Raw genomic sequence first — 72089 nt, 5'->3', positions numbered from 1 at the left:
AGAATTTTTCAGAAATTTTGTGCAAACCAACGCTATCCTCTACCAAAACTGGTGAAATTTCGCCCTACTTTCTGCAATTTCATTCTGGGTCCGTATTGCGCTGAAAAAATTCACACGAGTACCCTCATGTGTTGTTTTCACCCAGGTAAGGAGGCACGCCCATAAACAAATCAAAAAAAGAAGATACGGGGAAGAAAAGCCATGACGTTTTCTTTTCGGAAAACTAGTTTTGTTCACTCTCGGCCTGGGCCTTACTACGCCTTACTCCATGGGTATTTTGGTCTGAAATTTTTACCAGACATTCTTCATTATGTCTATTGAGTTTTGGCTCAGATTTGAGCCCAAAATTCTTCCCACAACATTTGCAATAAATTTTTTATTCATCACTGCCAGCGCCGAAAGGAAGGTTCGTTTGTGTTCGAAACTGTTTCATGTTTTTCCTAGGCCAATACTGATCCGTTTGACCTGAAATTTGTCGCGTTTTGTCTCAAATACAGTCGAGATCCTTACGTGGAATTTCAGGAAAAAACTATTTCGGGAGAATTTTTCAGAAATTTTGTGCAAACCAAGGCTATCCTCTACCAAACCTCCTGAATTTTCGCCCTACTTTCTTTAATTTAATTCTGGGTCCGTATTGCACTGAAAAAATTCACACGATTACCCTCATGTGTTGTTTTCACCCAGGTATGGAGGCACGCCCATAAACAAATCACAAAAAGAAGATACGGGGAAGAAAAGCCATGACGTTTTCTTTTCGGAAAACCAGTTTTGTTCACTTTCGGCCTGGGACTTATTACGCCTTACTCCACGGGAATTTTGGTCTGAAATTTTTACCAGACATTCTTCATTGTGTCTATTGAGTTTTGGATGATATTTGAGCCCAAAATTCGTCCCACAACATTTGCAATAAATTTTTTGTTCATCACTGCCAGCGCCGAAAGGAAGGTTCGTTTGTGTGCGAAACTGTTTCATTTTTTTCCTAGGCCAATACTCATCCATTTGCCCTGAAATTTGTCGCGTTTTGTCCCAAATAAAGTCGAGATCCTTACGTGGAATTTCAGGAAAAACCTATTTCGGGAGAATTTTTCAGAAATTTTGTGCAAAACAAGGCTATCCTCTACAAAAACTTGTGAAATTTCGCCCTGCTTTCTTCAATTTTATTCTGGGTCCGTATTGCGCTGAAAAAATTCACACGAGTACCCTCATGTGTTGTTTTCACCCAGGTAAGGAGGCACGCCCATAAACAAATCACAAAAAGAAGATACGGGGATGAAAAGCCATGACGTTTTCTTTTCGGAAAACCAGTTTTGTTCACTCTCGGCCTGGGACTTACTACGCCTTACTCCATGGGTATTTTTGTCTGAAATTTTTACCAGATATTCTTCATTGTGTCTATTGAGTTTTGGATGAGATTTGAGCCCAAAATTCGTCCCACAACATTTGCAATAAATTTTTTATTCATCACTGCCAGCGCCGAAAGAAAGGTTCGTTTGTGTGGAAAATTGTTTGATATTTTTCCTAGGCCAATACTCATCCGTTTGACCTGAAATTTGACGCGTTTTGTCCCAAATATAGTCGAGATCCTTACGTGGAATTTCAGGAAAAAACTATTTCGGAAGAATTTTTCAGAAATTTTGTGCAAACCAAGGCTATCCTCTACCAAAACTGGTGAAATTTCGCCCTACTTTCTGCAATTTCATTCTGGGTCCGTATTGCGCTGAAAAAATTCACACGAGTACCCTCATGTGTTGTTTTCACCCAGGTAAGGAGGCACGCCCATAAACAAATCACAAAAAGAAGATACGGGGATGAAAAGCCATGACGTTTTCTTTTCGGAAAACCAGTTTTGTTCACTCTCGGCCTGGGCCTTACTACGCCTTACTCCATGGGTTCTTACCAGACATTCTACATTGTGTCTATTGAGTTTTGGATGAGATTTGAGCGCATAATTCGTCCCACAACATTTGCAATAAATTTTTTATTCATCACTGCCAGCGCCGAAAGGAAAGTTCTTTTGTGTGCGAAACTGTTTAATTTTTTTCCTAGGCCAATACTCATCCGTTTCACCTGAAATTTGTCGCGTTTTGTCCCAAATACAGTCGAGATCCTTACGTGGAATTTCAGGAAAAAACTATTTCGGGAGAATTTTTCAGAAATTTTGTGCAAACCAAGGCTATCCTCTACCAAAACTCCTGAAATTTCGCCCTACTTTCTGCAATTTTATTCTGTGTCCGTATTGCGCTGAAAAAATTCACACGAGTACCCTCATGTGTTCTTTTCACCCAGGTATGGAGGCACGCCCATAAACAAATCACAAAATGAAGATACAGGGAAGAAAAGGCATGACGTTTTCTTTTCGGAAAACCAGTTTTGTTCACTCTCGGCCTGGGACTTACTACGCCTTACTCCATGGGTATTTTGGTCTGAAATTTTTACCAGACATTCTTCATTGTGTCTATTGAGTTTTGGATGAGATTTGAGCCCATAAGTCGTCCCACAACATTTGCAATAAATTTTTTATTCATCACTGCCAGCGCCGAAAGGAAGGTTCGTTTGTGTGCGAAACTGTTTCATTTTTTTCCTAGGCCAATACTCATCCGTTTGACCTGAAATTTGTCGCGTTTTGTCTCAAATACAGTCGAGATCCTTACGTGGAATTTTAGGAAAAAACTATTTCGGGAGAATTTTTCAGAAATTTTGTGCAAACTAAGGCTATCCTCTACCAAAACTGGTGAAATTTCCCCCTACTTTCTGCAATTTTATTCTGGGTCCGTATTGTGCTGAAAAAATTCACACGAGTACCCTCATGTGTTGTTTTCTCCCAGGTAAGGAGGCACGCCCATAAACAAATCACAAAAAGAAGATACGGGAAAGAAAAGCCATGACGTTTTCTTTTCGGAAAACCAGTTTTGTTCACTCTCGGCCTGGGACTTACTACGCTTTACTCCATGGGAATTTTGGTCTGAAATTTTTACCAGACATTCTTTATTGTGTCTATTGAGTTTTGGCTGAGATTTTAGCCCAAAATTCGTCCCACAACATTTGCAATAAATTTTTTATTCATCACTGTCAGCGCCGAAAGGAAGGTTCGTTTGTGTGCGAAACTGTTTCATGTTTTTCCTAGGCCAATACTCATCCGTTTGACCTGAAATTTGTCGCGTTTTGTCCCAAATACAGTCGAGATCCTTACGTGGAATTTCAGGAAAAAACTATTTCGGGAGAATTTTTCAGAAATTTTGTGCAAACCAAGGCTATCCTCTACCAAACAAGATTTGAAATAAATTATTAATTCGTCAATGTCAAGGCTAGAAGGAAGGTTCGTTTGTGTGTGAAACCGTTTGATTTTTTTCATAGGTAAATACTCATTCGTTTAACCAAAATTTATCGCGTTTTATCCCAAATTCAGTAGAGATTCTTACGTGGAATTTCAGCAGAAAATTATTTCGGGGGAATTTTTCTGAAATTTTTTGCAAACCAAAGCTATACTCTACCAAAAATTTTGAAATTTCGCCCTACTTTTCTGAAATTTTATTCTAGGTCCGTATTGCGTTGAAAATTCCGAAAAAATTCACACAAGTACTTTCATATGTTGTTTGCACCCAGGTAAGGAGGCACGTCCATAAAGAAATCACAAAAACGACATATAGTGAAGAAAATCAATGACATTTTGTTTTCGGAAAACCAATTTTGTTCACTCTCGCTTTGGGACATAGTACACCTTATTCCTTGGGTCTTTTGGTCTGAAATTTTTAACAAACATTAGTCATTGTGTGTACTGAGTTTTGGCTGAGATTTGAGCCCCAAATTCTTTCCACAAGATTTTCAATTAAAAAAAATTTCTTCACTGCCAGGGCCGGAATGAAGGTTCATTTATGTGTGAAACTGTTTTATTTTTTTCCTAGGTGAATACTCATCCATTCGACCTGAATTTTGTTGCGTTTTGTCCCAAATTTAGTTGAGATTCTTACATGGAATTTCAGCATAAAATTATTTCTGGAGAATTTTTCAGAAATTTGGTGCAAACCAAGGGTACCAAAAATTGTGAAATTTTGCCCTACTTTTCTGCAATTTTATTCTGGGTTCGTATTGTTGAAACAAGTGGTGTTCAAGCTTTGAAGAATCCAAACCCTTTGAAGGATGATGAAGCCTTGGCTATGCTTGTTGTTGATGTGCTGTTATAGTCTAGTTCTGGGGTAGTTTGAGTGTTGTAATCCACCCCTTGATCGAATCTAAAGCATAGGCATTCTCAATCTTTGTGAAAGTAAAATGTTTTCAAACTAAGTTAAAACAACTGATTGTTTTGTCGAAACAACCGATTGTTTATACTTAGATGTTTTGAGAAAAGATTTGAAAACTGGTTTTCAAATGGTTAAGCTGTTAAAACCAAAACAACCGATTGATTCGAGGAAACAACCGATTGTTTGTTTTGGGACCATAACAGAAAAATTGTTTTATCTTTGACTGAGCTTAAAATGATTTAACTGATTACGCTCCAGTCATTAAATGCTTTGACCAATCTTTTAATGCAATTTAAGAGTTTGTTAAGATTTGATAACAAACTACATCTTTGAATAAATTCAGAAAAACAGAATTGAGAATCAATCTTTGAAAAGTTTTTGCTAAGAGTTTTTGAGTTTTTCAAAGAGCTGAGATTGCTAAAAGTTTGTGATTGATCAAAGTTTGTGGAATAGGATTCTGCTTGTATTGATTTCAGATTATCTTCTGTAACAAGTGTAATCCTTGTACTCTGTGAATCAAGTTTCGTTTCAGTGTTTGCTGAGATTGGCTGTGTGTTCTTGAGGGGATCAAGATCAGCAATCTTTGTGTTGGTGTGTTGGCCAAGAAGAGTGTGTGTCTTGAGGTGTTCAAGGTCACTTTCTTGGTTGTGGTGTAAGTGATCAAGGTTGTGATTGCTTAGTGGATTTCCTCAGGGTTTCTGAGAAGACTGGATGTAGCTGTGGGTTTGGAGTGAACCAGTATAAACATCTGTGTGAAATCTTTCTATCCTTAACTCTTTAAATTCAGTTTTGTTTGTTGTTTACTGGTATAAACAACCGATTGTTTCTGTGAAACAACCGATTGTTTTTCTGGTACTACTGTTTTTAATTGCTGTTTTGATAAACTGAATTTCTTATCAATTGTTTCTTGTAATAATTTCATTCTTGTATTAAAAGTTTTCGAAAATCCTCTTTAAACAATTCACCCCCCCTCTAGTTTAAAGTCATCCATTCTAACACGTATTGCATTGAAAAAATCCGAAAAAATTTATACAAGTACTTTCATATGTTGTATGCACCCAGCTATGGAGACACGTCCATAAACAAATCACAAAGAGGAGATATAGGGAAGAAAAGTCAGGACGTTTTGTTTTCGAAAAACCAATTTTGTTCACTCTCGGTTTGTGACTTACTACGCTTTATTCCTTGTGTATTTTGGTCTAATATTTTTTCCATATATTCGTCATTGTGTGTACTTTGTTTTGATTGAAATTTGAGCCTTAAATTCGTCTCACAAGATTTGTAATAAAGTTTTTATTCATCACTGTCAGGGTTAACAGAAAGGTTTGTTTCTGTGTGAAACACTTTGATTTTTTTCCTAGGTGAATACTCATCCGCTTGACCTGAAATTTTTTGCAATTTTCCCAAATTCAGTTGAGATTCTTTCATGGAATTTTGACAAAATATTATTTCGGGAGAATTTTTCATAAATTTTGTGCAAAGCAAGGCGAGTACAAAATATGTGAAATTTCGCCCTACTTTCTGCAATTTTATTCTAGGTCCATATTGCATTGAAAAAATCCATAAAAATCACACAAGTACTTTCATACGTTGTTTGCACCCAGCTAAGGAGGCACGTCCATACACAAATCACAAAAAGGAGATATTGAAAAGACAAGTCAGGACGTTTTGTTTTCGGAAAATCAGTTTTGTTCATTCTCGGTCTGGCTTAACTGGTTTAAGATGGGCCACATATTACACCCATGGCAAAACTGGACACCCACCCTACCATAACTTATTACCCAGCTATAGGTTCCTCCACATGTACTGGCACACGCAAAACTGGTTACATGTGTGCCTATAAGTGGTCACTTCTGTGACGTTTATTGCCACTCACTCTTCATGAAAAAAAAAATCAAAAAGTTTTTTAATATGGGGCATATATTACACTAGTTAGATGACTTAACCGGTGTAATATGGGTTATATTTTACACCCATCGCAGAACTGGTCACCCACCCTACCAGAACTTACCCTTCCACGGGTTCCTTCACATGTACTGGCACACGCAAAACTGGTTACCTGTGTTCTGTAAGTGATCACTTCTGTGACGTTTATGGTTACTCACTCTACATGAAAAAAAATTCAAAAAGTTTTTGAACATGGGTCATATAATACACCGGTTAGATGGCTTAACCGGTGTAATATGAGCCATATATTACACCCATGGCAAAACTGGATACCCACCCTACCAGAACTTGTTACCCAACCACAAGTTCCTCAACATATATTGGCACACGCAAAACTGGTTAACCGTGTGCCTGTAAGTAGTCACTTTTGTGACGTTTATGGGCACACATTCTTCATGAAAAAAAAATCAAATTTTTTTTAATATGGGTCATATATTACATTGGTTAGATGGCTTAACCGATGTAATATGGGTCATATTTTACACCCATGGCAGAACTGGACACCCACCTACTAGAACCTTTTATCCAGCCATAAGTTCCCCCACATGTACTGGCACACGCAAAATTAGTTATTTGTGTGCCTTTAAGTGGTCACTTTTGTGACGTTTATGGTCACTCACTCTTCATGAAAAAAATTCAAAAATATTTTGAAGATGAGCCATATATTACACCAGTTAGATGGTTTAACTTGTGTAATATAGGTCATTCTGAGTAAAAACAAATAATATATTACACCGATTGTTACTAAGAACTAGTGTAATATATTCTTTTTTACCTTATTTTGAAGTTCGCGCCTCACTACTCATTCACGCTACTATCCTATTTTGAACTTGTCACGTCACCGAACGCAATCTCACTCTGTCACGTCATTGACATGTTTGGAGCGTCAAATATATGTTACTGTGCAGAAGGTGTCAATATACCAAAACTCCATTATATGGATTAAACATGACATCTTCTCTAACACTACTGAAAACGTAATACGTTATCACAACTTCAACAATAAAATGTGATATTTGTACTACTTAATAAGTAAATTTTCAAAAATAAACTCATTTCTATACTACTTTAAGAAAATTGCCCGGAAGAGAAACCTGGGAACTTACTGCAATAAGCCAAATGCATTCATCAAACCAAAGGCATTCATCAAACCAAAGGCATCTTATACACCATCATTATTAGCTTCATTTCACATACATCACACTTTATTTTATATCTTTTACACTTCTTTCTGTTTCTGACATCGTTATTCCCACATACATCAAATTACATTTCTCTCTTCTTTATTGTAACCTTTAACCCATCCTTCATCAGAAGAACGATGGAAAGCTTTGGCTTAGCAACATGACCTTCCACCACTTGGAGACGATACTTGTGCAAAATTGCAGTTGCCACCATCTTCATTTGAATTAAGGAGACACCTTTGCCCAAGCAAGTCCTAGGTCCTGTGTTAAAAGCAACAAATTTGTAAGATGGTACATAAACAATACCTCCTTTCTCTGAAATCCATCTCTCTGGCTTGAACTCCATGCAATCTTCTCCCCATATTTCCTCAGATCTTCCCATTGAATACAAGAAAAACAATATAACTGTACTTGGATTAACACCATGACCACTAGGAAGCACGTCAGATTTAAGTGCTTCCTTGCGTTCAAAGGGTATGGGAGGAAACAGCCTCAGTGATTCACATATAGCACCATGCAGATAAACCAGCTTTTTCACTTCTTCCACACTTAAAACCTCTGCTTTCTTTTCATTTCTTCCAAACGTTTCTTTGATCTCTTCAAGAATCTTGGCTTCCACCAAAGGGTTTGTAGCAACAACCCAAAAGAACCAAGTGAGAGCTGAAGTTACGGCATCTCTCCCAGCCACTAAAAAATTGAACACAGTATCTCTTAGAAATATATCATCATGTTCTTCTCCTTTTTCCTTCCCTTCTCTCATCAAAGTTGTCAACAAGTCAACATCAGAAGTTTCTTCCGTTTCATTTTTTTCTACGCACTTGCTAAGATTTTTTCTCTTGGACGCTATGCATGCATATATGAACTCATCAAGCGTCTTACACGCTTCTGTCATCTTCTTCTCTTGCCCAATCTGAAGCCATTTCTGCAGCTTCCAAACACACTTTGGCACTACATGTCTGCGAAAAAGGCTCTCTCCCGCTTCATTAAAAGCCGTCTCAATTTCAACTTCGGGAAAATCCACGGAAAGGCAATTAGGGTCATGGCCATTGATTAAATAACATATGTTATCCAAAGTGAAGCGGTTGAAGAGATCTTGAAGATCCACCACGCTCCCTTGTTGGTGTACATGATCCAATACGGGAAGTAGGCTATTCTGGATCTTCTTGTGAATGGTTTTCTCTAGAAACACCTCGAACTTTTTCTGTTTCAAGAGATAATGAACGAGATCCCTGTTGTATTTCCATGCTTCTGAATCAGTGCCTACAATCCCTTTTCCGAAGACTTCAAAAATGTCACGAAACACGGGTCCCTTCCCGTAGTTGTGGAAACTCGTGTTCATGACGTGGCGCACGTTTAGGGGGTCACTCGTGAACAAATAGTTCATGTTGGTAAACCATGGTCCGGTGAACTCACCAGTTCCCCCCTTCTGTTTCAATATCTCAGTGAAAAAATCATGGAAACGCCACAAATTGAAGAGTAACTGTGGTAGCATGCCAAGGATGGGGTGGTCAGTGAGGATAGGGTACCTGCAACATGCTCTCCGATGGAAGAAATACATGATGCAGAAGAGTGCTGCAACTGTTGCTGCTGCATAGCCAAGCAATAGTGCCATAGTAAATTGATGAACAACACAAAAACCTTTGTTTCTTATGTTGTTTCTTGAGGATGTGTGTGGCACTTGCATACATATTATGCTCTTATAAAGGGTTAGATGTTGATTTATGTTCACGTGAAAAGTGTATATTAAATTTTTGGGGAGATATAGAAGAAACGATGAACATTGTACGAAGTTGGAAAAGAGGATGTTGACTAGTTAGGTCAGAAATTGAAGAAATTGTTGGCATGAAGGTAGACAGAGGTGCACGTCTTCTTTGTTTCACAAAGAGCAACATCTTTAATGTACTGGTAGGGCCAGCTCGATCAAGACTATGATTCGGTACCTGTTCATTATGTCGATTGACACCACAAAGCCAAACAGAATTAGTGAGCCTAATCAACAATCAAGAGTTAGGTAATCAAGAGAAGAAATGAGGAGATCACTTGGAAGAATGAGAATGAAATTCTAGCTCTTCAAAAGGAGAATGAAGAGATGAAAAGAAAGTGTGGAGGGGGGACAGTTGTTGGGCTGACCAATCTTGTCGGGAGGTCCTTCACCAGCCCCACCGGCCCCAAGACTGTTGAGGAGCCGAAGGACAAAGTTCACACCCAAGAGGTCAAAGGCGAGTCTTATCTGAACAGGTTGATCCCCACGACCGGTACTATGGACTCGGTCTGCCAACACCCTTTTACCGACTCCATAATCGGAGTACCACTACCGGACAAGTGGAAAGACTTCAATAGGAATTGTTATGATGGCACGATCGACCTGGACAAGCACATTTTTTTTTTTGATCAGCAATGAATAAGTAAAATTAAAGGGGATACTTCAGGGGTATCCCAACCCATATACAGTAACCAGAAGTGGACTTCCTATATCCCGGACAAGCACATGAATGTGTACACCACGCACATGAGCTTGTATACCTCGAACAACGCAGTTCTATGCCGAGTGTTCCCCACATCACTGAAAAGAGGGGCTTTGAGTTAGTTTACAAAACTCCCCCCAAACTTCGTCCACTGCTTTGAGGCACTGGTGTCCAAGTTCTTATTGATTTTATACATATGAAAGGATTCAGGCACTCGTCTGAATAAGAGAAACTTGCAGCTTCTGTCTTAGACGTGACCCAAGACCATACATTTAGTTGTACCATTGTAAACATTTCAATGTGATTAATTCTGTTATTCTTAAAAATGCTTTTTGTTTTTGTGCTTCCAAATTTCTTAACTGTCATCCATATAAATCCCTACACAAAATTCACTGTTCCTTCATTCTAAATTGTAGAAATAGCCCTTTGGATCATAATGATCTACCCATATTTAATGGCCCTTTGTATCACATAAGCTTTAATTGGATTGATATTTAATTTTTATGTAAAAACCCATAGTTTTTGTAAAAATATATTACGTTATTTAATTATTTCATTATGTCCTAATTTTAAGTTTTGAGAATTAATTTAATGAGTTTGAAGAGTGAAATTTATAATATGTATCTCTTGAGAAGTATCAATAAAATTTAAATATGAAATTTCATTTGAAAACATCAAATTTAGTTAAATAATGCAATTTTGTTTAGTTAGTTTAAATAATCTTTCAGAAAACAAATAATATTATCACATATATTATTAAATTTTATAATGATTAAGTAAAAAATCTTATTTAAAATAATTTATAATTAGTTCATAATGTAAAAAATACTTTATATGATATTGATATAGTATATTAAACTTGAATTCTTTAACAAATTGTTATAAATAAACTTTCGAACAAGTAGCAAATGTAATGACGTAAATGGGGATTTATTGTCCTTAAGTTTGAGGGAGGTTACATATGCCTTCAACTTCATACAACAAACAGCTATCAATAAATGGTAGCGTGCATATATTAGGTGAGTGAAAGACAATTTTTTGTTGACTTGCTTCTGTTGTACCATTAATGGTTGGAGTTCATACCTCTCCCAAACGTGTATGTTATTAAAGAAAACACAATTGAATTAGTTTGATTCAAGAACAACTTTTACAAACTTCTTTTTCATGCAATCAACTATGTGATCCCTTAAAATGAATGTACGTCCATTTTTTTACTATAATAAATTGTTAAATAAAAATTAATTTTAAAGATAAAAAAAAATAATTAGTTACTATATTGACTTAAGTTCTCTTAGTTGTGTATCGTAGTTTAGATTATGGAATTTATTTGAACCAAGAAAATTTAAGAGATTGCATGCTATTATTACAATGTTGGTGAGAATGAAATGTTTTTTCCTTTCCCATCAATTAAGTAATTAATGGCAGAAGACATTGTTGTATGACTTGATTCCACTCGCAAAAAGTTAAATTTTTATGCACACTATTATTTTTCCAAATGAAACTTTGAATCATTATTAACTTTTTTTTTTCTTTCTAGTACACTGTCACCCAGAAAAACCCACCTACGAGTTTAGTGAGTTTAATAAGGAAGAAGTTGGATTAGTTAAAGTCCAAACTGGTTTAAGAGACCTACATTAAATCTTAACATTTATTGTCTCGTACTAATGACAATTTTTGCAATTCTTATGACATTTATTGTCTCGTACTAATGACAATTTTTGCAATTCTTGTGGACTCCTTACAAGAGAGCTGACATTGTTCCCTTAATAATTTGTTGAGGTTTATCTTGTTAATAGGGTAGTTCATTTTATATGTTTTGTCACCTTTGAATTTCATCAATTTGATTGAGTAATATGACAATTTAGGTTTCTACAAGATATTCCATCAAATCTATTAAACTTATATCAATTGTACAAAGAAGATATGACAGAACAAACAAAAGTTGGACAGAGTACCATCAAAGGTGGATAGTAATGTGGACTGATCGACATAATCGTCTCATTGAAGGTGTTCAGTTTAGCGATAATGGTCATTTGTATGACACAGTAATATACATGCAATAATACATTTTTGGTACATATCACCTTTGGAACTGACATATGACGACAATGTAAGTTAACTACGTTTTACTTTTCCTCATGTAATATCTAAAATTTGACATTATTATTCAAGAGTACGACACGCCATATGTCATGTAATATCTTACTCCTTGAGTATTTTGGTATGCCATTTATACCAGACATTCGTCATTGTGTCTATTGATTTATGGCTAAGATTTGAGCCCCAAATTCGTCCCACAAGATTTGCAATAAACTTTTTATTCATCTCGGCCAGGGTCGAAAGGAAGGTTCGTTTGTGTGTGAAACTGTTTGATTTTTTCCTAGGTGAATACTCATCCGTTTAACCTAAAATTTGTCACATTTTGTCGTCAAGATTCTTACGTGGAATTTCAGGAAATAACTATTTCGGGAGTATTTTTCAGAAATTTTGTGCAAACCAAGGCTATCCTCCACCAAAACTTGTGAAATTACGCCCTACTTTCTGCAATTTTATTCTGGGTTTGTATTGCGCTGAAAAAATTCACGCAAGTACCCTCATATGTTTTTTGCACTTAGGTAAGAAGGCACGTCCATAAACAAATCACAAAAAGAAGATATGGGGAAGAAAAGCCAGGACGTTTTGTTTTCGGAAAACCAGTTTTGTTCACTCTCGGTATGCGACTTACTACACCTTGGATATTTTGATATGAAATTTTTACCAAACAATCTTCATTGTGTCTATTAAGTTTTGCTTGAGATTTGAGCCCCAAATTCGTTCCACAAGATTTTTAATAAAAAAAATTTCATCACTGCCAGGGCCGAAAGAAAGGTTCATTTGTGTGTGAAATTTTTGATTTTTTTTCCTAGGTGAATACTCATCCGTTTGACATGAAATTTGTCTCGTTTTGTTCCAAAATCAGTCAAGATTCTTACGTGAAATTTCAGGAAAAAACTATTTCGGGAGAATTTTTTGGAAATTTTGTACAAACCAAGGCTATCCTCTACCAAAACTTGTAAAATTCGCCCTACTTTCTACAGTTTGATTTTGGGTCCATATTACGCTGAAAAAGTTCACGCAAGTACCCTCACATGTTTTTTGCAACCAGGTAAGGAGGCACGTCCATAAATAAATCACAAAAAGAAGATACGGGGAAGATAATCCAGGACGTTTTGTTTTCGGAAAACCAGTTTTGCTCACTCTCGGTCTGGGACTTACTACGCCTTACTCCTTGGGTATTTTGGTATGAAATTTTTACCATGCATTCATCATTGTGTCTATTGAGTTTTGGCTGAGATTTGAGCCCCAAATTCGTGCCACAAGATTTGCAAAAAAAAATTATTCATCATTTCCAGGGCTAAAAGGAAGGTTCGTTTTTGTGTGAAACTGTGTAATTTTTTTCCTAAGTAAATACTCATCCGTTTTACCTGAAATTTGTCGCGTTTTGTCCCAAATTAAGTTGAGATTTTTACATGGAATTTTAGGAAAAAACTATTTCGGGAGAATTTTTCAGAAATTTTGTCCAAAGCAAGGCTATCCTCTACCAAAACTTGTGAAATTTCGCCCTACTTTCTGCAATTTTATTCTGGGTTCGTATTCCGCTGAAAAAATTCACGCAAGTACCCTCATATGTTGTTTTCACACAGGTAAGGAGGCACGTTCATAAACAAATCACAAAATGAAGATACGGGGAAGAAAAGTCGGGACGTTTTCTTTTCGGAAAACTAGTTTGTGTCTGAAACTATTTAATTTTTTTCCTAGTTGAATACTCATCTGTTTGACCTGAAATTCGTCATTGTGTGTTTTGGCTGAAATTTGAGCCCCAAATTCATCCCACAAGATTTGTAATAAAAAATTTATTCATCACTCCAAGGGCCGAAAGGAAGGTTCGTTTGTGTGTGAAATTGTTTGATTTTTTGCATAGGTGAATACTCATCCGGTTGACTTGAAAGTTTTCCCGATTTGTCCAAAATTCAGTCAAGATTCTTATGTGGAATTTTAGCAGGAAATTATTTAGGTAGAACTTTTCAGATATTTTGTGCAAACCACGACTATTCTCTACCAAAAAATGTGAAATTCCGCCCTACTTTTCTACAGTTTTATCTAGGTCCATATTAAGTTGAAAATTTCCGAAAAAACTCACATAAATACTTTCATATGTTGTTTGCTCCCAGGTAAGAAGGCACGTCCATAAAGAAATCACAAAAAGGAGATATAGGGAAGAACATCTAAGACGTTTTGTTTTCGGAAAACTAGTTTGTTTCACTCCGGGTCTAGGACTTACTATGCCTTATTCCTTTTGTCTTTTGGTCTGAAACTTTTACCAAACATTCATCATTGTGTTTACTGAGGTTTGGGTGATATTTTAGCCCCAAATTTGTCCTAGAAGATTTGCAATAAAATTTTTATTCATCAATGTCAGGGTCAGAAGGAAGGTTTGTTTCTGTGTGAAAATGTTGATTTTTTTCATAGGTATACTCATTTGTTTGACCTGAAATTTGTCATGTTTTGTCTCAAATTCAATCGAGATTCTTACGTGGATATTCAGCATAAAATTATTTTGGGAGAATTTTTTGCAAACCAAGGCTATCATCTACCAAAAAAATGTGACATTTCGTCCTACTTTTCTGCAATTTTATTCTAAGTACGTATTACGTTGAAATATTCCAAAAAAATTCACACAAGTACTTTCATATGTTATTTGCACCCATGTAAGAAATCACAAAAATGAGATATAGGGAAGGAAAACAAGGACATTTTGTTTTTGAAAAACCAATTTTGTTCACTTCCGGTCTGCGACTTACTACTCCTTATTCCTTAGGTCTTTTTGTCTGAAATTTTTACCAGATATTATTTATTGTGTATATTGAATTTTGGCTGAGATTTCAATCCCAAATTCATCCCACAAGATTTACAATAAAATATTAATTTGTCAATGCTAGGGCCGGAAGGAAATTGCCCGGAAGAGAAACCTGGGAACTTACTACAATAAGCCAAATGCATTCATCAAACAAAAGGAATCTTATACACCATCATTATTAGCTTCATTTCACATACATCACACTTTATTTTATATCTTTTACACTTCTTTCTGTTTCTGACATCGTTATTCCCACATACATCAAATTACATTTCTCTCTTTTTTATCGTAACCTTTAAACCATCCTTCATCAGAAGAACGTTTGAAGGTTTGGCTTAGCAACATGACCTTCCACCACTTGGAGACGATACTTGTGCAAAATTGCAGTTGCCACCATCTTAATTTGAATGAAGGAGACACCTTTGCCCAAGCAAGTCCTAGGTCCTGTGTTAAAAGCAACAAATTTGTAAGATGGTACATAAACAATACCTCCTTTCTCTGAAATCCATCTCTCTGGCTTGAACTCCATGCAATCTTCTCCCCATATTTCCTCAGATCTTCCCATTGAATACAAGAAAAACATTATAACTGTACTTGGATTAACACCATGACCACTAGGAAGCACATCAGATTTAAGTGCTTCCTTGCGTTCTAAGGGTATGGGAGGAAACAGCCTCAATGATTCACATATAGCACCATGCAGATAAACCAGTTTTTTCACTTCTTCCACACTTAAAACCTCTGCTTTCTTTTCATTTCTTCCAAACGTTTCTTTGATCTCTTCAAGAATCTTGGCTTCCACCAAAGGGTTTGTAGCAACAAGCCAAAAGAACCAAGTGAGAGCTGAAGTTACGGCATCTCTCCCAGCCACAAAAAAATTGAACACAGTATCTCTTAGAAATATATCATCATGTTCTTCTCCTTTTTCCTTCCCTTCTCTCATCAAAGTTGTCAACAAGTCAACATCAGAAGTTTCTTCCGTTTCATTTTTTTCTATGCACTTGCTAAGATTTTTTCTCTTGGACGCTATGCATGCATATATGAACTCATCAAGATTCTTACACGCTTCTGTCATCTTCTTCTCTTGCCCAATCTGAAGCCATTTCTGCAGCTTCCAAACACACTTTGGCACTACATGTCTGCGAAAAATGGTCTCTCCCGCATCATTAAAGGCCTTCTCAATTTCAACTTCGGGAAAATCCACGGAAAGGCAATTAGGGTCATGGCCATTAACTGAATAACATAAGTTATCGAAAGTGAAGCGGTTGAAGAGATCTTGAAGATCCACCACGCTCCCTTGTTGGTGTACATGATCCAATACGGGAAGTAGGCTATTCTGGATCTTCTTGTGAATGGTTTTCTCTAGAAACACCTCGAACTTTTTCTGTTTGAAGAGATAATGAATGAGATCCCTGTTGTATTTCCATGCTTCTGAATCAGTGGCTGCAATCCCTTCTCCCAAGACTTCAAAAATGTCACGAAACACGGGTCCCTTCACGTAGTTGTGGAAACTCGTGCTCATGACGTGGCGCACGTTTAGGGGGTCACTCGTGAACAAATAGTTCATGTTGGTAAACCATGGTCCGGTGAACTCACCAGTTCCCCCCTTCTCTTTCAATATCTCAGTGAAAAAATCATGGAAACGCGACAAATTGAAGAGTAACTGTGGTAGCATGCCAAGGATGGGGTAGTCAGTGAAGAGAGGGTACCTGCAACATGCTCTCCGATGGAAGAAATACATGATGCAGAAGAGTGCTGCAACTGTTGCTGCTGCATAGCTAAGCAATAGTGCCATAGTAAATTGATGAACAACACAAAAAACCTTTGTTTATTATGTTGTTTCTTGAGAATATGTGTGGCACTTGCATGGATATTATGCTCTTATAAAGGGTTAGATGTTGATTTATGTTCACGTGATAAGTGTATATTAATTTTTTGGGCAAATAGAAGAAACGATGAACATTGTACGAAGTTGGAAAATAGGATGTTGACTAGTTAGGTCAGAAATTGAAGAAATTGTTGGCATGAAGGTAGATAGAGGTGCACGTCTTCTTTATTTCACAAGATTTGAAACAGCTACATCTTTAATTTACTGGTAGGGCTAGCACGACGGATGACTCGGTATTCGGTCATTATGTTGATTGATATTACAAGTCAATTACACCTAAGTAGAATTATTGAGGCTAATCAACAATCAAGGGTTAGGTAATACACTTCTAAACACGATTCAGCTCTCCAACCTGACCCAATGAGAAAGGCCCACCAAAATAATAGAATTAGCACAGATTTCAAGAATCAGGTACGTCATTACATAGTACACAGAATACCGAGTATCAAATACTAAATCTGACTTAAGGGTCGAAGTGTCTTCTGTATGTATCATCCGAGTTTGGATTACGTGAAGGTTGAGGAGTAGGGTGAGAAGAGAAGAACAGAAGTGCAAATCGACCAATCGATGAAGGAGGTAGTGGAGCAGGTTGAATCGTTCTCTAGGCCCTAACCCCATTCGAAAACAATTGGCGCCCACCGTGAGGCCTAGAGAATCAGAGCGAAGAAGAAAGTAGATTGTATCAAGCTAAAGCATGGCTACTGAAAGGATGTCAGAAATTAAGCAAATGGCATTGTTGATGTCTCTGAAAAAAGAGAGATGGTTGAGATGAAGAGAAGAAATGAGGAGATCACTCAGAAGAATGAGGATGAAATCTTGGGGATCGTCCGCTGGACCGACCAATCTTGTTGGGAGGTCCTTCACCACCCTCACCAACCCCAAGACTGTTGAGGAGCCGAAGGACAAAATTCATACCCAAAAGGTCGACAGTGAATCTTATCTGAACAAGTCAATCCCCATTATCGGTACTATGGACTCAGTCCGCCAACACCCTTTTACCGACTCCATAATCGAAGTACAACTACAGCACAAGTGGAAAGGTTTCAATAGGGATTGTTATGACGGCATGATCGACCTAGACGAGCACATGAACGCATACACCACACACATGAGCTTGTATACATCGGATGTCGCGTTCCTATGCCAAGTGTTCCCCACATCGCTGAAAGAAAGGGCTTTGTGTTGGTTTACAAAGCTCCCCCAAACTTCGTCGACGGATTAGAGGCACTGGTGTCCAAGTTCGGGACACAATTTTCCACCAGTCAACCTCCATCACCCTGGTCAACATCGGCCAGGAGAAGGGGGAATCACTGAGGAAGTTTGTAGACAGGTTTGGTAAAATGGCCAAGAGCATCTGGAACCTAAGCCCGGATGTAGCAATGTATCACATGTTGACGGTCTTACGATCAGGACCTTTTGCTGACAGCTTGGGCATGCAGTCGACTGCAAGTTTAGACGAGCTTAGGCGGAGAGCCGCCAAATTTATGTAGCTGGAGGAGTTGAGAGAGTTCAAAACTCAGTCTCAGGCGTAGGCCAGTGGATATAAGGGGAAGGATGATAAAGAGCATTAGAACCGACCAGCTTCTGGTCGGGGGATAGGCGTAGAAACACCCGGGGGAGCTGGTTCACGACGTATACCCCCTTGAGTGCCGATAGGGGGAGGATCCTGGATGAGGCCCTAAGCGCCAAGTTGATACACCACCTAGGAAGGTCGCGAGCCCTAAGAATGTCGACCGTACTCGTAGGTTTCAGTACCACAGAAACAATGGACATACCACTGAGGAGTGCCAAGCGTTGAAAGATAAAATTGAGGAACTTATCCAAGCTGGTCACCTTCGTCAGTTTGTGCAAGGGGGTCGAGGTGTCAAACGATCCCACGAAGGGAAAAGCAAAAGTGACAGAGTTTTAAGAAAATATTTAAGATGTAACCATACGTGTAAAAGAATTGAGTTCACTCTTAATAAATTTGAATAGTTATCACAATTTCTTATTGATTTCATACATACGAAAGGATCCTTCACCAATCTGAATAAGAGAAATTTGAAGCTTCTACCTTAGAAAGTGACCTAAGATCATACATTTAGTTGTATCATTATAAACATTTCAATGTGATTAATTGTGTTATTCTTAAAAATGCTTTTGTTTTTGTTCTTTCAAATTTCTTCTATAACTGTCATCCATATACTTCCCCACACCAAATTCACTAATGGCCCTCCCCACACCAAATTCACTAATGGCCCTTTGTATCACATAATTAAGCTTTAATACCCATAGTTTTTGTAAAAATATATTACTTTGATTTAATTATTTTATTATGTCCTAATTTTAAGTTTTAAGAATTAATTTAATGAGTTGTAAGAGTGAGATTTATAATATGTATCTCTTGAGAAATCAATAAAATTTAAATATGAAATTTCATTTGAAAACATCAAATTTAGTTAAATAATGCAATTTTGTTAGTTAATTTAAATAATCTTTCTGAAAACAAATTATATTATCACATATATTATTAAATTTTGTAATGATTAAGTAAAAAATTTTATTTAAAATAATTGATAATTAGTTAATAATGTAAAAATACTTTATATGATATTGATATAGTATATTAAACTTGAATTCTTTAACAAATTGTTATAATTAAACTTTCGAACAAGTGAATAGAATTGTGTTAACAAGTTGTTTAATCTAAGTTAAATCATCTAAAATTAAAAATGGCTACCTAACATCCATATTATAAGTTGATTATATTTCATTTAGTAGCAAATGTAATGACGAAAATGGGGGATTTATTGTCCTTAAGTTGAGGGAGGTTTAAGTTTATAGTAGTAATGGATGTAATACGGATGTGGTGACCCTTAATTCACATCAAGAAAAAGTACCAATAAATGGTAGCGTGCATATATTAGGTGAGTGGCAATTTGGATGGTTTTCCACTAATTTTTGTTGACTTGTTTTTGTTGTACCATTAATGGTTGTACGTGAAGAATAAGTGTGCATTCTTTCACTTATGGTTATACTTCGTAATACAATAAAATTATTAAATAAAAACTAATTTTAAAGATAAATGTTGTAGGACTTATTTCACTCGCAAAAGATAAATTTTTATGTACACTATTACTTTTTCAAATGAAACTTTTAATCATTATTAGCTTTTTTGTTTTTTTTAAAACATTTATTCTGAACACCCACCTACGAGTTTAGTGAGTTTAATAAGGAAGAAGTTAGATTAGTTAAAGCCCAAACTGGTTTAACAGACCTACATCAAATCTTAACATTTATTGTCTCATACCAATTTTTGCAATTCTTGTGGACTCCTTACAACAAAGACGACATCGCTCCCTTAATAATTTGTTGAGGTTTATCCTGGTAATAGGAAAGTAGTTCATTTGATACTTTTTGTCACCTTTGAATTTCATCAAGTTGATTGAGTGATATGACAATTTAGGTTTTGACAAGATATTCCATTAAACTTGTATCAATTGTACAAAGAAGATATGAGAGACAGAACAAACAAAAATTGGACAGGGTGCCATCAAAAGTGGATAATAATGTGGATTGATCAACACAATCATCTCATTGAAGATATTCAGTTCAGCAATAATAGTCATTTGCGTGACACGATAATATACATGCAATAATACATTAACCATATTATTTGGTACATATCACCTTTGGAACTGACATCTAACGACAATGTAAGTTAATTATATTTAACTTTTCCTCATGTAATATCTAACATTTGACATTATTTCTCAAACTCAACATTTCCCTGCAAAATAAGACAGTTTCTTTTTTAACCATCGCTTAAAATGGTCCTATGTGAAAATTACGACAGATATTTTCTGAACCGTCGTTAAAAATGGGTTCTGCATCCAAACACCGACGGTTTAGCACTTAACTGTCGTTAAAAAACGACAACCTGGGAACTTACTGCAATAAGCCAAATGCATTCATCAAACCAAAGGCATATTATACACCATCATTATTAGCTTCATTTCACATACATCACACTTTATTTTATATCTTTTACACTTCTTTCTGTTTCTGACTTCGGAATTCCCACATACATCAAATTACATTTCTCTCTTCTTTATCGTAACCTTTAACCCATCCTTAATCAGAAGAACGATTGAAAGGTTTGGCTTAGCAACATAACCTTCCACCACTTGGAGACGATACTTGTGCAAAATTGCAGTTGCCACCATCTTAATTTGAATGAAGGAGACATCTTTGCCCAAGCAAGTCCTAGGTCCTGTGTTAAAAGCAACAAATTTGTAAGATGGTACATAAACAATACCTCCTTTCTCTGAAATCCATCTCTCTGGCTTGAACTCCATGCAATCTTCTCCCCATATTTCCTCAGATCTTCCCATTGAATACAAGAAAAACAATATAACTGTACTTGGATTAACACCATGACCACTAGGAAGCAAGTCAGATTTAAGTGCTTCCTTGCGTTCAAAGGGTATGGGAGGAAACAGCCTCAGTGATTCACATATAGCACCATGCAGATAAACCAGCTTTTTCACCTCCTCCACACTTAAAACATCCATAGCTTTTTCATTGCTTCCAATCTTTTCCTTCATCTCTTCAAGAATCTTGGCTTCCACCAAAGGGTTTGTAGCAACAAGCCAAAAGAACCACGTGAGAGCTGAAGTTACGGCATCTCTCCCAGCCACAAAAAAATTGAACACAGTATCTCTCAGAAATATATCATCATATTCTTCTCCTTTTTCCTTCCCTTCTCTCATCAAAGTTGTCAACAAGTCAACATCAGAAGTTTCTTCCGTTTCATTTTTTTCTATGCACTTGCTAAGATTTTTTCTCTTGGACGCTATGCATGCATATATGAACTCATCAAGCGTCTTACACGCTTCTGTCATCTTCTTCTCTTGCCCAATATGAAGCCATTTCTGCAGCTTCCAAACACACTTTGGCACTACATGTCTGTGAAAAATGGTCTCTCCCGCTTCATTAAAAGCCTTCTCAATTTCAACTTCGGGAAAATCCACGGAAAGGCAATTAGGGTCATGGCCAAGAACTATATAACATATGTTATCAAAAGTGAAGCGGTTGAAGAGGTCTTGAAGATCCACCACACTCCCTTGTTGGTGTACATGATCCAATACGGGAAGTAGGCTACTCTGGACCTTCTTGTGAACGGTTTTCTCTAGAAACCCCTCGAAATTTTTCTGTTTTAAGAGATAATGAATGAGATCCCTGTTGTATTTCCATGCTTCTGAATCAGCGGCTGCAAGCCCTTCTCCGAAGGCTTCAAAAATGTCACGAAACACGGGTCCCTTCACGTAGTTGTGGAAACTCGTGCTCATGACGTGGCGCACGTTTAGGGGGTCACTCGTGAACAAATAGTTCATGTTGGTAAACCATGGTCCAGTGAAGTCACCAGTTCCCCCCTTCTGTTTCAATACCTCAGTGGCAAAATCATGGATGCGCCACAGATTGCAGAGTACCTCTGGTAGCATTCCAAGGATGGGGTAGTCAGTGAGGAGAGGGTATCTGCAAGATAGTCTCCGATGGAAGAAATAGATGATGCAGAAGAGTGCTGCAACTGTTGCTGCGGCATGGCCAAGCAATAGTGCCATAGTAAATTGATGAACAACACAAAAACCTTTGTTTCTTAGGTTGTTTCTTGAGGATGTGTGTGGCACTTGCATGGATATTATGCTCTTATAAAGGGTTAGATGTTGATTTATGTTCACGTGAAAAGTGTATATTAATGTTTTGGGCAAATATAGAAGAAACGACGAACATTGTACGAAGTTGGAAAAGATGATGTTGACTAGTTAGGTCAGAAATTGAAGAAATTGTTGGGATGAAGGTAGATAGAGGTGCACGTCTTCTTTATTTCACAAGATCTGAAACAGCTACATCTTTAATGTACTAGTAGGGCCAACGGCCTATGACTGGGTACCCGTTATTATACCGATCAACATCACAAAGTTAATTACGTCTAAGCAGAATTAGTGAGGCTAATCAGCATTCAAGAGTTAGGTAATACATTTCTAAACACGACCTAACTTTCTAACCTGACCCAATAAGAAAGGTCCACCAAAATAATATAAATAACACAGATTCTAATATTCAGGTTCGTCATTACACAATACTCAGAATACCAAGTGCCAAATACTAAATCTGACTTGAGCATTAGAGTGCCTTCTGCAGGTACCATCCAAGTCTGAACTACGTGAAGATCGAGGAGTAGGGTGAGAAGAGAAAAGTAAGGAGCTTGCTTGGAGAGGAACAGAAGTGCAAACCGACCGATCAAGGAGGTAGAGGAGCAGCTTGAATTGTTCTCTAGGCCCCAACCCCAATTGAGAACAATTGACGCCCACCGTGGGGCCCAGAGAATTAGAGCGAAGAAAAAAGTAGATGGTATCAACCCGAAGCATGGCTAGTGAAAGGATGTCTGAAATTGAGAATATGGCATTGTTGATGTCTCTGCAAAGAGAGATGGATGAGATGAAGAGAAGAAATGAGAAGATCACTCGAAAGAATGAGGATGAAATCCTGGCTCTCCGGAAGGAGAATGAAGAGATTAAAAGGAAGTTTGTGGAGGGGGGACCGTCCGCTGGACCAACCAATCTTGTTAGGAGGTCCTTCACCACCCCCACCAACCCCAAGACTATTGAGGAGCCGAAGGACAAAGTTCACACCCAAGAGGTTGACGACGAGTCTAATCTGAACAGGTCGACCCCCACGACTGGTACTCTGGAATCGGTCCACCGACACCCTTTTACCGACTCCATAACCGGAGTACAACTATCGGACAAGTGGAAAGGCTTCAATAGGGATTGTTATGACGGCATGACCGACCCGGACGAGCACATGGACGCGTACACCACGAACATGAGCTTGTATACTTCGGACGACGTAGTCCTATGCCGAGTATTCCCCACATCACTCAAAGGAGGGGCTTTAAGTTAGTTTACAAAGCTCCCCCCAAACTCCGTTGACTGCTTTGAGGCACTGGTGTCCAAGTTCGGGACACAATTTGCCACCAGCCGACCACATCATCTGACCTCCATCGTCCTGGTCAGCATCTGCCAGGAGAAGAAGGAATCGCTGAGGAAGTTTGTAGACAGGTTTGGTAAAGTGGTCATGAGCATCCGGAACCTAAGCTCGGATGGAGCAATGCATCTCATGTTGATGGCCCTGCGGTCGGAACCATTTGCTGACAGCTTGTGCATGCAGTCGGCTGCAAGTTTGGACGAGCTTAGACGGAGAGCCCCAAGTTTATGCAACCGGAGGAGTTGAGAGAGTTTAGAAATCAGGCCTGAGCGGAGGCCAGTGGAGACAAGGGGAAGGACGAGAAATAGCGTCAAAACCAACCAACTTTTGGTCGGGGGGATAGGTGTAGAGACAACTGAGGGAGTCGGTTCATGACATATACCCCCTTGAGTGTCAATAGGCGGAGGATCCTAGAAGAGGCCCTAAGCGCCGAGTTGATTCCACCACCTAGGAAGGTCACGAGCCTTGAGAATGCCGATCGTACTCGTAGGTGTTGGTACCATAGAAACAGTGGACATACCACTAAGGAGTGTCAAGCGTTGAAAGATAAAATTGAGAAACTTATCCAGGTCAGACACTTATTTCCACTTAATTGGATTTTTAAGAAAATATTTAAGATGTAACCATACATGTAAAAGAATTGAGTTCACTCTGAATAAATTTGATTAATTATCACAATTTCTTATTAATTTCATACATATGAAAGTATCCAGACAGCAATCTAAATAAGAGAAACTTAAAGTTTTTACCTTAGACATAACCCAAAATAAGAGAAACTTAAAGTTTTTACCTTAGACATAACCCAAGACCGTACATTTAGTTGTATCATTGTAAACATTTCAATGTGATTAATTTTGTAATTCTTAAAAATGCTTTTGTTTTTGTAGTTCCAAATTTCTTCTATAATTAAGATCATAGTTATCTACCGATATTTAATGACCCTTTGTATCACATAAGCTTTAATTGGATTGATATTTAATTTTTATGTAAAAACCCATAGTTTTTGTAAAAATATATTACTTTGATTTAATTATTTTATTATGTCCTAATTTTAAGTTTTAAGGATTAATTTAATGAATTTTAAGAGTGAAATTTATAATATGTATCTCTTGAGAAGTATCAATAAAATTTAAATATGAAATTTCATTTGAAAACATCAAATTTAGTTAAATAATGCAATTTTGTTAGTTAGTTTAAATAATCTTTCTGAAAAAAAAAATATTATCACATATATTATTAAATTTTGTAATGATTAAGTAAAAAATTATATTTAAAATAATTGATAATTAGTTCATAATGTAAAAATCCTTTATATGATATTGATATAGTATATTAAACTTGAATTCTTTAACAAATTGTTATAAATAAACTTTCGAACAAGTGAATAGAATTGTATTAACAAGTTGTTTAATCTAAGTTAAATCATCTAATAAAATTAAAAATGGCTAGCTAACATCCATATTATAAGTTGATTATATTTCATTGAGTAGCAAATGTAATGACGTAAATGGGGGATTTATTGTCCTTAAGTTGAGGGAGGTTTAAGTACATAGTAGTAATGGATGTAATGTGACCCTTAATTCACATCAAGAACAAGTATCAATAAATGGTAGCGTGCACATATTAGGTGAGTGTCAATTTGGATGGTTCTTCACGTGAAGAAAGACTATTTTTTGTTGACTTTGGTTCCCTATACCAATAATTGTTGGGATTCATATCTCTCACAAATGTTACTAAAACAAAATTAAATTAGTTTGATTCAAGATCAACTTTTACAAACTTCTTATTCATGAAATCAACGATGTGATCCCTTAAAACGAATGAGCATGCATTCTTTTACTTATGGATAGTACACTTATGTCAAATACTTCGTAATACAATAAAATTATTAAATAAAAACTAATTTTAGAGATAAAAAAAATAATTAGATATTATATTGATTAAGTTGTCTTGACTTGTGTATCGTACTTTAGATTATGGAATTGATTTCAACCCAGAAAATTTAGGATGTTGCATGTTGTTATTACAATGTTGGTGAGGATGAAATAAATGTCTTTTCCCATCAATTAAGTCATTAATGGCAGAAGACATTGTTTCAGGACTTGATTCCTCTCGAAAAAGGTAAATTTTTATATACACTATTACTTTTCCAAATAAAACTTTGAATCATTCTTAACATTTTTGTTCTTTCTAATACATTTATTATTTATACAAGGTGGTTTCGTGTATTGTCATTGATACAACACCCTCCTACGAGTTTAGTGAGTTTAATAAGGAAGAAGTTAGATTAGTTAAAGCCAAAACTGGTTTAACAGACCTACATCAAATCTTGACATTTAATGACAATTTTAGCAATTCTTGTGGACTCCTTACAACAGAGACGACATCGCTCCCTTAATAATTTGTTGAGGTTTATCCTGTTAATAGGGAAGTAGTTCATTTGATATGTTTTGCCACCTTTGGATTTCATCAAGTTAATTGAGTGATATGACAATTTAGGTTTTAACAAGATATTCCATTAAACCCATTAAACTTATATCAATTGTACAAAGAAGATATGAGAAATAAAACAAACAAAAATTGGAGGTACCATCAAAGGTGGATAGTAATGTGGATTGATCAACACAATCATCTCATTGAAGGTATTTAGTTCAGCAGTAATGGTCATTTACGTGACACGATAATATACATGTAATAATACATTAACCATATTATTTGGTACATATCACCTTTGGAACTGACATCTGACGACAATATAAGTTAACTACATTTAACTTTTCCTCATGTAATATCTAAAATTTGACATTATTTTTCAACAGTACGACACACCATAAGGTTTAACCAACCTCAAACTAGTACAACAAATCTTTAAAACCACACTGAATAACGACAGTTGGCAGAAACCCGTCGTTGGAAAAAGCACGGTGGCATTTTTGTTATTAACTCAACATTTCATTGCAAAATAACGACGGTTTCTTTTTGAACCATTGTTAAAAATGGTCCTATGTGAAAACTACGACGGTTCTTTTCTGAACCATCGTTAAAAATGGGTTCTGCATCCAAACTGCGACGGTTTAGCACTTAACTATCGTTAAAAAACGAAAAATAAACCTATCCCACGCACACTCATTCACTCATTTTCTCCCATTTGCGCCTTCAATCAAATCTCTGCACCCTCCTCCATTCTCCATTCTCGCCTCTCACTCTCCAATACACTCAAAGATTTGGCCCCTCCTCCATTCATTCTTCTTCTCCCATTCTCGTCATCTGCTCCAATACACTAAAAGTTGTGCGTCGTCCTCCAACTCCATCCTCATATCTCCACGCCTTGTCCAGTCGTCCAAACCTTACACCGCACAACACAAGTCAGCGCAAAATGCGCCAACCATCGAAGTTCCCCAACATGCCAAGCATCTTTTTTTCTCCTCTGCACGCACAAGCAAACAGTTTCCTTCGCCTCCGCGCGCCAACTCTTCACCTTCGCACATCGGCAACACCTTCTGCACACCGCCAACATCTCCACCACACACTGCCACCGCAGACTTGGCTCCAAAATGTTAGTATTTTTAGGGTTTTGGGTTTTAAATTTTTATAAATATTTGAATGTATGTTTTGATTAGTTAATAGTTTAGGGTTTGTGGGAACTTCATTTAGTGGATATTTGATGGAAGAGTCCTGACATTGAAGAGAAAAGTGATAGATTTGGAGTTGGCAAAAATTAGCATGAAGAAACTTCACACGACCATAACTTTTGATAGAAAAGACGGATAGAGACACGTAAAAAATGAAAGTTTGTCGAAACAAGGTAACAAATCACATGGCCAATCCCCGAGGACTATTGGGATCCACCAAAATTCCAAAAATCCATTGTTTACTATTATTTTTTTATTTTTAAGTATTATTTGGGTATTTTTCAGGTATTTCGAGGTTTTAGTTCTCGTACTTACACTTGTCAGAAAATTCTGAAATTTTGCATGATGTTTTCTGGTATAAATTAGAGATTTATCAAACCATTATAATTATATTACATTTATCTGGTATTTTATGCAAGATTAGGATATATATATATATATATATAATATTATTTTTTTTAAATTACTTATAATGACATAACCGTCCTTAAAATTCCATTTTTGGGGTTATAATGATGGTTCTAGGCCCGAACTCTCGTTATAAATATATTTTTTATTTTTCCTTTATTTGGTAGAATAATGACAGTTTTTTACACGTGTCGTTAATGTTGTTTTATAACGAGGGTTATTATAAACAGTTGATTTATAACGATACCCGCAATAACGACTATTCTCGAACCGTCTTTATATGACCTTTTTAACCATTGTTAATGTATTGTTTTGTACTATTGTCAACCACAACCCTCCTTATCAGCATGTTGGGTTCTTCTTTTTGTAGTCAACAGTTTCATGTTGGTTAGTCCAATTTGTCCGATCTTCAACAATTATCAATGTCTACATACATGCATCAGCATTGCTACTTGTAGTTCATTCTCCACGACAACAGGTTCTCTACCCATATAATGATTTTCCTAGTCTACAGGATCTTTTTTGGGATTAACCAAATATGTTTGAAAATTCAACATTCACTCATACAACTATATACAATATGACATTATTCATGTATTATTGTTGTCCCATCATATCCTCCTAAGGACCTCATAATGAAGGTAATAATAATGACAACAAAGGCATCAATATTGATCCACATTCACCATCTTCCAACCGTCACCATCCATGGAGGCCTAGAAGACAAACAAAAAAATCACATTGTCGCACATCCTTTCATAGATAAATTATTTTATGTAATATAACAATATTCATATTACAATTTCAATTATTAACTTTCCCTGTTTCTTCTTTATTTTATGGTCAAATTTCTACCTTCAATTTTTTCAATTTTCCCACATTTAATTACTAATTTCTATATTTTTAATATTTTTTTTTATAATCGATCTCTAAAACCCTACCAACTACTCTTATTTATTTCTCAATTGCACAATATTAATTTTGAATTTAATAATTAATATTTTCACGTAAAAAAACTTATAATGCTAAAATATCAAACAATAAAATGTTAAATGCCATTTATTTATTTATTTAAGACTAGTGCATTGTTTATTTTTTATTAAATCATCCAATAATTTTTCAGAGTATAATCAAATATTACTTAATTTATTTAAATTTAGTCTTAATTTCTATTTAATTTAAACAAATTTAATAACTAAATAATTAAATCATAGGAAACAAACATAATTTCAGGTAAACATACCTATCCAACTTTAATTAGATATAACTTTAAAGTCATTCTAATACGACACCCCTCATTAAGAATATAAAAATAAATCTCAATTAATATTAGTCAAACTTATGTTACATGGATTAAACATGACTTCTACTGCAACAATAAAATGATGTGGTATGTGTACTACTTATTCGTATAAGTAAATTTTCTAAAAAAAACTCATTTCTATAATATTTTAAAAACATTGCCCAGAAGACAAACCTCGAAACTTACTGCAATAAGCCAAATGCATTCATCAAACCAAAGGCATCTTATACACCATCATTATTAGCTTCATTTCACATACATATGACACTTTATTTTATATCTTTTGCACTTTTTTCTGTTTGAGATTTGAATTCCCACATACATCAAACTAAATTTCTCTTTTCTTTATCTTAACCTTTAACCCATCCTTCATCAGAAGAACGATTGAAAGGTTTGGCTTAGCAACATGACCTTCCACCACTTGGAGACGATACTTGTGCAAAATTGCAGTTGCCACCATCTTCATCTGAATGAAGGAGACATCTTTGCCCAAACAAGTCCTTGGTCCTGCATTAAAAGCAATGAATTTGTAAGATGGTACATAAACATTACCTCCTTTCTGTGAAATCCATCTCTCTGGCTTGAACTCCATGCAATCTTCTCCCCATATTTCCTCAAATCTTCCCATTGAATACAAGCAAAACAATATAACTGTGCTTGGATTAACACCATGACCACTAGGAAGCACGTCAGATTTAAGTGCTTCCTTGCGTTCAAAGGGTATGGGAGGAAACAGCCTCAGTGATTCACATATAGCACCATGCAGATAAACCAGCTTTTTCACTTCTTCCACACTTAAAACCTCTGCTTTCTTTTCATTTCTTCCAAATTTTTCCTTCATCTCTTCAAGAATCTTGGCCTCCACCAAAGGGTTTGTAGCAACAAGCCAAAAGAACCAACTGAGAGCTGAAGTTATGGTATCTCTCCCAGCCACAAAAAGATTGAACACAGCATCTCTTAGAAATATATCATCGTGTGCTTCTCCTTTTCCCTTCCCTTCTCTCAGCAAAACTGTCAACAAGTCAACATGAGAACTTTCTTCCTTTTCATTTTCATCGTACTTGCTCAGATCTTCTCTCTTGGACTCTATGCATGCATATATGAACTCATCAAGTGTTTTACATGCTTCCCTCATCTTCTTCTCTTGTCCAATCTGAAGCCATTTCTGCAGCTTCCAAACACACTTTGGCACTACATGTCTGTGAAAAATGGTCTCTTCCGCTTCATTAAAAGCCTTCTCAATTTCAACTTCTGGAAAATCAAGGGAAAGGCAATTAGGGTCATATCCAAGAACTATAGAACATATGTTATCGAAAGTGAAGCGGTTGAACACATCTTGAAGATCCACCACGCTCCCTTGTTGGTGTACATGATCCAATACGGGAAGTAGGCTATTCTGGACCTTCTTGTGAATGGTTTTCTCTAGAAACATCTCGAAGCTTTTCTGTTTAAAGAGAGAATGAAAGAGATCCCTGTTGTACTTCCATGTTTCTGAATCAGCAGTGAAAATCCCTTCTCCGAAGGCTTCAAAAATGTCACGAAACACGGGTCCCTTCACGTAGTTGTGGAAGCTCTTGCTCATGATGTGGTGCACGTTTAGGGGGTCACTGGTGACCAAATAGTTCATGTTGGTAAACCATGGTCCAGTGAACTCACCAGTCCCCCCCTTCTGTTTCAATACCTCAGTGAAAAAATCATGGCAGCGCGACAAATTGAAGAGTAACTGTGGTAGCATGCCAAGGATGGGGTAGTCAGTGAGGAGAGGGTACCTGCAACATGCTCTCCGATGGAAGAAATACATGATGCAGAAGACTGCTGCAACTGTTGCTGCTGCATAGCCAAGCAATAGTGCCATAGTAAATGAACAAGACAAAAACCTTTGTTTCTTATGTTGTTTTTTGAGGATCTGTGTGGATATTATGCTCTTATAAACCAGAAGGGTTAGATCCTGATTTATGTTCACATGAACAGTGTGTATTAATTTTTTTGGGAGATATATATGAAGAAACGATGAAGATTGTAAGAAGTTGGAAAAGTGGATGTTGACTTGTTAGGTCATAAATTGAAGAAATTGTTGGCATGAAGGTAGATAGAGGTGCACGTCTTCTTTATTTCACAAGGTCTGAAACAGCTACATCTCTAACATATGCTCTTGTTCTTTTCGTTGGTCCCCCACTATCTTTTTACAAGATCTAAATATTAAGAATATTTAATGTATTCAAGTGTTTTTATGAATACTATGATTTTAATTATCCCACGGATTAATTATGAATATACTTTAATTAATAACAATATATCACAGAAAACTCAGATACTATATTTAGTTGCTTTAAGTTTAAGGTTTTTTTTTATTGAAAGTGATATATTCACTTTTTTTATACCAGATACATGATTTGTTGGTGTTGAATGTTTTTTCACTGAAAAAAAAAATTGGATTAAATCTTATAAACTTAATTTCGCAGTACAATATAAAATTTATTTAAGATGTAACCATACATGTAAAAGAATTGAGTTTACTCTTAATAAATTTGAGATAATATCCAACTAAAAGCCAAACATAGCCTTTGGGTTTAAAGAAAAATCCTAATCACATGTCTGTGGGATATTGCTATGTGTTCATCATGTAGCACTAAAAGTAACATTGAATAGCTGGTTTTTTTAGCAGTGTTATTTGTCTTTGTCTAGGGTATATAATTTGAAAAGATACAAAAAGTACAAGTGATAATGCTTGGGATACAGAATAAATTTTACTTTTTTTTCTATGCATAAAAAATATGCACTCTAATTTTATCTTAGTTAATTTATAATAAATATATTTAATTTTATCAGTGTAGATGTTAATATATTTAATTTTGATTAGTTGGATGAAATGTTAAGTGTTATAGTGATCTCTAACATACAAACTTTTATACAGAAAAATATATTTAATTTTTACTTAATTAGATCTTGTTCATATATATAAATAAATATCTTGGACATTAATTTTGTTTTCAATGAATATTTAAATTTTTTATACTTTTTCAATATTATAAGAAAGTTATTAAATAAAAATTAATTTAAGAAAATGTAATTAATTATTATATTAATTATAAATCAGATTATATTTTATATAGTAAAAAATATTGATATTTAAAATAATTTTTATTATTAATAAAACTTATAAATTAATTTCTAAATTGATATTTAATTAGTTATCAAGATTTTATTAATATTAAAAATTACTTTGTATATTAATAATTTTTAATTTTTAAAATAAAATTTAATTTATTATTTAATTAATATAATGATTAATTATTTTTTATCTTTAAAATTAGATTATTTGAAAACAAAACTTAGTAAAATAGTCACTCAAGACAAAAAAAATATCTTTGTGATTTATTGACCACATGTTTTGCTCACATGTGGATTTGAGGGTTTGTTTGTTTGCAACATGTTAGATTTTATTATTTTATTGGAAATACTTGGTGATATTTTTGACACCCTAAAAAAAGAAAAAAAAAATTAGTGAAAATATAATCAAAATGCAAAATGTTAAAATAATTTTTAAAATTAAAAAAATTATAAATGATTAAAATATTAGTATTTATTGGAGTGTAGGTGGATATGGGTGTAAAAAAAATCATTTTTGATATATTTTTGTACAAGAGAAGGAGTTCAAATATTTCTTAAATAATTTTATATATTAATTTTTATTTTATGATAAAAAAAATTACTTGACAGAAACATGTTGGCTGATAAAGGCTTTCACATATTATTATTGCTTTTCTCATAACCATGTTCAAAACATGATTGATTCCTTTTTTGGAAAAAACACTCCACTAACTTCATCATTGGAACAAAATCGAATCATTTACTTGTTATATATCATTCAACACTTAAAACTATCTCACTGCACATAAGTTCTTTTTACACACAAACATAATCTGGTACAGAATAAATCAACAAGGATGTTTATCAGTAAAGTAACTGTTAATTAACCAACATATATTTTGATACAAGAATTGTTCCTTTCAATGTTGTTTTATTCATATTTTCTTTTACTGAGAAAGTAGACATGATACACATAAGATTCATCATAGTATATTCTACATATCTGACATAGAAATTCCCAGATAAGTCAAATTAAGTTTCTCTTTTTGTTATCTTAACCTTGAAACCATCCTTCATGAGAAGAACAACTGAAAGGCTTGGCGTAGGAACGTAACCTTCCACCACTTGGACATGATAATTCTGCAAAATAGCAGTTGCTACAATCTTCACTTGAAGGAAGGACAAGTCTTTGCCCAAGCAAGTTCTTGGTCCTGCATTGAAAGCAATGAATTTGTAAGATGGTACATGAACATTACCTCCTTTCTCTGAGATCCATCTCTCTGGCTTGAACTCCATGCAATCTTCTCCCCATATTTCCTCAGATCTTCCCATTGCATACAATGAAATTAGTAACACTGTACTGGGATCAACACCATGACCACTAGGAAGCATGTCAGCTTCAAGGGCTTGCTTGCGTTCGAAAGGTACAGGAGGAAACAGTCTCAGTGTTTCACATATAGCACCATGCAGATAAACCAGTTTTTTCACTTCTTCCACACTTAAAACTTCTGCTTTCCCTTCATTTCTTCCAAACTTTTCCTTCATCTCTTCAAGAATCTTGGCTTCCACCAAAGGGTTTGTAGCAACAAGCCAAAAGAACCACGTGAGAACTGAAGTTATGGCATCTCTCCCAGCCACAAAAAGATTGAACATAGCATCCCTTAGAAATCTAGCATCATGTTCTTCCTTCCCCTCTCTCATCAGAGTTGTTAGCAAATCAGCACTAGCTTCTCCCGTTTCATTCTCATTGCACTTGCTCAGTGCTTCCAACTTAGACGCTATAAGTGCATGTATGAACTGATCAAACGATTTGCATGCTTCTGTCATCTTCCTCTCGCCACCAATTTGAAGCCATTTTTGCAGCTTCCAGAGACTCTTTGGCTTTATATGTCTGTAGAAAATAGACTCCTCTGCCTGGCTAAAAGCCTTCTCAATTTCAACTTCTGGAAAGTCAAGGGAAAGACAATTAGAGTCATATCCAAGAACTATGGAACAAATGTTATCGAAAGTGAAGCGGTTGAAGAGGTCTTGAAGATCCACCACCCTCCCTTGTTGTTGTACATGATCCAATATAGGAAGGAGGCTGTTCTGCACCGTCTTCCGAATGGTTTTTTCCATAAACACCTCGAAGCTTCTGTGTTTGAAGAGGGAATGGAAGAGATCCCTGTTGTATTTCCATGCTTCTGCATCAGTAGTGAATATCCCATCTCCAAAAGCCTGAAAAATCTCACGAAACTCGGGTCCCTTGATGTAGTTGTTGAAATTCTTGCTGAGGACATGATGAACGTTGAGGGGGTCACTGGTGACCAAAAAGTTCAAGTTGGTAAACCAAGGTCCAATGAACTCGGCAGTGCCCCCATGTGATTTCAGCATCTCAGCTGAAAAATCATGGATGTGCCACAGATTGCAGAGTACCTCTGGTAGCATTCCAAGGATGGGGTAGTCAGTGTAGAGAGGGTATCTGCAAGATAGTCTCCGATGGAAGAAATAGATGATGCAGAAGAGTGCTGCACTTGTTGCTGCTGCATACCAAACCATGGCCATTATACTTTATTCAACAACACAACAAAAGCTATTTGGTTGTGTTGTGATCTTTCATGCTTTCTCATCTTATATAGAATCACTTGTTTAGGAAAAAATTTAAGAGAAATGATAGTTTCAAAGGACGTTGGAAAAGTATACTTTGTACTAGATAATAACTCTCGAACATGCGTGTTTGGATCTAGGGTTCTAGGTGTAAATGAAAATGTGAAACCAAAGAAAAATGTGAGATGTGTTGAAAGAAGAAGAAAGTCACATCGAATGCATACTAACAAATCAATATAAACTAATTTTTAAAATACATAAATTATTTAAAATTATTGATAGAAACCAGTTTTTAGATACCAAAATAATTAGTTGTAATAGTAACTAAATTAGATATCATTTTAGAAACAAAAAATAAATTGGTTTCTAAATTAGTTTCTATTATTGTTAAATAGTTTCTAAATTGGTACCAAAAACATTAGTTGCTAATTAGATACCAATTTAGATCTATTTAACAATAATAGAAACTAATTTAGAAACCAAAAAAAAATTAGTTTTTAATTTAGGATTTAGGTTTTTTTTTTTTTTTGATCAGCAAAGAATTAATTTAAATTAAGGGGATACAAGAGGAGTATCCCAACCCTTTACAAAATCCAAACTCTATTTTCTTCTCACGCTCAGAGATCACCACTACATTTCTAAGACAACAATGATGCACAACTTTGGCGATCCTCGACTTCACACGCACGGATGTGAGATGTGTTGAAAGAAGAAGAAAGTCACATCGAATGCATCTTGGAGATCCCACGTCGACTAGAAATTAGAGTCATTCATTGTATATAAGTGGGTGCAAACCTCAACCCTATGAGCTGGTTTTATGGGGTTGAGTTAGGCTTAAAGTCCACTTCTTAATATGGTATCAGAGCCATTTCGAGCCTATCCTAGCGAGTATTTGTTGGGCTTATCAGGCCACCCGCTATCGGGCCGCTATCGGACCACCCATAATATATAGTCCCACGAGTTGGTAGTCTCGGCGTGAGGGGGGTGTGTTGGAGATCTCACATCGACTAGAGATTAGAACCTTTCATTGTATATAAGTGGGTGCAAACCTCAACCCTATGAGCCAGAAACAAAAATTTAATTTTTAAAATGGTCTCTCATTTAGTTACTATTGCAACTAATTATTTTGGTATTGTTTCTATTTTATGATTTTCTTGTAGTGAATGTACACAAAAGAAATAGTGTTCTTAGATATAGGGTTTAGGATTTAGGTATATAAATAACTTATCATCATTCATTTTAAGTTTATCATTTAATTTTTACACCAATTTCTGTTTTTTTTATTGTTTTAAAATTTTATAATTTCATCAATTAAAAAAATAATTTTATTAATCACACACATATATTCACAAATTTTCTCTTTCAAATCAAATCCATCTTTTTCATCTTCAAATCATGGAAACAGTAGAGAGAAAAAGATAGATAATGTTATATAGAAAATGACATTTTGAAAATGATATAAATCTGTTAACAACATGCTTTTTGAAGGTTAATAAATAAAATTAAAACACTCATTTAATATCTAATTTTTATTTATATTTTTTGCTTACATATCATAGAGTATATAACATACACGTTTTGACAAAATATCAATGAAATAAATGCCACGTTTAATGTTTTAAGATATTGGGTTGGATGATGTTAAATTCATTTGTAAATACATTTAATTTAATATTTTCTTCTATGTTTCCATCTCATTGTATTCTACGACCAGCTTTTAAAATAGAGAGTTAAGAAAAAAGGCAATTTCTTCATGCACCACCTTCATGCTTGCTACTGCACCTTCATAGAAGATGAAAAGGACAATTTTGCCCTTTACTTCCTTTTCTCATGACATTTCTCTTTCCTTTTTTATTTAAAATTCTAAACTCTAATAATTATTAATAATAAAAACTATTTATCAATAATATATAAAATAATTTAAAAATTAATATTTTTTAATCTCTAAAATAATTTAATTTATTTTTATTTTTAATAATCTTTTAGTAATGTTTCTATATTTTTATTCAACACTAAAGCCATAGATAAATACTTCACTCTTGAGTTTAAATTCTATATATAAGATTATTTAATTAAAAAAGAAATATTTCCAATTTATTCTCTCAAGGCAGATGCATCTAACTGGACATTGTTAAGTTCCCTATAAATTCAAAGAAAAGACACATTGTCTTCCACACATTTTTGAACATTTGAGATTCGCATTTCCACAAAGGGTAATCATATATTAAAAATCCATATTTTTTATATAATTATATTATTATTTTAATTTTTTTCATATTATTTAATTTTAAACTTATCCTTTATCATATATATTTATTTTTAAATTTAATATTTTAAAGGTTACGTACACTACAGAAAAATCACTAAATAAAAATCAATTTTAGATACCAAAAATAATTAGTTGTTATATAATTAAATTAGAGATTATTTTAAAGACTAAAAAATTATTGATTTTTAAATTAGTTTCTATTATTGATAAATAATTTTTAAATTAGTATATAATTAGCTACCAAGATTTTAACTACCAATTGTTTAGATTCTAAATTTGGTAAAAAAAACTTGATAATTAATTAGATGTCAATTTTGAAACTATTTATTAATAATAGAAACTAACTTAAAAATTAATAATTTTTTTATCTTGTAAAATAATTTTTAATTTAATTTTTGTCTCTAAATATGGTAGGATGTTGGTAATATGTGAAGAGGGGTGTCTGCAACATAGTCTTGGATGGAAGAAGTACTGTAAGAAGCATAGCATAGTCTATTTGATGATTTTCTTGTAGTGAGTGTGGAAAAGGTAGTTTAAGTATGTGTTCATGAAAACAACTTTTAAGTTATTATCAATTAGAGTTTGTTCTCTAAATTTGATCATTAAACTTAAAGGAATAAGCTAAAAGGAGTTTTTTGGAAAAAGGTTATCTAAGAAGCTTATTGAAATAATAGAGATTATACGAGTCATAAGCTCAAATACACTTCCAATAAGCTCTTCAACATACTTCCTTCGCTAGAATTAAAATCCTCAATTTCTTCATTTGTTATGAATTCAGAGAATGTTAATCTTTTTAAAGGCAGGTAAAAGCATGGACCACATAGGTATAACCAAGTGAATATTTAGACGTGAATTCCTCCTACACCACTCATGCCAACATAATAATAACTTCCATGTTTTTCCAATGGCAGGATATCTCAGAATGAAGAGTGATCACTATTTGTTTAATGTCTTATCTAAAAGTAAACCAAAAGCATAGCTGTAAAAGGAAAAGGAAAATAAAACTAGTTTATATTCAATACAAGTTCCTTGGAAACAGAATTCAGAAGAAGCCATTCTTAATGTACCCAATGTTCTCAGTCATTTCCTTTCATCTTGTCTCCAGACAATACCCCTAGCTTCATTTTATCATGGACAGCCTTTTCAATATATCATGAACCTGTATTTTCATTCAAAAATAATCAAGAACATGAAAACTGAACTGGTGTGAATAACTGCATTCTATTAAGTTTGTTTTCTTTGTCACAAACTTTATTAATTTAACGCACCAAGCATGGATCAAGAAGAAAGATGGATGAGTGTGGACAAGAAAAATCAATTTTGTGGAATACCAAGCTACAGGATGGTGATGGATGGAACCATACCTTCCAACTACAGAGTAATCTTTAGAGAACAAACGCCACATGCTAGAACTTCATGCACTTCACAATTTTTAGTGTCCACATCCACTTTCTGAATATTCAAGTCACAACCATCGATCACTATTTCACAACTGAGTAAGTCCAAAAGCAGAAGGCATGTCACCAGAACCAAACTCACTTTATATCTATAAAAGAAAAGGCTGAATTTCAATGTTGAAATATTTGTTAATTATATGAGAAACACTACAATCATATTGCCAAAGTATCGTATAAAAGATGCTTTAAATTAGTAATTAAAATTAAGATATTTCTAATCCCAGGTATTTATATTATTTAGTTGAACTCATGCATTAAATGAACTAACTAGCAGTGTATGAATCAAATAATTTATAAAATATCTCAAGTTGTGTTTTATCTTACTGAGGGCTAAATGTGATTTTCTTTCTAATGGTAGGAATTGAACACAAGTAGCAGAAGGTTTTCAATAACTCACACTACTGAACCAATTGAGTATAAAGTTGTTTTTCTAATGGGCAGTAGTGTTACATTTATTTGCTTCTCTTTTTTCAAGATATTGAATCATAGTACTCTTGAATACAAACAGAAAACTATGAGATCAGTCTCAGCAGGAAAAAGTTGAAAATATGAATTTGAGTCTCAAGATCAGAATATTAAGGAAACTAAAATTGGACCATTACAAGGTTGTGTGGGTGAACACTAAAATGGATGGATGCATGGCCTTACACATTAGACCCTGTTTTAAAAATATTACTGAAATTGTCTCAGTTTAGGTTCATTATGCATAGCAGTTTGGTTGTCACCAAAGAACTTCATGAGGGTTTGGCAGCTTAACACTCATATTCTGAACAATATTCAAGCTATTTCTGTTACTATTTTTCTGAAAACTCAGTCTTGATTGAACTCCATAAAACTTCTTTTAATGTTTAAATATCTTGATGGAACATCACAAGAGCTTTTTAATAAAGAAAAAAGTGGTTTAAAAATACTTTTAAATTTCAATTACAAGTTCCTTAGATACAGAATGTCCTTAATGTCCACTTCAGTTTCCATTCATCTTTCCTCCACTCAAAACCCATAACTTCATATTTTGGATCATTTAGTTCCAATGATTTCTTATTAAGTTTAAGTTCATTTTTTTTTTGTCAGAAACTGTAGTAGCATGAAATAAGAACCATCCTCCTTTAAGTATAACATGTGCTGCTCTTGTTTGGAAAATGACAATTATAGGGTTAACGTTTGCAAATAAGAAAATGGTAATCGAAAAGGTAGAAAGATATTGTGGAGAATTGGAACCTGTTGAAGTGGCAGACAAATTGAAATAGATGCACGACTAATTTTGAACTTCTGACTCATCTTATGATCGAACATCCAGTTTTTGGATGTGAGCAATCTTTCCCCTGTCTTCGCCATTTGGATTCCGACAACGCTCTCATTCCTGGACCAAGTTGTTTTTCTTCTTATTAGGTGGTTATATATGTTGATTGCCATTCCTTTCTACATAAGAAGCAATTTTTGTTTTTGCAATATGTAAATGTTATAGCAAGGTTAGTTTCCGGGACTTATGTTCAGTGAATGATTTAGTTGGGGTATCCCTATTTTCTGTGCAAATGTATGTTTGGGTGTGGAATTGTTTTTTGCCTAAGTGCATTAGGCTGAGGGGTTGGAACTGATCTTTAAGATACTATCCTTAGAAATAGAAATATATGTTCTTTAATTAATTCCATTTAGGCTTATGCTAACCCACTACTTTCATTCAATGTCACCTAGTAAATGATATATAAAAATTGAAGCGATTGTAGCGTTGCCTCAACCTGTAGGGGTTCTATTTCAAGTTTTTTTAGTTATCCCCACTTTTTTAGCTTTAAAGTAGATTAGATTAAAATCTTCTATAATGTTTAAATAGTTGTGTTTATAGCAGTGAAAGTGTTGATAACAACTAAGGTGGGAAAGATGAGGAGTAATAATAGTAATTATTATAGTAAATCTAGTAGCAGTGATGTTGGCATTGATGACAACAATGAAGACATTGTCTATGGTAGTACTTGATGTTGATAATAGAGGTAATAATAATAGGGATGTTGATAATAGAGGTAATAATAACAGTATCAATGAGGATGGTGGTGGAGACTGTGGTGATGTTGCTTGATGAAGTGGTGGTATGAGTGCCATGTCAATATCACAAACACTTGGCGGAATTGAAAGGAAAGCAAGAACAAAACAAGAACACAAATAGAAAAACAATTGAAATGTGTAATTGCAAAAACTGGACAGAATTGAAAGAAGAAATGAATCTACCGATTGAAATTGAAGAAACAAGATGAAGGAAGATGAAACTTATGTGGTTGAAGCTTGGTTTGGGAAATGGACACGCCACTTGGATGATGAATGTTCCAAGATAAGTGCAGATTTGCCGCCACTTGAATGCTCCCAATGCATCACAAGATAAGACAAGGAAGAGGAGAACTAGTCTCACAATCACTCACAAATTGAGCATAGTAACTTTACTCTATTTTCAAATCTGAATTTTACAAGAGCAAGCACCTCTATTTATAGCCTTAGAGGTGCTGAAATGAAAAGCTAATCAAATTCAAATTTCCCTCTAAATCTAATTCAAATTTGGAGCCAAACTTGAGTCACATGGAAGGTGTGACCTTTTTTTTCTATTTTGGAACCTCTTAAACTACTCCTACACCATCCCCCTAAGTCACATGGACAATGTGACTTTATTTTGTACATTCCCACTCCTATTTTAATATCCACACCTCCTACAACTATACAAGAGTGGTGATGCTCATTTATTTAATGCTTGTGCCCTTGCTCCTAGTAGTTCTTTGAGTTATGACTTGAGCTTGGGCCTTATGTTGGGCTTGGGCCTCATATTTGAAAGAAGACTACTAGGAAGAACTTCAACTATTGTTGTCCTTGACCATTCCTCTTATTGATGGCCTCTGTAATTGCTTGTTGAGAATACCTTTAGAGTATAGCATCCTTGGTCATCTTCATGTATTTTTCATTCTCATCACCTTTTGTGATTTGGTTATGGATGTGCCTCCTTACCTGAGTGCAAACAACATATGAAAGTACTTGTGTGAATTTTTTCAGCGCAATACGGACCCATAATAAAATTGCAGAAAGTTAAGCGAAATTTCACAAGTTTTGGTAGAGGATAGCCTTTAGTTTACACAAAATTTTTGAAAAATTCTCCCGAAATAGTTTTTTTCCTGAAATTCCACGTAAGAATCTCCACTGAATTTGGGACAAAACGCAACAAATTTCGGGTTAAACGGATGAGTATTCACCCACGAAAAGAATCAAACAGTTTCACACACAAACGAACCTTCCTTTCAGCCATGTCACTGATGAATAAAAAATTTATTGCCAATCTTGTGAGACGAATCTGGAGCTCAAGTCTCAGCCAAAACTCAATAGACACAGTGACGAATGTATGGTAAAAATTTCAGACCAAAATACCCAAGGAGTAAGGCGTAGTAAGTCCCAAACCGAGAGTGAACAAAACTCGTTTTCCGAAAACAAAACGTCCTGGCTTTTCTTCCCCGTATCTTCCTTCTGTAATTTGTTTATGGGTGTGCCTCCTTACCTGGGTGCAAACAACATATGAAATTACTTGTTTGAATTTTTTCAGCGCAATACAGACCCAAAATAAAATTGCAGAAAGTTGGGCGAAATTTCACCAGTTTTGGTAGAGGATAGCCTTTGGTTTGCACAAAATTTCTGAAAAATTCTCCCAAAATAGTTTTTTCTGGAAATTCCACGTAAAAATATCCGTTGAATTTGGGACAAAACGTGACCAATTTCAGGTCAAACGAATGAGTATTCACCCAGAAATAGAATCAAACAGTTTCACACAGAAACGAAGCTTCTGTTCAGCTCTAGCAGTGGTGAATAAAAAATTTATTGCATATCTTGGAGGACGAATCTGGAGCTCAAGTCTCAGCCAAAACTCAATAGACAAAGTGACGAACCTCTGGTAAAAATTGCAAACCAAAATACCGAAGGAGTAAGGCGTAGTAAGTCCCAGACCGAGTGTGAATAAAACTAGTTTTCTGAAAACAAAGCGTCCTGACTTTTCTTTCCCGTATCTTCCTTCTGTGATTTGTTAATGGACGTGCCTCCTTACCTGGGTGCAAACAACATATGAAAATACTTGTGGGAATATTTTCAGCGCAATACGGACCCAGAATAAAATTGAAGAATATTTGGGCGAAATTTCACAAGTTTTGGTAGAGGATATCCTTTGGTTTTGCACAAAATTTCTGAAAAATTCTCCCGAAATAGTTGTTTTCTGAAATGCCACGTAAGAATCTCCACTGAATTTGGGACAAAACGCGACAAATTTCGGACCAAACGGATGAGTATTCACCAGCGAATAGAATCAAACAGTTTCACACACAAACGAACCTTCCTTTCAGACCTGGCAGTTATGAATAAAAAATTTATTGCCAATCTTATGAGACGAATCTGGAGCTTAAGTCTCAGCCAAAACTCAATAGACATAGTGACGAACGTCTGGTAAAAATTTTAGACCAAAATACCCAAGGAGTAAGGTGTAGTAAGTCCCAGACCGAGAGTGAACAAAATTGGTTTTTTGAAAACAAAACGTCCTGGCTTTTCGTTCCCGTATCATGCTTCTGTGATTTTTTTATGGACGTGCCTCCTTACCTGGGTGCAAGCAACATATGAAAGTACTTGTTTGAATTTTTTCAGCGCAATACGGACCCAGAATAAAATTGCTGAAAGTTGGACGAAATTTCACAAGTTTTGGTAGAGGATAGCCCTTGGTTTGCACAAAAATTCTGAAAAATTCTCCCGAAATAGTTTTTTCCTGAACTTCCACGTAAGAATCTCCACTGAGTTAGGGACGAAACGCGACAAATTTTGGGTCAAACGGATGAGTATTCACCCACGAAAAGAATCAAACAGTTTCACACACAAACGAACCTTCCTTTCAGTCATGGCAGTGATGAATAAAAAATTTATTGCCTATCTTGTGGGACGAATTTGGAGCTCAAGTCTCAGCCAAAACTCAATAGACACAGTGACGAACGTCTGGTAAAAATTTCAGACCAAAATACCCAAGCAGAAAGGCGTAGTAAGTCCCAGCTGAGAGTAAACATAACTGGTTCTCGGAAAACAAAACGTCCTGGCTTTTCTTCCCCGTAACTTCCTTCTGTGATTTGTTTATGGACGTGTCTTCTTACCTGGGTGGAAACAACATATGAAAGTACTTGAGTGAATTTTTTCAGCGCAATACAGACCCAGAATAAAATTGCAGAAAGTTGGGCGAAATTTCATAAGTTTTGGTAGAGGATAACATTTGGTTTGAACAAAATTTCTGAAAAATTCTCCCGAAAGAGTTTTTTCCTGAAATTCCACGTAAGAATATCCACTGTATTTGGGACTAAACGTGACAAGTTTCGGGTCAAACGTATGAGTATTCACCCACGAAAAGAATCGAACAGCTTAACACACAAACGAACCTTCCTGTCAGCCCTTGCAGTGGTTTATTAAAAAATTATTGCCAATCTTGTGGGACGAATATGGAGCTCAAGTCTCAGCAAAACCTCAATAGACACAGTGACGAACATCTGGTAAAAATTTCAGACCATAATACCGAAGGACGAAGGAGTAGTAAGTCCCAAACCGAGAGTGAACAAAACTGGTTTTTCGAAAACAAAACGTCCTGGCTTTTCTTCCCCATATCTTCCTTCTGTGATTTTTTTATGGATGTGCCTCCTTACCTGGGTGCAAACAACATACGAAAGTACTTGCGTGAATTTTTTCAGAGCAATACGAACCCAGAATAAAATTGCAGAAAGTTAGGCGAAATTTCACCATTTTTGGTAGAGGATAGTCTTTGGTTTGCATAAAATTTGTGAAAAATTCTCCCGAAATAGTTTTTTCCTCAAATTCCACATAACAATCTCCACGGAATTTGGGACAAAACGCGACAAATTCCGGGTCAAACGGATGAGCATTCACCCACGAAAAGAATCAAACAGTTTCACACACAAACAAACCTTCCTTTCAGCCCTAGCAGTGCTGAATTAAAAATTTATTGCAAATCTTGTGGGACGAATCTGGAGCTCAAGCCTACGCCAAAACTCAATAGACACAGTGACGAACATCTGCGAAAAATTTCAGACAAAAATACCCAAGGACGAAGGCGTAGTGAGTCCCAGACCGAGAGTGAACAAAACTGGTTTTTCGAAAACAAAACGTCCTGGCTTTTTTCACCGTATCTTCCCTCTGTGATTTGTTTATAGAGGTGACTCCTTATTTGGGTGCAAACAACATATGAAAGTACTTGTAGTAGTTTTTTCCTGAAATTCCACGTAAGAATCTCCACTGAATTTGGGACAAAACGCGACAAATTTCGGGTCAAACGGATGAGTATTCACCCACGAAAAGAATCAAACAGTTTCACACACAAACGAACCTTCATTTCAGCCCTGGCAGTGATGAATTAAAAATTTATGGCAAATCCTGTGGCACAAATTTGGAGCTCAAGTCTCAGCCAAAACTCAATAGACACAGTGACGAACCTCTGGTAAAAATTTCAAACCAAAATACCCAAGGACGAAGGCGTTGTAAGTCCCAGACCGAGTGTGAATAAAACTTGTTTTCTGAAAACAAAGCGTCCTGGCTTTTCTTTCCCGTATCTTCCTTCTTTGATTTGTTAATGGACGTGCCTCCTTACCTTGGTGCAAACAACATATGAAAATACTTGTGGGAATATTTTCAGCGCAATACGGACCCAGAATAAAATTGAAGAATATTTGGGCGAAATTTCACAAGTTTTGGTAGAGGATATCCTTTGGTTTTGCACAAAATTTCTGAAAAATTCTCCCGAAATAGTTGTTTTCTGAAATTCAACGTAAGAATCTCCACTGAATTTGGGACAAAATGCGACAAATTTCGGGTCAAACGGATGAGCATTCACCCACGAAAAGAATCAAACAGTTTCACACACAAACAAACCTTCCTTTCAGTTCTGGCAGTGATGAATTAAAAATTTATTGCAAATCTTGTGGGACGAATCTGGAGCTCAACTCTATGCCAAAAGTCAATAGACACAGTGACGAACGTCTGGTAAAAATTTCAGACCAAAATACGCAAGGACGAAGGTGTAGTGAGTCCCAGACTGAGAGTGAACAAAACTGGTTTTTCGAAAACAAAACGTCCTGGCTTTTCTTCCCCGTATCTTCCTTCTGTGATTTCTTTATGGACGTGACTCCTTATTTGGGTGCAAACAACATATGAAAGTACTTGTGTGAATTTTTTCAGCGCAATACAGACCCATAATAAAATTGCAGAAAGTTGGGCAAAATTTCACCAGTTTTGGTAGAGGATAGGCTTTGGTTTGCAAAAAAATTTTGGAAAATTCTCCTGAAATAGTAGTTTTTTCCTGAAATTCCACGTAAGAATCTCCACTGAATTTGGGACAAAACGCGACAAATTTCGGGTCAAACGGATGGGTATTCACCCACGAAAAGAATAAAACAGTTTCACACACAAACGAACCTTCCTTTCAGCCCTTGCAGTGGTTTATTAAAAAATTATTGCCAATCTTGTGGGACGAATATGGAGCTCAAGTCTCAGCTAAACCTCAATAGACACAGAGACGAACATCTGGTAAAAATTTCAGACCAAAATACCCAAGGACGAAGGCGTTGTAAGTCCCAGACCGAGAGTGAACAAAACTGGTTTTCAGAAAACAAAACGTCCTGGCTTTTCTTCCCCGTATCTTCCTTCTGTGATTTGTTTATGGACGTGCCTCCTTACCTGGTTGCAAACAACATATGAAAGTACCTGTGTGAATTTTTTCAGCGCAATACGGATCCAGAATAAAATTGCAGAAAGTTGGGAAAATTTTACCAGTTTTGGTAGAGGATAGCCTTTGGTTTGCATAAAATTTCTGAAAAATTCTCCTGAAATAGTTTTTTCCTGAAATTCCACGTAAGAATCTCCACTGAATTTGGGACAAAACGCGACAAATTTCGGGTCAAACGGATGAGTATTCACCCACGAAAAGAATCAAACAGTTTCACACACAAACGAACCTTCATTTCAGCCCTGGCAGTGATGAATTAAAAATTTATTGCAAATCTTGTGGGACGAATTTGTAGCTCAAGTCTCAGCCAAAACTCAATACACACAGTGACGAACGCCTGGTAAAAATTTCTGATAAAATACCCAAGGACGAAGGCGTAGTGAGTCCCAGACCGAGAGTGAACAAAAATGGTTTTTCGAAAACAAAACGTCCTGGCTTTTCTTCCCCGTATCTTCCTTCTGTGATTTGTTTATGGACGTGCCTCCTTACCTGGGTGCAAAAAACATATGAAATTACTTGTGTGAATTTTTTCAGCGCAATACAGACCCAGAATAAAATTGCAGAAAGTTGGGGGAAATTTCACCAGTTTTGGTAGAGGATAGCCTTTGGTTTGCACAAAATTTCTGAAAAATTCTCCAGAAATAGTTTTTTCCCGAAATTCCACGTAAAAATAGCCGTTGAATTTGGGATAAAACCCGACCAATTTCGGGTCAAACGAATGAGTATTCACCCAGAAATAGAATCAAACAGTTTCACACAGAAACGAAGCTTCTTTTCAGCTCTAGCAGTGGTGAATAAAAAATTTCTTGCAAATCTTGAGGGACGAATCTGGAGGTCAAGTCTCAGCCAAAACTTAATAGACAAAGTGACGAACCTCTGGTAAAAATTTCAAACCAAAATACCGAAGGAGTAAGGCGTAGTAAGTCCCAGACCGAGTGTGAATAAAACTAGTTTTCCGAAAACAAAACGTCCTGACTTTCTTCCCTGTATCTTGCTTCTGTGATTTGTTTATGGACGTGCCTCCTTACCTGGGTGCAAAAAACATATGAAAGTACTTGTGTGAATTTTCTCAGCGCAATACGGACCCAGAATAAAATTGCAGAAAGTTGAGCGAAATTTCACAAGTTTTGGTAGAGGATAGCCTTTGGTTTGCACAAAAATTCTGAAACAATCTCCCGAAATAGTTTTTTCCTGAAACTCCACGTCAGAATCTCCACTGAATTTAGGAAAAAACGCGACAAATTTCGGGCCTAACGGATTAGTATTCACCCACGAAAAGAATCAAACAGTTTCACACGCAAACGAACCTTCATTTCAGCCCTGGCAGTGATCAATAAAAAATTTATTGCCAATCTTGTGGGACGAATCTGGAGCTCAAGTCTTAGCCAAAACTCAATAGACACAGTGACGAACGTCTGGTAAAAATTTCAGACAAAATACCCAAGGATTAAGGCGTAGTAAGTCCCAGATCAAGAGTGAACAAAACTGGTTTTTCGAAAACAAAACGTCCTGGCTTTTCTTTCCTGTATCTTCCTTCTGTGATTTGTTTATGGACGTGCCTCCTTAACTGGGTGCAAACGACATATGAAAGTACTTGTGTGAATTTTTCAGTGCAATACGGACCCAGAATAAAATTGCAGAAAGTTGGGCAAAATTTCACAAGTTTTTGTAGAGGATAGATAGCCTTTGGTTTGCACAAAATTTCTGAAAAATTCTCCCGTAATAGTTTTTTCCTGAAATTCCACATAAGAATCTCCACTGAATTTAGGATAAAATGCGACAAATTTCGGGTCAAACGGATGAGTATTCACCCATGAAAAAAATCAAACAGTTTCACACACAGACGAACCTTCCTTTCAGCCGAGGCAGTGATTAATAAAAAATTTATTGACAATCTCTTGGAACGAATCTGGAGCTCAAGTCTCAGCAAAAACTCAATAGACACAGTGATGAACGTCTGGTAAAAATTTCAGACAAAAATACCCAAGGAGTAAGGCGTAATAAGTCCCAGACCGAGAGTGAACAAAATTGGTTTTCCGAAAACAAAACGTCCAAGCTTTTCTTCCCCGCATCTTCCTTTTGTGATTTGTTTATGGACGTGCCGCCTTACCTGGGTGCAAAAAACATATGAAAGTACTTGTAAGAATTTTTTTCAGTGCAATACAGACCCATAATAAAATTGCAGAAAGTTGAGCGAAATTTCACAAGTTTTGGTAGAGGATAGCCTTTAGTTTGCACAAAATTTCTGAAAAAATCTCCTGAAATAGTTTTTTTCCTGAAATTCCACGTAAGAATCTCCACTGAATTTGGGACAAAACGCGACAAATTTCGGGTTAAACGGATGAGTATTCACCCACGAAAAGAATCAAACAGTTTCACACACAAACGAACCTTCATTTCAGCCCTGGCAGTGATGAATAAAAAATTTATTGCCTATCTTGTGGGACGAATCTGGAGCTCAAGTCTCACCCAAAACTCAATAGACACAGTGACGAACGTCTGGTAAAAATTTCAGACAAAAATACCCAAGGATTAAGGCGTAGTAAGTCCCAGATCGAGAGTGAACAAAACTGGTTTTCCGTAAACAAAACGTCCTGACTTTTCTTCCCCGTATCTTCCTTCTGTGATTTGTTAATGGACGTGCCTCCTTACCTTGGTGCAAACAACATATGAAAGTAGTTTTGTGAATTTTTTCAGCGCAATACGGACCCAGAATAAAATTGCAGAAAGTTGGGCGAAATTTCACAAGTTTTGGTAGAGGATAGCCTTTGATTTGCACAAAATTTCTGAAATATTCTCCCGATATAGTTTTTTCCTGAAATTCCACGTAAGAATCTCCACTGAATTTGGGACAAAACGCGACAAATTTCAGGCCAAACGGATGAGTATTCACCCACGAAAAGAATCAAACAGTTTCACACACAAACGAACCTTCCTTTAAGCCCTCGCAGTGATGAATAAAAGATTTATTGCCATCTTGTGGGACGAATCTGGAGCTCAAGTCTCAGCCAAAACTCAATAGACGTAGTGACAGACGTCTGGTAAAAATTTCAGACCAAAATACCCAATGATAAAGGCGTAGTAAGTCCCAGACCGAGAGTGAACAAAACTGATTTTCCGTAAACAAAACGTCCTGGCTTTTCTTCCCCGTATCTTCCTTCTGTGATTTCTTAATGGACGTGCCTCCTTACCTGGGTGCAAACAACATATGAAAGTACTTTTGTGAATTTTTTCAGCGTAATACGCACCCAAAATAAAATTGCAGAAAGTTGGACGAAATTTCACAAGTTTTGGTAGAGGATAGCCTTTGATTTGCACAAAATTTCTGAAATATTCTCGCGAAATAGTTTTTTCCTGAAATTCCACGTAAGAATCTCCACTGGATTTGGGACAAAACGCGACAAATTTCGGGCCAAACGGATGAGTATTCACCCACGAAAAGAATGAAACAGTTTCACACACAAACGAACCTTCCTTTAAACCCTCGCAGTGATGAATAAAAAATTTATTACCTATCTTGTGGGACGAATTTGGAGCTGAAATCTCAGCCAAAACGCAATAGACACAGTGACGAACATCTGGTAAAAATTTCAGACCAAAATACCCAAGCAGAAAGGCGTAGTAAGTCCCAGACTAAGAGTGAACAAAACTGGTTCTCCGAAAACAAAACCTCCTGGCTTTTCTTTCCCGTAACTTCCTTCTGTGATTTGTTTATGGACGTGCCTCCTTACCTGGGTGCAAACAACATATGAAAGTACTTGTGTGAATTTTTTCAGCGCAATACAGACCCAGATTAAAATTGCAGAAAGTTGGGCGAAATTTCACCAGTTTTGGTAGAGGATAACCTTTGGTTTACACAAAATTTCTGAAAAATTCTCTCGAAATAGTTTTTTCCTAAAATTCCACGTAAGAATCTGCACTGAATTTCGGACTAAATGTGACAAATTTCGGGTCAAACGTATGAGTATTCACCCACGAAAAGAATCAAACAGTTTAACACACAAACGAACCTTTCTGTCAGCCATTGCAGTGGTTTATTAAAAAATTATTGCCAATCTTGTGGGACGAATATGGAGCTCAAGTCTCAGCAAAACCTCAATAGACACAGTGACGAACATCTGGTAAAAATTTCAGACCAAAATACCCAAGGACGAAGGCGTAGTAAGTCCCAGACCGAGAGTGAACAAAACTGGTTTTCCGAAAACAAAACGTCCTGGCTTTTCTTCCTCGTATCTTCCTTCTGTGATTTGTTTATGGACGTGCGTCCTTACCTGGGTGCAAACAACATATGAAAGTACTTGTGTGAATTTTTTCAGCGCAATACGGACCCAGAATAAAATTGCAGAAAGTTAAGCGAAATTTCACAAGTTTTGGTAGATGATAGCCTTTGGTTTGCATAAAATTTGTGAAAAATTCTCCCGAAATAGTTTTTTCCTGAAATTCCACATAACAATCTCCACTGAATTTGGGACGAAATGCGACAAACTTCGGGTCAAATGGATGAGCATTCACCCACGAAAAGAATCAAACAGTTTCACACACAAACAAACCTTCCTTTCAGCCCTGGCAGTGGTGAATTAAAAATTTATTGCAAATCTTGTGGGACGAATCTGGAGCTCAAGTCTACGCCAAAACTCAATAGACACAGTGACGAACGTCTGGTAAAAATTTCAGACCAAAATACCCAAGGACGAAGGCGTAGTGAGTCCCAGACCGAGAGTGAACAAAACTGGTTTTCCGAAAACAAAACGTCCTGGCTTTTCTTCCCCGTATCTTCCTTCTGTGATTTGTTTATGGACATGACTCCTTATTTGGGTGCAAACAACATATGAAAGTACTTGTGTGAATTTTTTCAGCGCAATACAGACCCATAATAAAATTGAAGAAAGTTGGGCGAAATTTCACCAGTTTTGGTAGAGGATAGGCTTTGGTTTGCACAAAATTTTTGAAAAATTCTCCCGAAATAGTAGTTTTTTCCTGAAATTCCACGTAAGAATCTCCACTGAATTTGGGACAAAACCCGACAAATTTCGGGTCAAACGGATGGGTATTCACCCACGAAAAGAATCAAACAGTTTCACACACAAACGAACCTTCCTTTCATCACTTGCAGTGGTTTATTAAAAAATTTATTGTCAATCTTGTGGGATGAATATGGAGCTCAAGTCTCAGCTAAACCTCAATTGACACAGTGACGAACATCTGGTAAAAATTTCAGACCAAAATACCCAAGGACGAAGGCGTAGTAAGTCCCAGACCGAGAGTGAACAAAACTGGTTTTCTGAAAACAAAACGTCCTGGCTTTTCTTCCCCGTATCTTCCTTCTGTGATTTGTTTATGGACGTGTCTCCTTACCTGGGTGCAAACAACATATGAAAGTACTTGTGTGAATTTTTTCAGCGCAATACGGACCCAGAATAAAATTGCAGAAAATTGGGCGACATTTCACAAGTTTTGGTAGAGGATAGCCTTTGATTTGCACAAAATTTCTGAAAAATTCTCCTGAAATAGTTTTTTCCTGAAATTCCACGTAAGAATCTGCTCTGAATTTGGGACAAAACGCCAAAAATTTCGGGTCAAACGGATGAGTATTCACCCACGAAAAAAATCAAACAGTTTCACACACAAACGAACCTTCATAATTTTTTATTGTGTTTAAAAAATTTATTGTCAATCTTGTGGGACGAATCTTACGAATGTTCGTTTCTGTGTGAAACTGTTTTATTTTTTTTCTTACTGAATTCTCATCCGTTTGAGCTGAAATTTATTGCGTTTGGTCCCAAATTTTGTTGGGATTCTTACACAGAATTTCAATGAGAAACTGTTTCTGGAAAAAAATTCTGAAATTTCTTGCACTCCAAAACTATCCTCTTTCAAGATTTGTGAAATTTTTCCCTAATTTCTGCAATTTTGTTTTGAGTTCATATTACGTTGACCTTGTTAAGAACATTTCCCAGCATTCCTCCTCGAGGTAAAGAATAGATGTCAAATGTCAATCACACCCAAGTAATGAATAGATGTCAGATGTCACAATTTGTCTATCCTCATAAAAGGATTTATTAAATTTTCCATTGTTCGCGTTCCCGAAGGTGTCCCTCTCTTTTAAGAGAATTCGCGGCATGTTAAATCCTTGTAAAAATATTGTAGATTTTAGGTATTATATAATGCAAAAAATTTAAAAAGAAAGATTTCTGACTAAAATTTTCCTAAAAGAGGTTAGGGTAGATGTAAAAGCAAAATGTAATATCTATTCGTTGATAAAAGTAGGATTTATTTTCTTTGTAAGTGATTTTTTTTTTCAAAAGCATGCTTAAAATGATCAATGATCAGGAAATAATTGTGAACTGCTTTTGCTCTGCATGATCTGTGAGAGCAGTGATGGACAACAACATTTTGATGTTGAATTTGTTAAGCAGTGCTACATGGAAGTTTCTTGTACGAAAGTAGTTTAGAAATTTAGGAGAAGCTAGCCAATAGAAAACATTAGCAGATTGATTTTTATTCAACGGTTTTGATGAGTTGGAGGACTGAATAATTCCATACTTTAAACTTTTAATTAGTGCACAACAAGAGTTTTTCAGTTGCAGGAGGTTCTCCAGATAGTAGAGGAGAGGTAATAAAGTAGTAAAATATAACTGAAACAGTAGCATACAAATAAGAAATGGGTTCTATTTTATTTCTTCAAAGACAAGTTTAGAATCAAATAGACCCACTAAGAGGTTCAACAAAACAGTTTGGTTCAGAAATTCACTTTCCAATCTACAATGTTCTAAGAATTAATGTTTAAAGTATTTGCATTTCAAAACTCCATTCTTTCAATTTGTCTCTCAGATGTTGGAGTTTGCTCGGGAACTGTACAGGAACTCCTCATCAGAACCCAATTTCAAGCTCTTGTACTTATTTCCTCTGTATAATATCATGGTACACTGCTACACACCAACTTTGGAAGAGCTGTGGAAGAAATAAGGTAGAAAGAAACAAAAGCATAAGCACATTGTTCCATTTAAATCATTAACTTAAAAAACAAGAAAGAATGGGTCTATCCATCATAAATACATTAGCATACAAATTTTTTATAGAGCTGCATGTTTAGATTTTTCCAATTAAAGTGCAGTTCTAAAGCTTCACAATGTTAATTGCATTCACAGCTAGCTTCATATTTAGATAAAAAAAGTGTTAAAATAAACAAATGTGCTGCAATGGAGTTGGACTAGCTACAGCTTGAATTGAATACACTCAGAGATTTGGAACTTTTCCCAAAATCCTATCAAACTCAGTCTTCATTGAACACCATAAGACTTATTTTAATGCCTAAAAATCTTGATGAAATATCGAAGACCTTTTTAATAAAGAAAAAAGTGGTTTAAAAATACTTTTAAATTCCAATTACAAGTTCCTTAGATACAGAATGTCCTTTATGTCCACTGCAGTTTCCATTCATAACTTCATTTTTTGGATCATTTAGTTCCAGTGATCTATTATTAAGTTTAAGTTCATTTTTTTGTCAGAAACTGTAGTAACATGAAATAAGAACACAGAATACTCTGTTCGGAATGGATGCCAAATGCCAAACCACCTTCACGATTTTCGTAGTATTCTAAAATTAGGAAAAACATTCGGTTGGAATTTAATTTCAACAGAAAAATTGAAATAATTTTGCACGAAAATATGAGTAAAATAAGAGTAATTGATTCATGAAAAACGTAGTTGAGTTCAAGTATATCATGTGCTGCTCTTGTTTGAAAAATGGCAATTATAGGGTTACCGTTTGCAACTAAGAAAATGGTAATCGAAAAGGTACAAAGATATTCTGGAGAATGGGAACCTGTTGAAGTGGCAGACAAATTGAAATATCACCGAACTTCTGACTCATCTTATCACCGAACTTCCAGTTTTTGGATGTGAGCAATCTTTCCCCAGTCTTCGCCATCTGGATTCCGACAACGCTCCTTCAGCAATGGACAAAAGAAGATTGTAAGAGAAGAGATGGATTTGGGGAGACCCTCCGCTGGTAAGCATTCAAGGCTGGGACAAAACTCAAGTGTGAGAGAGGAGAGGTGGCAGAGACCCTTGTAGTGCATCTTTTTAAGATATGGACACCGACGGATTGCTAGAGTGGTGAGAGAGCGTGGCAGCAAAACTTCATCGGGAAAACACTCCTCCTCCAAATATCTCATAGACAAGGTTTGAAGAGATGTGTTGGGATCCAAGTTGTCTCTCAAGGAGGCGATAAGTTTTAAACATGAAAGAGAGATATGTTTTATATTTAATGGCAAACCTCCATCTGGGAACAACTCAACTTCTGGACAATTAAGTATCCGAAGGTCGGTAAGGGACGGAAACAGGATTTGCATGGGTTTGGGAAACATGAATGATTTAAATCGACGGCAATCTTCAATACGTAGATCCATGAGATGATTATGAGCGTACTCCTGTGAAATTCTTCTTAGGTTTTGGCAGTCTATCAGTTTAAGAGAACGGAGCTTTGGAAAGAAATGTAGTGGAAAGATTGTAAGAGAGTCGGTGCCTCCATCAGTATGCGATGTGTCCATACTGTTTCCGCTAATTCTGAGCTCATCACTAACAACTACTTTCGTACCTTTCAGTTTCGGACATTTAAACACATCAAGCCTTTCAAGACGTGGAAAAGAAGTAGTTTTACACTCCCATTCTTCCCATTCCTTCATATCGTAGAATGACAGACTCTCCAAGGATGCAAACGAAGAGTTGCTCCCATAAAATTCAGCACCAATGCTCACTATTCCATCAAGCCCACTAATTTGAAGGGTCTTCAGTGATGACAAAAGTCCAAGGGGAGGCAAACATAGGCAGTATTTACAGTTCCTCAACTCTAAGAACACCAGATTTGATAACGAATTATCGGATACCCAACTTGGGAATTCTGTACCATTGTAGTACCAGATTGACAAATTCTCCAAGTGATTGGAAGGTTGTAGATTCTGAAGTACTTCCTTTTCTTTCTTTGGATCATCAGTGACGTGGTTCCACTTCCATTGTAATTCTAGCTCCACAAGGCGTTTATCTTTCAAATTTGCTTTTAATGCATCCAAAGGATTCCCAATATTCTGCACGTCATTGATTGATAGCCTTCCATGAAGATTGAGTCCTCCCAATTCGCCCAGTTGCTTAGTACTTAGCTCACTATTTTTATCCACGAAAAACATACTTAGTACTTGAAGATTCTTCAATTCTCCAAAATGCATTGGCATCTTTCTCACTTTTGTACCTTCAAATTCCAGGCAACGCAATTTGGTAAGCTTATGCAAATTTGAGGGAAACTCCAACATTGAACAATACCTCAACTTCAGTATTAGTAAGTTATAGAGCAAAAATATCGTGTCAGGTAGCTTTTGTATCTTTGTAAACGAAAGATCTAATGATTGGAGATGTTTAAGATCACCTACAGAATCTGGGACCTCTCTAAGGTCTACACAACCACGGAAAGATAACACGCGTATAAACTTAAATTTGGAAAACAAATTATGTATCGAAATCTTGAAATGCCATTCATCCATCAAAGAATTTGAGATAGGAAGAAATGAACGAAGTCTTTTAGCATCAGTTAAACTCTCAAAACCATCAAAACTTTTGACGTCACCAAATTTAAATGAAAAATGACGGGTTGTTTTCTGTATACATTCGCCTTTATCAAATTTCAACCTGAAACAGAAATCCGCACATACATATTTTGCCAAATCATTCAGAAGGTCATGCATGACGAAACACCCTACGAAGCTTGATTGGTTAAGAAAACACCTTGACAGTAGATCATTGAAGTACTCTTCACCAACTTCTTCTGGATGTCTAATCTGTTGTGGACTCAGTAGAAAATTTTGGGCCATCCACAACAAAATTAACTCCTCCTTCTCAAACCTATAATCTTTGGGGAATAAGGCACAATAAGCAAAACACCGTTTAAGATGAGAAGGAAGATGGCGATAGCTCAAAAATAACGCAGGAATAATTTCACTGTGTTCTTTTGGTAACTCCCATACGTCACTTTCCATTATGTTCTTCCAATCTGAAATGGATGACTTTGTGCTCAAAAGACATCCAATTGTTTTCAGAGCAAGAGGTAATCCCTTGCATTTCTCAACTATTCTTCTACCAACCTTCATTAACTCATCATTCAATTCAAGATCACGATCTTTTAATGCATGATTTTCAAAAACTTTCCAGCATTCATCCTTTCCTAATTGCTTTAGAAGATGCACTTCAGACCTCATGCTAGAAGCAACTTTCTCATTGCGAGTTGTGACAAGAATTCTACTTCCTGGAGCCCCGTAGCTAAGAGGAGTTCGCACAGCTTCCCATTCTGCTGGTCTTTCGTTCCAAACATCATCCAAAACAAGAAGAAATTTCTTTCCTGACAATTTTTCTTTCAGTTTTTTGTGAACCATTTGTAGGTTCCCACTGTCATCTTTTTGATTTGTGATTGCCTCAAGAATTGTTCTTGTCACGGTCAAAACATGAAAATGATCAGAAACACAAACCCATGCTTTGATATCAAATTTTGCATCTTCAATCTTTGGGTCACTGTACACATGCTGGGCCAGGGTGGTCTTACCCAAGCCACCCATGCCCACAATGGAAAGTATTGATGGCTGGTTAGGATTGTCAGTTTCAGATGTGAGCCAATTAATGATTATATCTTTGTCAGCATCTCTCCCATAAATAACACTTTCAACCACCAAAGAAGTTGATGGCAATTTTTGTGGCATGTTACTACCTGATCCATCACCAGAATAAGTACCCTCCTTCAAACCAAGATCACCCTTTTGGTTTGCAAGATATTCTAGTTTCTTTAGGACTTCTTTCATCCCAAATTCAATTTTCTTGTTAAATGAATTGAAAATAGAGTTGAAGATGTTTGATACCTTGTAAGTACAGGTTTGAGGTTTGGATTGAGCTTTGACTTGGCATCTGGTGAGTTTATAGTCTATTTCACCCAAAAGATCCTCTGCATCAAAGACAGCCTCTTTGACAGCAAAAAGCCATGCTTTGACGTGTGGATCTGTGAACTGCTTGAGTTCAGCATCATCAGCGAGAGCATTGATGGAGTTCAGCTTGATGTTCAAATTGCCAAGGAGCTTCTCATCAAGTTTTCTTCGACGAAAGAAGTCAAGAAATTGAGGAGAAGCGAGCCTTTCTAATGCAACCTGAAGAAAGGCGGAAAGAAGAGCACCACCAACAAATTCTGCTGCCATGGTTGGAAGGAGTTGGAAATGAAGTGAAATGGATTGAGTGGAGGAATGAATGGTATAGTGATGAATGAAAAGAGTAGTTAGAAAGGATGACTTGACTTTAAGAACATGTTTTTCTCTAATGGCAACTCAACCAATATAAAATGTGAGCTGTTGGATATTCATTCAACGGTTGTGATGAATGAACGAATGGGAAGAGGGTTGTGGGCCCAGTGAAGCAATAATTGTTGACTGTTACGTATAAGAAAAGTCCATGAATGACTGTAATAGATGAAACAAATCATCAGTGAAATCTGACAGTAGTTCAAATAATATCTTTAATGTAACAATTATATTATATTCATGCAAATTTACTTGATGTACTTAATTTGGTTTATCGGGCTTTCTTTGTCTCTTTATTTATCACTTAATATATCTTAAAAACACAAAAGATATATGATATTTTCATGATATTTTGATTTATATATGACAAGTTATAGAATTTTATAGCCTCAGACCCTAGACCCTGCAGTTATTATACTACAGTGAAGGCAGAAAACAATTATCTCTTTAAGCATCATCAACTTTAAGTCCTTTTTGAATAACATGTTTTCTTGTAGTTGCAACCATGTCCTTTCTTTGTAGAAATTCTTATTGTCTTTTTTAAGAGTGTCAGTTATCTACTCAGTTCAATCTTTGAAGATGGCCAAATGGAGAAAATTAGTAACTGGATTCAATTTGGATTAAAGCATGTTTATGTACCTTAGCTTTTTGTTTATGTCACTCTTATTTAAGTGTTCATCATAGTGTTGAGTTTTTATTCATACTTCTTAGATTTCCTTTCATCTTAATTATAAAATCAACACAAGCAAGGTCCTATCTCATCTAACCAAAATACTAAACTTTCTTTCTTCCAATATGTATTTATTATACACCAGTTTCAAAGTCAAATCCTCTTAATCTTAGAACATGTAAGAAAAAAAGGCCATAATACTAATATTGAACTATTATTATAGTCTTGTAGTTGACATTAATATCATGAACTTCACTGACACACAGGTATATTGTAAAACATCTATTGCTTCTTCCATTAAGAAATACAAGGACCATTTTAGGTACAACAAATACTCAAGCTTTACACAGCTAATCTACATCAGGTGACTGCTACACAAATTCTCCTCTCCTAATTTTATAAACAAATGGAAATCCAAGGAGGAAAAGAAAAATAAATTAAAAGTTATTTGCAATGCTCACTACTTCAATGCCACCTCCCAACTCAGGAAGAAATCAAATACAATTCCAAGGTCTAAGAATGTATGTTTAGAAGCATTTACATTTCACAACTCCCTTTGCTCCAATCTTTCTCTGAGGTGTATTAGTTTTCCCTGGACCTATTTAGGTAACTCATCATCTGATAACCCAATTTCAATCCCTTCTACTTGTTCTCTCTGTATAATATCATGGTAGTAGAAACCGACTTTGAAAAGACCTATAGGAGAAATAGGGTACATCGATCACGTAAATAAATTTTAGGAGTTTTTTTAGTACTTTTAATTTTAATATATTATTGAAATAAAAATAATAATTTTCTTATCATTTAGACATCAAATCTTTCTTTTGAAATGAAAATAATGTTAATATTTGAATCTCATGATAGAAATTTTGTACTTGGTTTACATATGTAGAAAGTTATGCTACATATAAAGTGTATGAATAAAAAATTAATGAAACTCTAAATCCACTCTTTGAATATAGAAGATTCGTAGAGAGGTGTTAGCTCCTAATAGACTTTTTATCTCCAACTATACAAGACAATACTTGGTAAACAAGAAACTTTACACTTTTGTAAGTTTGTTGTTGCTGTTCAGAGTCCTTTAACTTTTAGTGCAGAGCAAGAGTTTTTCAGAGAATCTATAGACTCTAGAGGAGAGGTAATAAAATAGTAAAATATAATTTAGTTTTATTTTTGAATGGGAAGAGATATTCGAAGGATGTGAAATAAAACAGTAGAGAAACGATTTTTTATTGGAATAATCAGAATTGTTTGAGAGACCATCCATCTAATCCAACCTGAAGGAAATAAGTTTTGAACAGTTAGATGTTTGAATGTGTGTGTTGTGAAATGTGGATCCAATCAATGACCCTTCAGTCTTTTATCTTTACTTTCATCCAGTTTTGTTTCTGCAAGAGGGTTAATGGCATAATGAGTGCTCAGGGAAAAGTCCATTTCTATGTTGGAATATTTGTTAATTATCTGAGAAATCATATTGCCAAAGTGGTTTAAAAATACTTTTAAATTCCAATTACAAGTTTCTCAGATACAGAATGTCTCTTATGGCCATAACTTCCAACTACAGAATACTCTATTGGAAATAGATGCCAAATGCAAGACCACCTTCACGATTTTGGTAGTATTCTAAAAATAGGAAACAGATTTGGTTGGAATTTAATTTCATCAAAACAATGAAATAATTTTGCACGAAAATAAGAATAAAATAAAAGTAATTGATTCATGAAAAACTTAGTTGAGCCTTCTTTAATAAATATCATCACATCAGTTTAAATATAACATGTGCTACTCTCACTAAAAAAAAAAAATATTTTGTGGGGTTATTTTTGACATTTCCGGCGGTTTTAACCTGCATTACTCGCAGTTTGCTATGTTCCTAGAAAATCCATTGTTACTAACGGATTATTGACGATTTTTACAAATCTCGGAAAATAATTACTTTTCTGCGATTTTGAAACCCCATTATTTCCCGACGGTTTAGAAACTCCCGTAATTTTTGACGGTTTTGAAACCCTTGTAATTCCCGACAGTTTTGAAATCCCTGTAATTCCCAGTGTTTTCAAAACTCCTGTTATTTTCGGCAGTTCCCGGTGATTTTGAAACCTCTGTTACTTTTAGGAGGTGCACATATAAAAAAGTAAGTGACGAATAATAAAAATGTTGATGCAAAATAGTCTAACGGTCTTCTGAGATCTTGTGTTCCTCTTCTACCACCTAACACTAATACACTACCGTTTTTCAACTTTTTTTTTTATTTACTTTCCAATGTTTCATAATACTATATTGGTATAATTTTTTCATAATGAAAATATAGACATTGACATTAAAAACATCACTTTTGTCAGTCAAATTACGTGTTAAGAATACAAGAAAACTATTGAAAACTTTTCTCCGTTCTCTCTCTTCAATTTCCTCTTTGGCTTTCACCCTTCGTCTTCCTCGCATTCTATCTGCACAATCTTCAAATGGCTAAAGACTTTTATCATAGAGCACGACAACCTCAACAAGAATCCCGCAATCATACAACTTTCTTCTTCTCTAATTTCCCGAATGGTTGGGGAGAATACGAAATGTTAAAAAAAAAAAAAAAAAAAAATTCAGAGATGGGCTAAAGTTAAAGAAGTATTTATATCCCGCAGATTAAATAGATGGGGAAGAAGGTTTGGATTTGTGAGATTTTTTGAGGTTACATATGTTTTCCGCCTTGAGAAAGAACTGGACCAGATTTATATAGGGCATATGAAATTACATGTCAATCTACCAAGGTACAGGAAGGATGAATATGATTCACATAGGGAGGCACCAAAACACAGAATCTATGATACGAAAGGAATGAGTTATAAGCAGGGGAGGAAGGATAAGGAAGAAGTAAAATATAAGGAAGTATGGAAGGAAAAGAAAGGGAAGAAACTATATGTAGAGGCTGTTAGAGGTTCATCTTCGCAGGAGATATGGAAGGGGCCTATCATCGAAACTCAAAAGCAAATTCTGCCATGGATGGGAAACAGTGTGGTTGGGCATATGATAGCAGATTTAGACTTCTCTCAACTATGTGAGGAACTTGTGAAGGGTGGGATAAGTAAGATTAAAACAAGGTATATGGGGGATAATATGGTGATGCTAACGCCTGTGGATGGTGAATGTATGGAGAATTTGATAAAGGTGAACAAAGACTGGATGGAGAGTATTTTTGAAGTCATTAATCCATGGTCTGATGAATATCTATCTGGACACAAAATAGTATGGGTAAGATGCACTGGTCTCCCTTTATCTCTATGGAATAGAGATTGCTTTGCAAAAGTGGTAGGAGAGGTGGCCTCTTTGGTGTCTATTGATGAAGACACTATGAATTGGGAAAATCTGGAGTATGCCAGACTGCAAGTTAGACTTCTCAGGAGCTGTAATGTAAGATTGAGTAAAGCTTTTAAGATCAATGGGCAGATCTATAATATTAATATTGAAGAAGAGGCGCCATACGGTAGGGAAGGGAAATGTGATTGTAGGTACAACCAATGTTACTCATCTGATAGTATTACTTCGTCGGAATCATTTGTGGAGGAAACCTTATTTTCTGAAAACAATTTCAATGAAGAATTTCATGGTATAATTGCGGAGGAGGAGATGACCGGAGGACAAGAACGGAACGAGCAAGAACACTCTGGATCACCGTTTGGGGGGTCTGACATAGGAGATGGGAGGATGCAGGTTACCGTTGAAGATACAATCATGGGAAAGGCATCGTGTGGGCAGGGGGAAAGTGAGATAGCACCAGACCTAATGTCTAGCCCTATACAATCTAAGCCTAAATCTGTCCAAGATGTAATAAACAATCTATTGGTAGCTGTAGAGGCTGTAAAAAGTATTCATCCCATGTTGGGCTCGGCCCACTCAGTTCTCAACACAGCCCAATCTTGCTCCATCAAGGGGAATAACCTTGTTAGGACAAACGGAAATACTGGATTGGGGGAGTGCGAATCGGGAAATGAAGAAACATCTAAGAAGCATGTCTCGAAGGATGTAGGCGAGGGAGATACTACTCCGGTAACGAAAAATCGGGGATCGGTATCATCAATGTCTAGCAACAAATCGTGTGGCGCGGTAAATCAGAATGCAATTGAAGCAATTGAAGGACCGCAGACAAGTGTCATCAACCATGGTGAAGTTGGAATGGAAGGTGGGAAAGGAGTTCCGAAAACGATACTGCTGGCTAGATTCTCGGGAGAGGATGAAATGGAATGTGGAGGTAATTACTTAACCCCGCCATATGGATGGAGGCAACGAGGACTATGCGAGATTGGGGAAACAAGCAGAAAGCCCTGATGGAAGTATCTTACAAAAAAAGGGGATCTACAAAACGAAACCATCTGTGAATCCAGGGGATGCTGGTGCTGGGAGTATGTTAACTATGTGGCATAAGGAAGCATTTACTTATATTAATCACCAAATAGGTAAAGGGTATATAGCCATTTTTGGTCATCATTTGAAGTCTAAAAAGAATGTCTCGGTGATCAATGTATACTCTCCTTGCATTTTGAGCGAAAAGAAATCTCTCTGGGAGGATATAAGTAACATTAAGATTTCAAAACAAAACACTGCTTGGTGTATTCTGGGAGATTTCAATGCGGTCAGGAATGTGAATGAAAGGAAAGGGATTAATGTTAGGAACTCCCAAGAGAATGAAATTAAAAACTTCAATCTTTTCATTGAAAATAATCTCTTGTTGGAATTACCATCAGTTGGAAGGAAGTACACATGGTATAGAGCGAATGATTCAGCTAAAAGCAGATTAGACAGGGTACTTGTATCTGAAGAATGGCTCCAAGAATGGCCATTGAGTAAACAGTATACCCAACCAAGGGAAATATCAGATCACTGTGCTATTGTGGTGAAATCTGTGGTTAAGGATTGGGGTCCTAAACCATTTCGGTCTATTGATGCGTGGCTACTGGATGGTGATTTTAAGAATCTGGTGAAAGAAAAATGGAACTCCTATAATGTGCAAAGTGATGATATAAGAAGATTTAAAGAGAAGCTGAAACTCCTAAAGGCTGATCTTAAAATCTGGAATAAGGAAGTATTTGGGCATCTGGAAACATCAAAGAATAAAATTTTGAAGGACATAGAGGATCTTGACAATAAAGATGATGACAATATGCTGGAAGATATGACTAGGTTAGAAAGATTGAATCTTATTAGACAACTGAGGGTGATTCACAATAAGTTAGAATCTCTGTATCGCCAAAAGGCTAGAGTAAATTGGATGAAGAATAGCGATTCTAACTCAAAATATTACCATTCGATTATTAGATGGAGGAGACTTAGAAATGGAATTAAAGGTGTAGAAGTGGGGGGTATATGGACGGAGGAGCCGCAAGTGGTGCAAATGGAAGCAAAAAAATTATTCGAGGATAGATTATCGACTACAAAGGATTTTGGGGTCAGACTGGGGGGAGTGAAATTTCGCTCAATATCCTCAGATGACAAAGTAAGCTTAATCTCGGATTTTACAAAAGAGGAAGTAAAAGAAGCAGTGTGGCAATGTGATGGCTCAAAAAGCCCGGGGCCAGATGGATTCAATTTTAAATTTATACAACATAATTGGGAAGTGATGGAAGATGATATCTTTAAGGCTATTAGACTCTTCCAAGTTACTGGGAGGATACCTAAAGGTTGTAATGCATCTTTCATTACTCTTGTACCTAAAGTTAAGGATCCATTAAAGATTGAACAGTATAGACCTATAGCCTTAGTTGGGGTATTATACAAGATTATTGCGAAGCTGCTAGCGTGTAGAATAAAGAAGGTTCTTCCATCGGTGATTGATGAAAGTCAGTCTGCTTTCTTGAAGGAAAGAGGAATGTTAGATAGTGTATTATTAGCAAATGAAGTATTAGAAGACCTTAAGAGAAGGGGAAAGAGAGGTGTATGCTTGAAAGTGGATTATGAAAAGGCCTATGACTCAGTCAGGTGGGACTTCCTATATGATATGCTAAGTGCACTAGGTTTTCATGACAAATGGGTGAACTGGATAAGAGGGTGCTTAGAATCTGCTTCTGTGTCAGTGTTGGTAAATGGGAGCCCCACAACGGAATTTAAACCGACTAGAGGGCTGAGACAAGGTGATCCACTTGCACCGTTCCTGTTTATTATTGTAGCTGAGGGCCTCACAGGACTTGTGAAGCAAGCTATGAAGAGGAATATGCTTAAAGGTGTGAAAGTCGGTAGACTTGAGGTTGAGCTGGGTATTTTGCAGTTTGCAGATGACACTCTTCTTATGTGTGAAGATAATGTTCAAAATGTGCTTACAATCAAAGCTATTCTTAGATGTTATGAACTTGCATCTGGATTAAAAATCAATTTTCACAAATCTAATCTAGCAGTTATAAACATTGAAAAAACATCTTTTGATTGTTATGCAAGGATTTTGAACTGCTCTCAAATGTCTTTACCTTTTAAATACTTGGGTATGGTTATTGGTGGTAACCCAAGGAAAGGCCAGTTCTGGGAACATGTAGTGAACAAGATAAGGATCAAATTAAGTTCCTGGAAAGGGAAACTGTTATCTTTGGCAGGAAGAGTATGTCTTATAAAGTCGGTTTTATCCGCTATCCCTTTGTTTTATTTCTCTGTATTCAAAGCCCCTGAATCGGTATATAAAACGTTGATTAGTATTCAAAGAAGATTCCTCTGGGGATGGGGAAGGGACAAGCGAACAATTCCATGGATTAGCTGGGAAAATATCTGCAAAACAAGAGAAGAAGGTGGGCTTGGAATTAAAGATATTCGTTGTTTTAACTATGCGTTGTTGGCCAAGTGGAAATGGAGAATTCAAGGAGAAGAAAGAGGGAAATGGAAGGAGATAATTGAGTCGAAGTATGGAAGTGGAACAGATCAGTCACCTATCCCTATTAAATACCAATCGTGGTGGTGGAGAGACCTCATTAAGGTGTGTGGAGAGGAGAGTTCGATGGGGTGGTTCCATTAAGAAATCAAGTGGAAGATTGGTGTTGGGGATAAAATAAGATTTTGGGAGGACTCTTGGGTCAATAATAATAGTTTAAAGTCAATTTATCCTAGACTATATACTTTATCAGTTGATCAGGGGTTAAAAGTAAAAGAAGTTGGTAGTTGGGTGGACTCGGTATGGATCTGGAATCTAAGATGGAGACGTCCTGGATTTGAATGGGAAGTTGCATTACAGGAAGAATTATCAAGAACTTTGGCTGGATTTAAACTAGATAGAGAGATGAAGGATTGTATGACATGGAAAGGCGAAGACTTCTCTGTTAAATCTGCATATGAATGTGTTACAAAAAGTGATTCATGTAATAAGAGTATAATTTTCGAACATCTCTGGATGTCTAGAGCATTTCCAAATGTTCAAATTACAGCATGGAGGGTCTTATTGGATAGGTTACCAACAAGGATAAACCTTTCCAGGAGAGGTGTAGGGGTAAATACATCTCTTTGTGCTCTGTGTCAGAAGTGGCCTGAATCGGCTCAACACCTGTTCCTAGAGTGTGAATTTGCAATACAGGTATGGAACTGGTGTTTTAGATGGATTGGAATTATGTCTGTACAACAAAAAATCCTCAAAGACCATTTTGAGAGCTTCTATTTGATGCAGATGAATTATAAACAAAATTTTGTGTGGAAAGGTGTATGGACAGCTATAGTATGGAGCATTTGGGATCAAAGGAACAGAACTATCTTTAAACAAGATAGTGTTGATACGGAGGAAATATTCCATATGGCTCAACTTAAAACTTGGTTATGGTTGAGGTATAGAATGAAGTCCTTTAATTATTCTTTCTCTGATTGGCTTTTAAACCCTATCTTGTGCATTAAAAGTTGCTAGTAGATGGAAGGAGTATAGGGAAGGAGTCGCTACTTGCATAGAGATGAAAGGAAGATAGGTTAATGGTGGAAGGGTATGAGGGGTTATGTAGGAGGGATGGGTGAAGTGTAATATAGAATTAATTCTAAGATTGTTATAACTGTTCTTTATCAATTTGTATTACTTATATCCTAGCTGAAAGCTAGGAAAGGTTTTCTGGTTTCTGGTTGGAACAGGATACCATGGTTTGCGTGGACAGAATGGTACAAGATGGGGAACTTATGGTTAATTGTTGTGCTGGAAGGTGTGTACTAATACAAGGAACAGCTTGTGGAGATCCTGTAGCCACAAAGGACTAACGCATTGTTGCTGTCTTTATTCTTAGTGTGGTCTGGTATGGGGGAATGGTGCTGTCAAAGGTTATTCTGCTGCACAGAATTCTAAGTAGCCAAATACAATTTGTGTTTTTTTTTTCTCTTAGTGCAGACTTTGAGCTACTATTATTTTGTTTTAATGTTGATGTTGGTAATAGTATTAGGAAAAACTGGTGCAGAATTTACACCTGTGTACACCAGTTTGGAATCAATTAGTTGTAGGTTTTTGACATCTAAAGTTTCAGAACTTTTGGGTAATTGATTTTGCTCAATATCACAAGGAATGGCACTTTGTGATTGTGTATATGGGTTGGGTTACCCCTGAAGTAACCCTCTAATTTAATTTATTCATTGCTGGTAAAAAAAAAAATATAGACATTGAATTATTAATGTAAAAAATGTGTGTAGTATGTGATTAACATTATTAATACCAAATAATTATATTAATGTAAAAAATACATATCACTTACTAATTCATTTATCTTATTCATTAAGATCCATCTAATAACCAGATGTTAGAATAATAAACATAAAGGTTTAGATTCGATTCTTATTGTAAAATAGTTAATTGTTTTGAAACAAAATCCTAAAGACAATTTGACGTCACTTTCATTTTCTTGGTGAGGGAAACGGGTCTTTTTAGTAGTGCCCTTGATTTATTTTTTTTATCAGCAATGAATAAAATTAATAAAAGGAGATACTTTAAGGGTATCCCAACCCGTATACAAAACACATGGTTACTCCTCCTTTTAGTAGTGCCCTTGTTAAAACATCATAATATCATGAAATCTTCCAAGTTCAACAGAGAGGAAACATGAAACTATTGTTGAATGGCTTCAAACTGCCACAGAATGGCTTCGAACTGCTTTTTAATTGCTGTGCTGACTAGAACAAATTTTACCAAATTAGCTGATGTGATATGATTCACCCACAATAGCTGCCACAGAGCCTGCAGAAATAACAAACTTCAAAAACTAGTAGCTACTTCAAAGCAGGTTACAGTTGTAAGGGGCATTGCACTAAAACTTTAAGGATGTTTTTGACACACCAATTTTCCAAAATGTAACTTAGTTTCATTCTTTGAACTCTTATGTACATACACATTGGTAGACACCCTTCGAAAAAAGTTTGACACACCTTGTTTTGTCTCACTAAAACAACAGGCATTCCATTCCATAACATTACCTGCCTTAGCAGAATGATAAGACTTCTAATATCCTTCAGTGATAGTGGTATCTCCTGCTCGTAATATTCCTCATTATCAACTATCATGAGCATATGCCTGATTAAAGAAGAACAGGTTATGGTAAGAGAGAGAACCATCTCCCATAAACACCCTTCGAAAAAATTTAATAATTATGATTAAATATAGTAACCAAACTTCAAAGTTATGCTCAAATCTAACATAGAAAAAGTTGCACACTTATTTTTGCATAGTAAGTTGACTTCTCTATGATAGATTACTTTGCTTGGGGTTCTAAAAAAAGTGTATCCTTCCACTCTTTTGCAGTTTCTAATAATACACTCGGTGTTTGAAGGTAAAACTAGGCTGTGATGTTACAGAAGTAATATATTGAGGATTGTTTATATTGGGAAGGTGATCCATCCTTGATTAAAGGGTTAGCTTATTTCCTCGATTAAAGGGTTAGCTTATTGCCTAGTTGTCTCCTTCCTTAGTAGTATGTATGTAGATATAGATGTAATTGTAACAATACATTCTTCCTTCTTTTAAAGAGAAGAAATATGATATTTGTCAATAAAGTTTAACAAAGAAAATAGTATCTTTAATAAGAAAAGCTTGAAGGTCTGATCAGAAATCATACTCTCTCTACCATCAGATCTTGTCTTGTCGGAGATGGATATGATTCCAGCAAAAATGTCGTAACAGAAGCAAGGTTTATAGCATGCTCAATTATCTATTTGGTACATCTTGGATAATATTTAGTATATTTGACTTTCTATATTCATCACTTTTTTTCAATTTTCTTACTTTGATTGTTAGTTTTCAAAACTGAAAGTGGCATAATTAATTGAAACAGTGGTGTGCATTGCAGAAAAGTGCGCTCTATTTTGTTCTTTGAAAAGCAAATTTAGAAGCAATAGACCCATGAAGAGGTTGGTGGACAACACTAAGTTTAATTAGAAAACCTTTTACAGTTAAATTTTATAAATAAATGAAAATTTGAGAAGGAAAATGTAATGTCAGAAGTAAAAGGTATTTGCAATGCTCACTGCTTCTATGCCACTCCCAACCGAAGATTGGAATACTGTGAAAAAGATAATGTGATTATCAATTAAATCATTAATTTGAAATTATCAAACCAACAAAAGAAATCAGTAGACAAGTCATGAATACATAATACATTAGCATAAGAGCTTTTTTACACCTACATTTTTAGATCAAAGTGTGGGAGATCAAACAAATATCTGATGAATCATTATTGCTTCAATGAGATTCTACAATCACATAGCTGAGATCAGCTACAATTTACTATGCTCAGTTACTAATGCATTTGATATATATATATATATATATATATATATATGTATGTATTCTAATTGCTATAGTTCAAGAAGCTCTACCATGACAGGAAAGATGTTGGAAATCAGACTTATCCAATGTGAAATTTAGCAGAACAACAAAATAATAAAAATTACTAATGTGATTACTTTAACAATTTTGTAATCAACAAATCCATAGTGATATTTGCAATGCTATGACATTATTACTAATTTTGTTCAAAAGCAATAACAGATAATAACAGCAAAAAGGCAACTTCTAGAAAAATGCTTGATTTGGAAAAAAGAATTATATTATTGCCAATTAACAAATAATCAATTAAAATCATCTGGTCATCTCCTCTAAAACATAGAGTTTATTTTGTTTAGTAAATGCCGATTACAGAGTGAAACATTTGAAACTTCAGAAAATTGTAATTAAAAAGGAACAGAGATACTGTGGAAAATTAATTAGCACCTGTAGAAGAGGCAGAGAAATGGGAATTGCTCCACATCTAATTTTGAACTTGTGCTTCATCTTATTACCTAACACTCAGTTTTTCAATGTGAGCAATCTTTCCCCAGCTTTGCCTTCTGGATTCTGAAAATGTTGTTTGAGCAATGAACATTCTCAAATTGTAAGAGAAGAGATGGAACTTCATCGGGAAAAGGCTCCATGTCAACCTTTTCAATACACAAGCTTGGAAAACATGTGTTTACATCCAAGGTCTCTCTCAGGGAGGCCATAAGTTTGAAACTTGAAAGAGACACATGTTGAAAATTCCACATCGAATGTCCTTTATGTGCACTGCAGTTTCCAGTCATCTTTTCTCTACTCTAAACCCTTAACTTCATTTTAGCCTGGACAAGCTTTTCAATAATACATTCAGGAATCAGTAGTGGTGTTAACAACTACTGATTTTTACCTGAAATTTTGACTGAGATTAGAGCCGTATATTCATCCAAAAAGATTGAAGAAAAAACTTTTATTCGTCACTGCCAGGGCTGAAAGGAAGGTTCATTTGTGTATGAAACTGTTTGATTTTTTTCGTGGGTGAATACTCATTCGTTTGACCTGAAATTTGTCGCGTTTTGTCCCAAATTCAGTGGAGATTCTTAGGTGGAATTTCAGGAAAAAACTATTGAGGGAGAATTTTTCAGAAATTTTGGGCAAACCCAGGCTATCCTCTACCAAAACTCGTGAAATTTCGCCCTACTTTCTGAAATTTTTGTCTGGGTCCGTATTGCGCTGAAAAAATTCACACAGATACTTTCATATGTTGTTTGCACCCTGGTAAGGAGGCACGTCGACAAACAAATCACAAAAAGAAGATACGGGGAGAAAATTCAGGACGCTCTGTTTTCGGAAAACCAGGTTTGTTCACTCTCGGTATGGGACTTACTACGCCCTACTCCCTTGGTCATCTGAAATGAAATTTATACCAGACGTTCGTCACTGTGTCTACTGAGTTTTGGCTGAGATTTGAGCCCCAGATTCATCCCACAAGATGTGCAATAAATTTTTTATTCATCACTGCCAAGGCTGAAAGGAAGGTTTGTTTGTGTGTGAAACTGTTTGATTTTTTTCGTGGGTGAATACTCATCCGTTTGACCTGAAATTTGTCGCGTTTTGTCCCAAAAATTCAGTGGAGATTCTTACGTGAAATTTCAGGAAAGACCTATTCCAGGAGAATTTTTCAGAAATTTTGGGGAAACCGAGGCTATCCTCTATCAAAACTCGTGAAATTTCGCCCTACTTTCCGAAATTTTAGTCCGGGTTCGTATTGCGCTGAATAAATTCGCACAGGTACTTTCGTATGTTGTTTGAGCCCAGGTAAGGAGGCACGTCCATAAACAAATCACAAAAAGAAGATACGGGGGAGAAAAGCCAGGACGCTCTGTTTTCGGAAAACCAGTTTTGTTCATTCTCGGTCTGGGAGTTACTACGCCCTATTCCCCGGGTCATCTGGTTTGAAAATTCTACCAGATGTTCGTCACTGTGTCTACTGAGTTTTGACTGAGATTTGAGCCCCAGATTCGTCCCACAATTGGCAATATATTTATTATTCATCACTGCCAGGGATGAAAGGAAGGTTCGTTTGTGTGTGAAACTGTTTGATTTTTTTCGTGGGTGAATACTCATCCGTTTCACCTGAAATTTGTTGCGTTTTGTCCCAAATTCAATGGAGATTCTTACATGGAATTTCAGGAAAAAACTATTTCGGGAAAATGTTTCAGAAATTTTGGGCAAACCAGGGTTATCCTCTACCAAAACTCGTGCAATTTCGCCATACTTTCTGAAATTTTAGTCTGGGTCCGTATTGCGCTGAAAAAATTCACACAGGTACTTTCCGATGTTGTTTGCGCCCAGGTAAGGAGGCACGTCCACAAACAAATCACAAAAAGAAAATACGGGGGAGAAAAGCCAGGACGCTCTGGTTTCGGAAAACCAATTTTGTTAACTCTCGGTCTGGGACTTACTACGCCCTACTACCCGAGTCATCTGGTTTAAAATTTTTAACAGATGTTCGTCACTGTGTGTACTGAGTTTTGGCTTAGATTTGAACCCCAGATTCGTCCCACAAGATGTGCAATAAATTTTTTATTCATCACTGCCATGGCTGAAAGAGAGGTTCGTTTGTATGTGAAACTGATTGATTTTTCTCGTGGGTGAATACTCATCCGTTTGACCCGAAATTTGTCGCGTTTTGTCCCAAATTCAGTGGAGATTCTTACGAGAAATTTCGGGAGAATTTTTCATAAATTTTGTGCAAACCAAAGGCTATCCTCTACCAAAACTTGTGAAATTTCGCCCAACTTTGAGCAATATCATTCTGGGTCCGTATTGCGCTGAAAAAACTCACACAAGTACTTTCATATGTTGTTTCCACCTAGGGAAGGAGGCACGTCCATAAAACAATCACAAAAGGAAGATACGGGGAAGAAAAGCAAGGACGTTTTGTTTTCAGAAAACCAGTTTTGTTCACTCTCGGTCTGGGACTTACTATGCCTTACTCCTTGGGTATTTTGATCAGAAATTTTTACCAGACGTTTCTTACTGTGTCTATTGAGTTTTGGCTGAAAGAGAGGTTCATTTGTGTGTGAAACTGTTTGATTTTTCTCGTGGGTGAATAGTTATCCGTTTGACTTGAAATTTGTCGTGTTTTGTCCCAAATTCAGTGGAGATTCTTAGGTGGAATTTCAGGAAAAAACTA

The 72089-nt window shown here is 35.9% G+C and overlaps 5 protein-coding genes, 1 long non-coding RNA gene and 1 pseudogene across 8 annotated transcripts; all 7 read right to left on the bottom strand.

The window, feature by feature from the left end:
* Positions 1–7336: 7336 nt before the first annotated feature.
* On the bottom strand, positions 7337–9025 carry LOC137836356 (alkane hydroxylase MAH1). The gene has a single exon (XM_068645087.2). The coding sequence runs from the start codon at positions 8979–8981 to the stop codon at positions 7452–7454; it is 1530 nt and encodes a 509-aa protein (XP_068501188.2). The 5' UTR covers positions 8982–9025; the 3' UTR covers positions 7337–7451.
* Positions 9026–14908: 5883 nt separating this feature from the next.
* Positions 14909–16552, bottom strand: LOC137836354 (alkane hydroxylase MAH1 pseudogene; annotated as a pseudogene).
* A 4023-nt stretch (positions 16553–20575) lies between these two features.
* Positions 20576–22266, bottom strand: LOC137836353 (alkane hydroxylase MAH1). The gene has a single exon (XM_068645086.2). It carries the CDS (start codon positions 22220–22222, stop codon positions 20693–20695), a length of 1530 nt encoding a protein of 509 aa, XP_068501187.1. The 5' UTR covers positions 22223–22266; the 3' UTR covers positions 20576–20692.
* Positions 22267–29173: 6907 nt separating this feature from the next.
* Positions 29174–31144, bottom strand: LOC137836662 (alkane hydroxylase MAH1). Its single transcript, XM_068645342.2, has one exon. The coding sequence runs from the start codon at positions 30844–30846 to the stop codon at positions 29320–29322; it is 1527 nt and encodes a 508-aa protein (XP_068501443.2). The 5' UTR covers positions 30847–31144; the 3' UTR covers positions 29174–29319.
* Positions 31145–33004: 1860 nt separating this feature from the next.
* LOC137836352 (alkane hydroxylase MAH1) lies at positions 33005–34646 on the bottom strand. Its single transcript, XM_068645085.2, has one exon. It carries the CDS (start codon positions 34623–34625, stop codon positions 33114–33116), a length of 1512 nt encoding a protein of 503 aa, XP_068501186.1. The 5' UTR covers positions 34626–34646; the 3' UTR covers positions 33005–33113.
* Positions 34647–37757: 3111 nt separating this feature from the next.
* LOC137836661 (uncharacterized) lies at positions 37758–40819 on the bottom strand. Of its 3 annotated transcripts, none has more exons than XR_011085326.2 (3): positions 40614–40819; positions 38301–39753; positions 37758–38095 (listed from the first exon to the last, which is right to left on the bottom strand). It is a non-coding gene; the product is annotated as an uncharacterized LOC137836661 (long non-coding RNA). The 3 variants fall into 3 exon arrangements; XR_016520526.1 differs by lacking the exon at positions 40614–40819 and having other exon boundaries at positions 38301–38482; positions 39612–40482; XR_011085325.2 differs by lacking the exon at positions 40614–40819 and having other exon boundaries at positions 38301–40595.
* A 12000-nt stretch (positions 40820–52819) lies between these two features.
* LOC137836660 (putative disease resistance RPP13-like protein 1) lies at positions 52820–57524 on the bottom strand. The gene is made up of 2 exons (XM_068645341.2): positions 53996–57524; positions 52820–53121 (listed from the first exon to the last, which is right to left on the bottom strand). Exon 1 carries the CDS (start codon positions 57396–57398, stop codon positions 54048–54050), a length of 3351 nt encoding a protein of 1116 aa, XP_068501442.2. The 5' UTR covers positions 57399–57524; the 3' UTR covers positions 52820–53121; positions 53996–54047.
* Between the last annotated feature and the right edge of the window lie 14565 nt (positions 57525–72089).

This window comes from Phaseolus vulgaris, chromosome 4 (assembly GCF_051622355.1).
Source record: "Phaseolus vulgaris cultivar YP4 chromosome 4, ASM5162235v1, whole genome shotgun sequence".
Classification (NCBI taxonomy): domain Eukaryota; kingdom Viridiplantae; phylum Streptophyta; class Magnoliopsida; order Fabales; family Fabaceae; genus Phaseolus; species Phaseolus vulgaris.
Note: the sequence above shows the minus strand (reverse complement) of the source record. Positions and strands in the feature narration are given on the sequence as shown.

Coding starts and splice junctions, on each gene's coding strand:
- LOC137836356 (XM_068645087.2), bottom strand. CDS start 8,981: ATGGCACTATTGCTTGGCTATGCAGCAGCAACAGTTGCAGCACTCTTC.
- LOC137836353 (XM_068645086.2), bottom strand. CDS start 22,222: ATGGCACTATTGCTTGGCCATGCCGCAGCAACAGTTGCAGCACTCTTC.
- LOC137836662 (XM_068645342.2), bottom strand. CDS start 30,846: ATGGCACTATTGCTTGGCTATGCAGCAGCAACAGTTGCAGCAGTCTTC.
- LOC137836352 (XM_068645085.2), bottom strand. CDS start 34,625: ATGGCCATGGTTTGGTATGCAGCAGCAACAAGTGCAGCACTCTTCTGC.
- LOC137836660 (XM_068645341.2), bottom strand. CDS start 57,398: ATGGCAGCAGAATTTGTTGGTGGTGCTCTTCTTTCCGCCTTTCTTCAG.